Below are 72,089 nucleotides of genomic sequence, written 5' to 3'. Positions count from 1 at the left end.
CCTCGCCCCTCCGACGAGCCCATTAGCTCCGCCTCGACTCCCTCGTCCTCCCCACCGAGCCACGCATCGCCGGAGGCCCTGCATCGCCGCCTTCACCCTCGTCTTCAACCTCGGCACCCGAGCCATCCCCGGTCAAATTCGCCGCCACCAGGACCTCCCCGAGCCCGCTGACCCCCTCTCCGACTCCGCTGTGAGCCCCTCTTCCTTTCCCCCTAGTTCCCGTGCTCAATTACGCCTCGTAGCCACCGCTCCCTCTGAGCCCGAGCGCTCCTCGCCGCCGGCCATGTCGCCGTCGTGGCTACGGCCGTGTAAGCACGCGTCCGAGCGCCTCACCGTGCTCAGTGCAGCACCAGGAACCTGTAGCCACCCCCAGTTCTCCCTCCCGTGCACTGTAGCGTCGATTCCGACCCCGCCCGAACTCCGGCCGCCGCCACGAGCTCGATTCCGGCGAGCTCGCTCCACCCCAGCTCCTCCCACTTGCCCCACTAGATGCGCACGAGCCCCAGCTACACGTAGCACGTCTCCGCCGTCGATTTGGTCACCGAAGGACCAAATCCGAAGCCCTCCGCCGTCTCGTGCCTCGCCGGCGTCGAGCCGCCGGCGAGTTGACCCAGTTTGACCCTTGGGTGGGCCCAGGAAGACCCCCCCCTGAGTTTATGACAGGTGGGGCCGGTCGGCTAACTAAATTAGGATTAGTCTTAATTAATTTTAATTAAATCAGTCACTGACATGTGGGCCCAGGCCCCACTGACAACTAATTAGTGTTAATCTAATTCTGCTAATTAGCTGAGAGGCTGATAGAAGGGGCCCACCAGTCAGGTTTGACCTGGGCTGACGCCTTTGACCTGCTGACATCACCCTGACGCAATGCTGACGCAGTAATTGATTTTCTGGATTTATTCTTATTCAGGAAATTCCAGAAAATAGTTCAAACTTCAAAAATTCATAGAAATTCAACCATAGCTCCAAATGAGATAAATTATATATGAAAAATTATCAGAAAAATTCAATCTATCCATCTGTAATGGTTTCATGCATGACAAAACAAGTTTACCTTGCTGTTTAGGCAGAATAAGGAAATGCACTATAAATGCCATGTTTAATGAGCTAATATTTGAATCTTTGGTTCAAATGAGTTCATTCCTTTCTGTTATAACTTGCATTAGGCCAAGACACATTCATATTGCCATGTCATAGCATGCATCATATTGTTGCATATCGTCATGTGTTGATTGTGTTCCGATGTGTTCTTCGTGGTAGGTTCTGCCTCCGAGGATATTCACGAGTATCCAACTGAAGGGCAGTATCCCACTACCACTCCATCAGGCAAGCAACCATTGATCATTCCGATACAAACCCATGTTCTCGCTTCTGCTCTTGTTTACTGCATTAAGACAACGTGATTCAAACTGCTGTGTGCTACGGTAGTTGAACCCTTATCCTCTGCATGACCTGTCATTGCCACAGTAACTAGATGAAACCCACTAGCATGTGTAGGAGTTGATTGAGCCATGTATATGATTCTTACCTTGCTATGCCTGCTATGCTTAGAGTTGTGTCAGGTATGGTTCATCTGGGAGATGGGCTAGATTGAAATGCTTATGCCGGTAATGTGAGTGATGCGTTGAACATGTTTTGGTAAAGGTATCGATGAGAGGCCATGTAGGAGTACATGGTGGGTTGTTTCATTGAGGTCGTCCCTAAGAACTGAGATCTATATGCGTGATTTAAGATTCAGCTACTACCACACATTGGGCCCTGAAATATGACCCCGCTCGACTTACTGACCCCTCTCACCTCTGTCCAGGAGTTGCAACTAGTTTCTGGTGTTTGTAGGACATGTGTTGGCGGCCGTGCGTAGCACTGACCCTAGGGGTGGGCTATGTTGCGGTAGATACACCGTGGCACGGTGTACCGAGTCACCCGTTTGGTGTCGCGGGAACCCTGTTCACATCGTTTGGGGCCGTTGAGGACACCCCGGCCGGATTTCCTTGCGGATGGAACCTGAATAGGCGATAAACCTGGACTAGAGACTTGTGAGGTTAGTCAGGTCGTGGTCTACACCCACGTCGGTTTTCGCTTGAAGTCTGCCGAGCACATGTCGTGTGTAGACGCTAAGTGGTGGAAACATGTGTGATGAAGTACACCCCTGCAGGGTATTAAACTATTCGAATAGCCGCGTCCGCGGTAAAGGACTACTTGGTTGCATATACAGTTCATAGACAAGTTAATGGATACTACTAAAAGACTCAAGATAAGTGTGAGTACCGAGGATGGCCCTCTCGTAGGATGACGAGGGAGGATCCCCGGTGGAGTATTGTGTTGGTGAGTAGTGGACTCATGTGCGAATACTATTTTACTGGTGGAGTTCCGTAGGATAGCTTAGCCAAGAGTCAAAGCTGGCTTGCTGCATCAACCCCACCGCCTTCTTGAGAATAAGCATGTACAGTAGGATCTGATGTAAGACTTGCTGAGTACCTTTGTACTCATGTTTGCTTATTTGTTGGTTTCAGACGACAACACTGCCCCCTCCGATGGGTTCTATGTAGACCTTGACGTCGATGAGTGACTAGCCACCCAGGTGGTGACCCTGGCCATGGAGGGCCTATGTAGATAGACAGGCTTCGAGAAGCCTTCTTTCTTTCTAGAGTCTGTACTCAGACTAGTTGCTTCTGCATGTGCTTGTATGTTTGTATGACTTGAGTGTCGGGTCTTGTGACCCCTATCTGTATGAACATGTTATGTATGGCTCTCTGGAGCCTTTAAATAAAGTACTTGAGCTGTAGAGTTTTGTTGTGATGCCATGTTGTATGTACTCATATCGGGCATGTTGTGTGTATGTTTGAAATGGTTGGTATGAGTGGGATCCGACAATCTAGTTGTTTATCCTTGGCAGCCTTTCATATGGGGAAATGTAGTCTAGTGCTCCTCGAGCTATAGTAGTCCGCTACAGCCCGGTTCACCGGAGTCCTGCTAGCCCAGCACTACTGTTCAGGACACTTGACTGGCCGGCATGTGTTTCACTACGTCCCTATGTTTGTCCCTTCGGGGAAATGTCACACAGTGACTTCCGGAGTCCTGCCTAGCCTGCTATAGCCCGGGGTTCCCCGGAGTCCTGTTAGCCCAGTGCTACAACCCAGAATCACTCGTTGATGACCGACATGTTCGATATGATTCATGTATGCCTGTCTCCATAGGTCTGTGCCGCTTTGGGTTCACGACTAGCCATGTCGGCCCGGGTTCTCTGTCATATGGATGCTAGCGACACTATCATATACGTGAGCCAAAAGGCGCAAACGGTCCCGGGCCATGGTAAGGCGACACCCGTGGGATACCGTGCGTGAGGCCGCAAAGTGATATGAGGTGTTACCGGCTAGATTGATGTGACATGGAATCGGGGTCCTGACAACAATATTGATTAGTACAATTAATAACTAGCTAGTTGAAGATTTTTAATTGTGTAAAGGAGCAATTACCCAGAACTTTCTGATCACGACGTCTGCCCTCGTCTTGCACAAGACACCGTCGATAATCTCACCCGGCGGGGCCGGGGCAGCTAAGTAGTGCTCCCAAGTCAATCCAACCTCTGGAAGCCGACCCTCACCAGGCAACGTGACAAACCCCGGGAAGTTTTGCCGAATCAGAACTCCAAGGACGGAGTTGGGCCGGCGGACACTTTCATGGTGGTCCCAACCCCTGCATCATGACAAGGCCAACACATCAGTTATCTGAAGAAACGTGAATGTAGAAGGTACAAAAAGATTAAATGCACTTACCTCTCCCCGCCAGGGAAAATCAACCACCTCTGCTCGCGGGTCGCCGGCATGGACGGGAGCCATGTAGCACCACGCTGGTAGACGTTGCCCCCCTCCTCCCCCTCCTCATCAGTCGGCTCCCCGCCATCATCAGCATGGCCACTCGGCTCCCCGCCATCATCAGCGTGGCCACTCGGCTCCTCAGACTGACCCGACCAGGTACCTCATCCAGACATGTGCTCCTCCGGGGTCTCGTGGGCCCAAGTCTCATGGGCCGAAGGCCCGTCGACCCGAGGCTCGTGGGCCGAAGACCCGTGGACCGGAGGCTCATGGACCAGAGTCCGTGCAGCCTCCTCCTCAGACGATTCCACCCTAGCAGTCATGTGCTCGGGTGAAACAGCTAGGGGCGGCGGCGAGGAAGGCGCCGTAAGAGTCACCCTACCTCCTCTCCCGCGACCACGTGCTCCACCTCCTCTCTTCTTCTTCCCTCGTCCCCTGCTGGGCACCGCGGTCGACGAAGAAGGGCCCGGTGGTGTCGCCATACTGTCCAGCAACGCTTGGCGGAGAGGTGCGTGTGGAATGGAAGACCTCGCACCACGCGCCGATGAAGAAGGGGCCTTGGCGCGCTCCCGACCAGCGCCCACCATCTTTCAACACCTGCCATGACAAAGAATAAACGAAATTAGTACAACATAAAAAAAAGTACCGACATGAATAATAATATGTATATCACTTAAGTGTATCATCATCAAGTACAATATAAAAAAATTGAATACCTGACACAACTAATAATCTCGATCAGTATCATCAATAAATGCATAATCATCATCATCACTATAATCAATTATGGGCTCATAGGGTTCATTGGCATCAACATGTGCAAGGCCACCTTGACGTAATCGGTCAAGCATTGACAGGTCATCTGCAGCAGTAACCTCTTCTTGTTCTGGCTCTTCTTGTTCCTCCTCTGGGGTGATGTCGGATTCATTGTCGCTGTCTACTTCAATGTTTTGGGGTGAAGTATAGCGGTTCTTGAAATGCTTTTTGGAAAGACGTGTCTCTTGGAAGAATTCTCCTTCATATGTGTCTGGGTTAATGTGAGGTTCATAATCCTCTTCCTTCGGGGGAGAAAGTCTAGCACGTGGCGGCACTTCATAAACGACATCCCAACCTTTCAGATTTGGATTAGTTTGGCAGACCCACGGTAGATAGGATACTTGGGTCGCCTGTTGAGCCGTAATATAGACATCAGGAACATCTAAATGGGTGCTTTGGTTGATTTCAACTAGCCCTATATGTTCATGAGTCCTTCTAGTCTCCTTCGGCTGAAACCAATAACATTTGAAGACTACGACATTCGGTGGGTTTTCACCATAGAACAGAAGTTCATAAATTGCTTCAACTCTCCCATAATACTTGGTACCTCCTTCGCCGATAGCAGATACACAACAATTTGTAGACTTTCGGTCGGCCATAGATAGCTCTTTGCCATAGGTACGAAAGCGATACCCGTTGATGTCGTACTTGTGAAATGAATGGGCCTTATAGTCAAAACCATTAGCGACTTGTCTCAATTTGGCGTCCATAGACTCTGAATTAGCCTACAAGTTTAATATGAAAGGATTGTTGCATTATGCACAAATTAGCGAATGAAATGAAATTGTCTAATAGAAATTACCGTTTGTTTGAACCAAGAGATGAAACCGGGATAGCCGCCTCCTTGCTTTGCGAGAAGCTCATACTCTTCGACGAAATCCTTTTGGATCTCCGCTCCATATGAGAATATGGCGACGTATCGACTGTATGACATATCCAGGAATAAGAGCAGTTCAAAGGAAATAGAAGTTGCGAAACAATGTACCGATAACTTACTCGATGTACGGCCGCACTTCTATCAGGTTGTTGAAGATATACAATGAAAGGGTCCGCCATTCTTCGTTATCCAAAGATACTGGATGTGAAACACTAGCTGGTGCGAGATTCCCTTTGAATAGGCTGAGGTTGGATCCACCCTTTTTAGGCTCGTCAGCATTGTACCGAGGCTTCGGATTATGCAAATGATGATTTTTGGCTTCGTAGTGCGCTGTTACGAAGTTTGTCGCCTCCTCTGTGATGAATGCCTCAGCCATCGATGCTTCAATTCTATGTTTATTTTTACATTTTTCTCGAAGCGTCTTCTGCATCCTCTCAGTTGGGTAGCACCAACGATTTTGCACGGGCCCCCCCAATCTTGCCTCGGTCGGGAGATGCAAAATCAAATGCTGCATTGGATTAAAGAAGCCCGATGGAAAGATCTTCTCTAACTTGCAGATCAACTCCGGCGCCAACTCTTCCATTTCTTCTAGCACGCCAGGCGATAGTTCTTTCGCACAAAGAACACGGAAGAAATAGCTGAGTTCTGCCAGTACTAGCCATTCATCCTTAGGGATGAAGCCACGCAACATCACCGGCATTACCCGCTCAATCCATATGTGCCAATCATGACTCTTGAGACCAAATATCTTCAGTTTATCAAGATTTTCTCCCCTCTTTAGATTCGCTGCATACCCATCGGGGAACATCAACTGCCGTTGCACCCACAAGAGAATTTCCCTCATAGCTGGCCTTCCAAGATTGAACCATGCCTTTGGCTTCGTCCAGTTCTGCTTTCCTTTCGGTTCTTTCATGTTTTGTAACGGCCTATCACATAGCGCCTCCAGATCGACTCTAGCCTTAGTATTATCCTTTGACTTCCCATCTATGCCGAATAATGTACCAAAAAGTGCCTCGGCGATATTCTTCTCAGTGTGCATCACGTCGATGTTGTGTGGGCAAAGGAGGTCTTTGAAGTAAGGCAGATCGCATAAGCATGTTTTGTGAGTCCAGGCGTGCTTAGAATTATACCCCTTGAAGTACCCTGCACGATGTGGATCTGGCTCAAGAGCGTTTAACTGATCCAGGGTCCTGTTGGCCTGTCAATGCAGGTGGTGCAGAGTTTTTGACAACTCTACCTCTGATGAAGTTCTTCTTGTCTTTCCTGAACTTATGGCGAGGATCCAGGAACTGTCTATGCATGTCGAAGCAAGAAAACTTGCGACCGGCCTGAAGCCAACGAAACTCAAGAGCTCCCTTGCATGTGGGGCACGGGAACCTTCCATGCACACACCAGCCAACGAATAGCGCATACGCCGGCAAGTCATGCGTCGAGTACATGTACCAGACACGCATTATGAAGTTCAGTTTGCTATATGCGTCATTTGTCTTGAACCCATTATCCCAGGCTTCTTGCAATTCGTCCTTAAGCGGCTGCATGTACACATTCATATTTTTCCCCGGATAGTTGGGCCCTGGAATTATCAACGTCAGGAAAATTTTCTTTCTTTGCATAATCTGTCCGGGGGGGGGAGATTGAGTGGAAAGACAAATACGGGCCAACAACTGTATTGGGCTGCCGTCATACCAAACACATTGAACCCATCCGTGCTGATGCCGACTCGAGGATGCCTCGGATCTGCCGCTTTGTCAGCATGTAATTCATCAAACCTTTTCCACGCAACACCATCCGATGTGTGTACCATCATCAGATTCCCATCTGCATCTAGTTCGGTTCTTTTGCCTATTTTGTGCCATGTCATCTGTTTGGCCGTCTCTTCGACCATGAAAAGACGTTGAAGTCTTGGTACAATTGACATATACCGAAGAACACTAACGGGGATTTTGGTCTGTGTCTTCTCACCCATACTGTTGTCTACCACAATATACCTGGAAGACTTGCAAATGGGACAATAGTTCAAGTCCGCATAGTCAAGCCTAAATAAGGCACATCCTTTCTCACAGACATGTATCTTCTCATAGGGCATCTTCAGTGCACAGAGGATTTTGTCCGACTGGTATGGGTTTGCAGGCATTACATGGCCTTTGGGTAGAAAGCGTCCAAATACTGTCATAATTGCGTCATAGCATTCTCTGCCCAAGTTGAACTGAGCCTTCAGAGCCATTACTTGTGAGATGGCATCCAACTGACTAAGCTCAGTGTGCTCGTGGAGCGGACGTTTTGAAGACTCCAACATTTAATTGAAGACCTTTGCAGATTCCTCCATCTCCTCGTCCGAATCCCGAGCATCATCATAGTCTTGCACCATGTTTTCCATCCCGGTACCATGCTCGTCGGTGCGACGACGATCCACCTCAGCTCGGTCACATTGGGCAGACTCACCATGAAATGTCCACACTGTATAATCGGGCGTAAAACCACTCTTCTGCAGGTGTTTGCCCATTTCAGCCTCTGTCTTCTTTTCCCAATTGCCGCACCGGAAATAGGGGCACCAGGTTTTCTTTTGGCCATTTGCAAATGCGGCTTGCACAAACCCCTTGGTTTTTGTGAACCATTCAGCGCTCCATTTGTTCTGACCAGTGTGACCGGTATACATCCACGCACGGTCACTCATCTTGACTTTCAGATCTACTGGACACACAACAATTATATATGTAATTCACCATGTATATATTCATCAGTTGATCTACTTTGTCAATTTTATTACGTCCATGCAACCTACACTCTAATAGGTAATGATAGGTCCTAATCCCACCCGTGTATGTGTAGATTGGGTTTATTTTCCCATGCTATGCTCCGGATCCGACGCAAAATTTCGGCAGCACCTCCCCGCTGTTCTCCTGATACACGTCTCTGCAATAAACAGAGAGGATGTGTACCCAGAGAACAACAGGGGAGGCACTGACGAAATTTATGCGTCAGATCCGGAGCAAAGCATATGGGAAAACGAACCCAATCTACACATACTCGGGCTGTCCATGGATAGCGTTGGACAATTCGAAAGAATCAAGGTTATAAATATGCAAATGCATGCATATTTATAACTATGACGCTTTCGAACGGGAGACACATATTGGTTACGCATACTGATGATTCAAGACACATATATAGCTAGCTACCAAGTTTCATCGGAATAGATCAAATAATTAATGGGGGAGGAGGACTTGTCATTTGTGCTCACCCACGAACGAAGGGGCAGAGCTCGTCAAACGCACGGCGAGGTCATCGAACACCAAACCTCGCAGCGATGAAACAACTGCACATTTAAAACTACACGATGAACACAATTATATATGATGTTTTTCATAACAAAATCGAAAAATATATGACCTAACTAATAATTCACAAATATATGACCCCGTCGGCCTCTGGAAGGCCAAAGAACACCTTTTCGGGAGGTGTCGGGGGTCGGGGTGTCCTGTCGGTGTCGGGGGTCGGGGTGTCCTGTCGGTGTCGGGGTGCCATGTCGGGGTCGGGGTGCTATTTCGGGGTCGGGGTGTCGTGTTGATGTCGGGGTAGTGCCGTGTCGGTGTCGGGGTGTTGTTTCGGGGTTGGGGTGTGGTGTCGGGGTTAGGGTGTCGGGTCAGGCTCGGGGTCGGGGTGTCGGGTCAGGCTCGGGGGGTCGGGGTGTCAGGGTCGGGGTGTCGGGGTCGGGGTGTCGGGTCAGGCTCGGGATCGGGGTGTCGGGGTCGGGGTCGGGGTCAGGGTGTCGGGGTCGGGGTCTCGGGGTCGGGGTGTCGGGGTCAGGGTCTCTGGGTCGGGGTGTCATGTCGGGGTGCTGGGTACCATGTCGGGTCGGGTTTTTTTCATTTTCTTCTTCTTCCTCTTCTTCTTTTTCTTCCTTTTCTTCCTTCTTCTTCTTCTTCTTCTTCTTCCTCCTTTCTTTTTTCCTCTTCTTCTTCTCCTCCTCTCCTCTTTTTTCTTCTTCTTCTTCCTCTTCTTCTTTTTTCTTCTCCTCCTCCTCTTCTTCTTCTTCTCCTCTCCTCTTTTTCTCTTCTTCTTCTTTCCTAAAACTAAACTAAACCTAAACCTAAAACTAAAAAAACAGAAAAAGGAAAAAACTAAATCTAAACCTAAAACTAAACTAAAACTAAACCTATAAACCTAAAACTAATCCTAAAACTAAAACTAAAACTAAATCTAAACTAAACTAAACTTAAACCTAAAACTAAAAAAAACAGAAAAACGGAAAAAAAGGAGGCAGAGAGCTCACCTGGGTGGAGGAGGGGGGCGGGGTGGCCTGGGGCGGTGGCGCCGGGCGGCAATGGCGACGGGGCCGGGCCCGGCCGGGGCGGCGGGGCGCGGGGGTGCCGGGGCGCAGGGGCGTGGCGGCGCCCAGACGGCAGGGCGGCGGGGGCGGCGGGGGCGACGAGGGCGACGGGGCGGGGGGGCGCCGTGGCGGTGGTGGGGTGGTGGGGCGACGGGGCAGGGGGCGCTGGGGCGGCGGCGGGGTGGTGGGGCGACGGGGCGGCGGCGAGTAACTGGGGAGAGAAAGAGAGAGGGGCGGGGTGGGGCGCGGCCGTTAACGTTAGTAGGGCCCTCCCTCTTTGCCGTCTGCCCCCCTTTGCCGTCTGCCTTTTTGCTCTTTGTCGTCCGCTAGCGGACGGCAAAGAGGGGGGACCGTTAGGCTTTTTTTAGCAGCTCCTCAGTGGGGCCCCCTCCCTCTTTGCCATCCTCTAGCCGACGGCAAAGAATTTGCCGTCTGCTAGCCGACGGCAAAGAACTGGCTGATGGCAAATTAGGTCTTTGTCATCAGCTAGTTCTTTGTCGTCTGCTTTTTGGTAGCTGATGGCAAAGAGCTTCTTTGCCGTCCGCTAGCTGACGGCAAAGAGCTTCTTTGCCGTCCGCTAGCTGACGGCAAAGAGCTGGCAGATGGCAAAGTAGCTGATTCCAGTAGTGTTTACTCTTCTACATGCTTTAAGATGCTTGTAGCTACTTGAAGATGCTAGTCTTCGATAGGCTAGGCCTTCCCCTCCATTCTGGCATTCTGCAGCTCAGTCCACAGATATAACCCTTCCTTTGATATCAATGCATACTTAGTATAGATCTGATGCTTGCGAGTACTTTGGATGAGTACTCACGGTTGCTTTGCTACCCCTTTTCCCATTTCTTCATTCTTTCCAGTTGTTGAAACCAGTTGGTGGATCCCTGGAGCCAGATGCCACTGCTGACGGATACTACATGGAGGTCGCCGAAGACTAGGAGTAGTTAGGAGGTCCCAGGCAGGAGGCCCTGCCTCTTCGACCGTTGATGTTTGTGCTAGCCTTCTTAAGGCTTCCTTATTTAACTTATATCTGTACTCAGATATTGTTTCTTCCGCTGACACTTGTGTATCGAGCTATGTATTTGAGCCCTCGAGGCCCCTGGCTTGTAATATAAAGCTTGTATTATTTCATTTTTTTGTCAAGAGTTGTGTTGTGATATCTTCCCATGAGTCCCTGATCTTGATCGTACACATTTGCGTGTATGATTAGTGTACGATTGAGTCATAGGCGTCACAAGTTGGTATCAGAGCCAACTGCCTATAGGATCCCCCTTTCCAACTCCTTGGCCGAAGTTGAGTATTGTCACTGAAAAACTATTTTTACTAACATGGTCGTGCGACTTACAGGCCCACGTCACCATTTGGGTGGTATTAGGATCTTTTATTCCTCGCCTGTACTCTGGGAATCTGATCTCTCTTCTATTCGGGTTAAATGATTTTCTTAACTTTAACTCTAGGTTCTCGTAAATACTTTCTCCTGAAGAGCCCTTTCATTCCAGATGATGGTCTGCTTCTCCTGAAGATTCTGAAGATGATACCCTTCAGTATTTCCCGAGACTTTTATGCTCGTCGCTTTTGCAGTTCGCTACCTCCGATATATACTTATGGATAACGTCTTACCCTTGTCGTTCAGACAATCATTCCTAGTTTCTCTTGTTATTAGAAGATGCATCGAATTATTCTCCGACTTTTAAGAATCCCCTATGTTACTGCCTTGTGATTCTTTGCCACATGAATACATCTACGGATAATTCCTCACACTTATCGAGGATTTGTTCATTCCTAGTTGATCAAGTGATTCACATGATACTTTGAAGTACTATTCGATCTTCCGATGATCCTCCCCAACTATTGCTCGTCAAATACTTACCTGCTTACATTATGGTTACTTCCATATGTCTAGCAATATTATTTAAAATCCTTTGCAATTGACATCCTTACCCTATTGTTTCAACATGTGTGCAAATGCACGCAATCGTCAGTTGTTCCCTGGAATTGTCCTTCCGTCTTAGACGTCACCCCTGACATGAGCTGGTGTTCGACAAATCAAACCTTGATTGATTGTTGATCTATGTCTATTCAACTTACTTGTCTTTGATCAGAGCCTCTACCACTGATCCCCCGATTTAGGAATCATAATTCGGTTGCATTTAAGTTTTTAGTTAGTCAGTTGTTTTTATAATCTGATATTCCTACATTCCTTCTTGTTCTGGTGAAGTACCGATACTCACATCAGATCCTTTGTTGGATTTTATCCGACAGCATCTTCCATTTTCAATAAACTTATGAGCTTTTCCTCGGATACATAATGCCTGTGGTAAATTGTATCCCCCGCTCTTGTCAACCATACTCTGCTTCCGGGCTTGAGTTATTTACTCGTGAAGTGGTGGTATATGTTCCTAAGATACCCCAGTGGGTTGAGCCTATGCCTTCCCTAATCCATGTGAACTCGAAAGTTATGCGAGTTATACTCTACTTGTTTTTCTTCAGGTAAAAATACAACGCTACAACTTCTTCGAATACGGGAAGTGAATGGAAAGTTGTGCATTAGAAAAGTGGGAATCGACCTTGAACCTTTGTGTTCATGCCCATGGTCCTGATGTGGAACTTATCTTGGAAGCTTCCTGTTATAGTAATAATCATCTTGTACCTATATTTGGTCCTTTGCCATCATGGTTCCGACCATGTCTGTTCTCCTTTGATTCCATTTCTCATACAAGTTAAAGTACTTGTATTCTTCAGATCATTTCACCTGTCCAACCTCTATCCTTTTGAACCTTTGAGTATTACCCTCTGGTATCTCGAGGATACCACGGAACTACGTAACTTCTTATGAGTTCTTCATCAACTATTATTTCTCACGGATTCAAATTTCCACGGGTTCTGAGTTGTTAGACACTCGAGAACACCGGTAACTGATTTGAGTCTACACTTTCCTTTCCATTGTTTTGTTTAACCTATCTTGTAACCTAACATATCTGAGCAGTGATAATTCCCTGCTTATGTAAACACCTCGGTGTACAAACTCTGTCAGTAAGACCTTGTTACTATTGTTGATGACATTCTGGTAGCCACCGATGGACGAGAACTTTGCCTAATGGTCCGCCTTGCCTTACGAGTTGGAAAATGGTTCTCTTCATCCCTCGCCCTTGGTACCAACGTTGTTGCCAACATAATTGACAGGCTATCCTCTGACCTGCCTTGCTATCATGACTGTGCAAAATTTTAGTGCCTTCCTGCTTCTAACCCACAGTTCCACAGGATCAAAACCTGACTCTCATGTACATCCATGTTTTCCAAAATTTGTTCCTCGCGCTTTGCTTCGTTTGTAAATCACGAGCAACTTTCTAGTGATTTATTCTGGTATCAGACGCAATACTTATTCTCGATGCTCTGAACCCCTTTCACACTCTGTTTCAGACATCCAACGATTGTCCATCCGCTTGAAGCTTCTTATTGCACCTTCTAGCCTTGCTCTCGATGACTTTCTTGAATTTCACCTTGAGAGAGGCCTCTATGCCACTTCGCGAGGTAGCCCCCAGGTACCTATCTTGTGTTGAGCCCCGTCCTTCCAGAGTATTTCCCCCTTACTCCACCCCTTAAATCTCGGTACGAGATTTCTTGTAGCGGAGGAGAATTGTGACGCCCAAATAATTAATGTACAGTAAACCCCTACTAATGGTGCCACATCATCACATTACTATTGCTAATCCTCACTTGATCCAAATTACTGTTCATATTCAAACTCAAATTTAAAGTCAAAATTCAAATTTGCCAAACATGAAAAATAAAATGTTCAAAGTGTGGAAAGTAATCCCTGGATATTTGTCATGTTAGAACCAACCTCTTTTGGATTCCCAAACTGCCCCTGGAATTTTAATTAGTGGGCCAACAACCAATTATTTGACCTCTTCAATTTCTAAAAATAGTTGACACTCCCAAATGCATTGAGACTTTTTGTAGCAACCGAGAATATTGCATCGTATTTTTGTCCCAAGTTTTGTTTTAAACAAAATTGTTTTAGTAACTCAAATATAATGCAAAGTAGGGAAGAAATAAGTGAAATAGGAAAAAAGGAGGAGACAAAGCTGCATTGTGCACTATAGCCCACGACTACAGTACACAGCCCAGGCCATCTAACCACTCGTCCCCAACCTCCTGTTCACCTCATCACCGTGGATGAAGGTCCTCAGCCAACGCCAATCCCTCTTGGATTGCTATTGCCTCCATTGCCGCGACACATGTGATGCCATGAATAACCAGAGAGGAACTTCCCATCAAACTACCATTTGCATCTCTACGGACTGTTGCACACGCGCCTCCCACATGTGATCTTGCCATTGCCGCATCCGTGTGGATTTTAGCAAACCCAGGCGGTGGTGCTTTGGGTCTGGCCCGTGCTTGCTGTCCGCTGTGTGTCGCTGCTATCTTCTCAGGTTTCAGCATGTCAAGTTCCTGAATGAACCTGCAAATAAACTGATAAGTGGCTGATGGGCTCTGATATATCTGCTCATGAATGGCCTGTCTCCTTGCCCACCAAATAGCCCATAGTGTGACCGAAAGCTTGACAAAAGCCGTGTGTGATAATGAATCTTTCATCAAGAATAGCCATTGCCTTGCGCTGGGTTCAGATGTCTCCCTCAGATGTTCTGCAAGTTCGCCATCGACCATGGCCGAAACGCACCTGGCAACTGTGCACTCCAGAAGAGAATGTCTCCAAGAATCAGCCGCTCCGCATAGGCCGCATGATGTTGGCTGAGGACCTTCATCTACAAGACGTCATCATTGCTTCAGATGCAAAGCAAGTTGTTCAAGATATTAATTCAGGGGCGGATGGAATCTATGGACCGATAAGTAGAGAGATTAAATATCGCGCCTCTGTGATTAATTGTGAAATAACCTTCAAAGGTAGAGATTCAAACGTAGATGCTGATAGACTAGCTAAGTTTTCTTACTCTTTGGATCAGGGGCGACATGTTTGGTTGCTCCACCCTCATGATCCTCTTTGAGTAATAAAGCTAGTCTTTACCCCTCAAAAAAAAACCTCATCACCGTGGAGCACGCGTGCCCGCAGAAGCCTCCGATCTCCACGTGGCGACCATCTAGCGATGCTCGAAGAGGATAAGGTCATCCCCGACCTCGTTGAGAAACCCTAGTGCCATTCCACCCCTTCCCCCTCTTGATTTCTTCCTCCCCCGCATAGGGCTGAACCCTCGTCACCATGGATCCGTCGATCCCGCAGCCACCGTGCTCCCAGGCGCTTGGGAGGATGTCCATAAGCTTCATCGCCGCCGTCTCCTTCACCTATGTCCATCGAATCGAGCAGTTAGGCCCTGTACGCTCGTCACCGCATTGTCTTCCTAACCTTCGGCCGCACAACATCACCGTCGTCCCGCACTCCGTCGCCTCCCTGACCCCCCTCACGAGCTCGCCGACCACCTTCGCGCCCCCGCTATGAGCACCGCTCCATTTCCACTCTTTTCCCCCTCTCGTTCCTTGCGCATAGCCACTATCCCCGTCATGGATGAACCAGTCCCCGCTCGAGCTCGTCGTCGGTGTCCAAATGTTCGAGCGAGTGTGTCTGTTTGCCTCACCGAGTCATGTAGAGGCCCCACTAGCCCACTCTTTCATCTCGAACGTTCCCGTGACGTTGACTCCTTCGAGCTCCCGTACGGGTCGCCGTCGTTCAAGCTCGCTGCCTGGTGGCCACACACGCGCCTCGCCCGCGCGTCTCGCGTGTCCCGGCCTATTGCCGCCCCACGCTCCGACTGAGCCTGCCCGCATCGTGCCCGCAGCTGCTCACAGCGCCCCCTGCCTCAAGCTGCTACCGTTGCTTCCTCTGCTTGCCCTGCGCACTGGCACCTACCACTGCCCATCGCCGCTCACTGCCGCTGCTGCCGACAGCCCGCCTCGTCGCGCGCACAGCTCCCCACCGCCTGCTCCGACAGCGCTCCCGGTTGCTCCGGCCTTCCTTGCGCACGCCCGCAAGCGCCTCCTACCACTCGCGCCTGCCGTTGCTGGCGCCGCCCGCTGCGGCTGCAAGCTGCGCCCGCCGTCGGCGAACGCCCTCGATGGGCGCCCACACCCACGCCCACTGCCCGATATCCCAGTGCCTGTTATGGCCTATGGGCCTTTGACAGATGAGGCCCGCCCCTTTAAAAATGTGTTTTAAAAATAAATATAAAAACATAAAATTAATTAATTAACTGAATAAAAGTTTCCTTAATTAACTTAATCTGCTATTTAACTATCTATTAAGTAATTAGTTAGATGAGTGTATGACAGGGGGCCCACCCCTTGTTGACCAGTCAAAAGTTGACTGGTTAACTGGGACCCCTGGACCCACTGTCATTCTCTGGTGCACTACACCGGGTGCACCTAACATTTTCCGATTTATTTTCAAAATAATAATAATTTTAAAATATTGTTAAAACTTTGAAAACTAATAGAAAATAATCTGTAACTCGGATGAAAATGTTCTATACATGAAAGTTGCTCACAACGACGAGACGAATCTGAATACGCAATCTATTCATATGCCACACGTCCCTAGCATATCAAACATGGAACCGTCCCCCTCCGTTTCATCTGTCCAAAAATGCCAAACTTCGAGAAAGCATTCTCGAATGTTTTGCCCCTTCACCGGTATCGAGTAGCCCTGCATTAGAACACCCCTAGCGCTGCTTATTGTCTTGTCATGCTTAGTATTGCACCCGTTTGCTCTGTATTTATTGTTTCTCCCCCATCTTCTCTCCGGTAGACCCCGAGACTGATGCTGCCCCCGTGATCGACTACACCATCGATGACCCTTCTTTCCTTTCGGCGGAGCTTCCAGTCAAGCCCCCCCTTTGATCATCCCGATATCTCCCATTCCATTCTCTCATGCTTGCATTAGATTTTGCTACTGTAATTGATTGCTCCTATTTTGATGCATAGCCAACTTTTGTACCTGCTGTTGTACCTTACATGCTTATTCTAAAATACTTAGTATAGGTTGGTTAGTGGTCCATTAGTGACCCCCACCTTGTCCTTGTTGCCCCTACTTCATCATCGATGACTCGAGCACCATGATCGACGACCAGAGCCCTACACCTCACATCACATCACACCCCTTTTGTTGCTCCACTCTACAGAGCTACTATCGAGTGCCGAGGATGATACCTCATAACGGACTCCTGGTGGTGACTCTATAGTGTACCTATTCAGTCGTGGTCATCGAGGGTGATTCCTCCTTTACCACTCCCGATACGACTGTGTCTTGCAACCCCTCAAGTGTGAACCTCGAGGGTGGTTCCTCTTATGTTCACCTTGATGATTACATCGAGTGGAATCCACCGAGGGTGATTCCTCGGGTTTTCCCCTTGGTATTTGGACACACGGTTACCTTGACTTTATTTGAGACCTTTGTGAAAGTCGGACAGGCCAGGAGAGCACCCGCAAGATAATTATGTGACACGGCCCAGCACTCTGGGCCCTTGCCATAAGTCAACGAGACGGGGCGGCGGGGGCACATCGATCGTGGGTCTCTGCTCGTCTTCGCAATCTAATAATACACTATGGTTTGGGTATTTGTTCTGAGTTAGCTTTGGCCTTTACGCACTAACCAGCACGCGAGAATAATTATGCGCCTCGATAACATAGTATCAGCCAAAGCTTTGTCCGACTTCCAGTTCAGCATTATGGCACGGCTAGGCCGGCACCTTCCATGTAGTGGTGGAGCCTGGACCCGCCCTGCTCGCAACGACCCGGAGTGCAACGGTCGATGGGCCCAGACCCGATAGTGCTTAGGATGTAGACCGGCGGAGACCTCTCTGTTGAGCCTCGGTAGGGCTACGACGTGTTGATCTTCCAAGGCCGGGCATTGACCTAGATAAGTGTGTCCGACCAGAGTAATCAAGCGTGTTGGAAAACTTGGTGCACTCCTGCAGGGAAGATTATCTATTAATAGTCGTGTCCACGGTAATAGACATTCGGACTTTTATCCTAATCTATTACAACTAGAAATGGATACTTGAGATATGTGGCTCTGAGATTGTTTCTCGCAGGGAGTCAAGGAAGGATCTCTGGGCGTTAATGCTACAACATGTGTGTTAATAGAAACTGCTATTCTTTACTCTTCTACAAGTTGCAAGATGCTTTGAGCTGCTTGAAGATGCTAGTCTTCGATAGGCTAGGCGTTCCCCTCTATTCTGGCATTATGCAGTTCATTCCACAGATACAACCCTTTCTTTGATACCAATGCATACTTAGTACAGATCTGATGCTTGCGAGTACTTTGGATGAGTACTCGCGGTTGCTTTGCTACCCCCTTTCCCCTTTCTTCCTTCTTTTCGGTTCTTGCAACCAGTTGGTGGATCCCTAGATCCAGATGCCACTGCTGACGGATACTACATGGAGGTCACTAAAGACTATGAGTAGTTAGGAGGTCCCAGGCAGGAGGCCTTGCCTCTTCGATCGTTGATGTTTGTGCTAGCCTTCTTAAGGCATCCTTATCTAACTTGTGTCTGTACTCAGATATTGTTGCTTCCGCTGACGCTTGTGTATCGACCTATGTATTCGAGCCCTCAAGACCCCTGGCTTGTAATATAAAGCTTGTATTATTTCATTTTTTGTCTAGAGTTGTGTTGTGATATCTTCTCGTGAGTCCCTGGTCTTGATCGTACACATTTGCGTGTATGATTAGTGTATCATTGAATCGGGGGGTGTCACACATGCTATGCCATCTGCTGGAAGATGGCAAAGGTACAGAGGTCTTTTACGTCTACCAACAGATGGCAAACTGACCAAATAGGCCAGCCATAGTGCCCGAGGTTGCACAGGTAGCTGCCATGTGGCAGGTTTGCCGTCTGCTAGCAGATGGCAAAGAGCCTGTACAGCCCTTGTTTTTTTTCTATTTTTCTTAAATTCATTCAATTTCACAGATATATATATATATATATATATATATATATATATATATATATATAACAAGTTTCCAATAGCATATATATAACAAGTTTCCAACAACATATATATAACAAGTTTCCATCAACAAGTTATCCAACAACATATCCAAGACAAGTTACCCAACAACATATCCAACAACAAGTTATCCAACACATATCCAACAACATATCAAACATAAAAGAAGCACAAGGAGAAGAGTAGACTCCATGAACGCAAGCTCCTCATCTAAAGCAAATCTACAAATTGGGAAAGAAGAAAGTTAGAAGAAGAAGAAGACTAGGTAGAAGAAGAAGAAGAAGAATTTATCTTCTCTTCTTCTTTTAACTAAGGTAGCTAAATAGGTCATTTTGGAGCTTAGTAAGGTTATATTGTCATTTTGGAGGAAAATAAGCTAAGTCTATGTCATTTTGGAGCTAAACCAAGGTTATCATGTCATTTTTTACCTAAGTATGCTAAGTATGTCATAAATGAACTGAAGAAGCTATGTATAGGTCTTTTTTGAGCTAACCTAGGTAGTTATGCCATTTTTGAGCTAACTGCGCATATTTTGTCATTTTGGAGGAAAAATGCTAAGTGTAGGTCATTTTAGAACTAAGCTAAGTAAATAGGTTAGTTTGGTGCTTAGTAAGGTTATTTTGTCATTTTCAAGGAAAATAAGCTAAGTCTATGTCATTGTGGAGATAAATCAAGGTTATGATGCCATTTTTTACCTAAGTATGCTAAGTATGTCATAATATAACTGAAGAAGCTATGTATAGGTATTTTTTGAGCTAACCTAGGTATTTATGCCATTTTTGAGCTAACTAAGAATATTTTGTCATTTTGGAAGAAAAAAATGCTAAGTATAGGTCATTTATTAGCTATCCTAGGTAAAGTATGTCAGTTTGGAGCTAAGTAAGGTTATTATGTCATTTTCGAGGAAAATAAGCTAAGTCTATGTCATTTTGGAGCTAAACCTAGGTTATTATGCCATTTATTTACCCAAGTGAGCTAATTATGTCATAAATGAACTATCTAAGGTAAGTATAGATCATTATTGAGCTATCCTTGGTAGTTATGCCATTTTTAGCTAACTAAGCATATCAAGTCATTTTGAAGGAAAAATGCTAAGTATAGGTCATTTTATAGCTATCCTAGGTAAAATATGTCATTTTGGACCTAGTAAGGTTATTATGTCATTTTTGAGGAAAATAGGCTAAGTATAGGTCATTTTGGAGCTAAACCAATGTTATTATGCCATTTTTTTACCTAAGTAAGCTAATTATGTCATAAATGAACTAGGTAAGCTAAGTATAGATCATTGTTGAGTTATCGTTGGTAGTTATGGACGTTTTTGAGCTAACTACGCATATTAAGTCATTTAGGAGGAAAAAAATGATAAGTATAGGTAATTGTTTAGCTATCCTAGGTAAAGTATGTCAGTTTGGAGGTAAGTAAGGTTATGATGTCACTTGGGAGAACTTACTAATACGTCTCCAACGTATCTATAATTTTTAATTGCTCCATGCTATATTATCTACTGTTTTAGGCAATATTGGGCTTTATTATCCACTTTTATATTATTTTCGGGACTAACCTATTAACCGGAGGCCCAGCCCAGATTTGTTGTTTTATGCCTATTTCAGTGTTTCGAAGAAAATGAATATCAGACGAAGTCGAAATGGAACGAAATCAGCTGGAGAAGTTATTTTTGGAAGGAAACACACCTGATGGACTTGGACCCCATGTTAGGGGAGACACGAGGTGCTCACGAGGGTGGGGGAGCGCCCCCCTAGGGCGCGCCCCCTGTCTCGTGGGACCCCCGTGGCTCCTCCGACGTCCTCCCTGCACCCATACATATCCACATACCCTATAACTTCCAGAACGCAAGATAGATCGGGAGTTCCACCGCCAGAAGCCTCCTTAGCCACCAAAAGTCAATCGAGACCCTGTTCTAGCACCCTGCCGGAGGGGGGAACCCTCACCGGTGGCCATCTTCATCATCCCGGTGCTCTCCATGACGAGGAGGGAGTAGTTCTCCCTCGGGGCTGAGGGTATGTACCAGTAGCTATGCATTTGATCTCTCTCTCTCTCTCTCTCTCTCGTGTTCTTGAGATGATACGATCTTGATGTATCGCGAGCTTTGCTATTATATTTGGATCCTATGATGTTTCTTCCCCCCTCTTCTCTCTTGTAATGAATCGAGTTTCCCCTTTGAAGTAATCTTATCGGATTGAGTCTTTAAAGACTTGAGAACACTTGATGTATGTCTTGCCGTGGATATCTGTGGTGACAATGGGATACCACATGCCACTTGATGTATGCTAAGGTGACCAACTTGCGGGTTTCGTGACATTCGGAACCTATGCGTAGGGGTTGGCACACGTTTTCGTCGTGATTCTCCGGTAGAACTTTGGGGCACTCTTTGAGGTCCTTTGTGTTGGTTGAATAGATGAATTGAGATTGTGTGATACATATCGTATAATCATGCCCATGGATACTTGAGGTGACATTGGAGTATCTAGGTGACATTAGGGTTTTGATTGATTTGTATCTTAAGGTGTTATTCTAGTACGAACTCTAAGGCTGTTTGTGACACTTATAGGAATAGCCCAATGGATTGATTGGAAAGAATAACTTTGAGGTGGTTTCGTACCCTACCATAATCTCTTCGTTCGTTCTCCTCTATTAGTGACTTTGGAGTGACTGTTTGTTGCATGTTGAGGGAAAGTTTTATGATCCAATCATGTTAGTATTGTTGAGAGGACTTACACTAGTGAAAGTATGAACCCTAGGCCTTGTTTCCTAGCATTGCAATACCGTTTACGCTCACTTTTATCACTTGCTACCTTTCTGTTTTTATTATTTCAGATTACAAAAACTATTATCCACCATCCATATTGCACTTGTATCACCATCTCTTCGCCGAACTAGTGCACCTATACAATCTACCATTGTATTGTGTTTGTTGGGGACACAAGAGACTCTTTGTTATTTGGTTGCAGGGTTGCTTGAGAGAGACCATCTTCATCCTACGCCTCCTACGGATTGATAAACCTTAGGTCATCCACTTGAGGGGAATTTGGTACTGTCCTACAAACCTCTGCACTTGGAGGCCCAACAACGTCTACAAGAAGAAGGTTGTGTAGTAGACATCAAGCTCTTTTCTGGCGCCGCTGCTAGGGAGGTGAGTGCTTGAAGGTATATCTTTAGATCTTGCAATCGAGTCTTTTAGTTTCTTGTTTTATCACTAGTTTAGGTTATAAAAGAAAACTATAAAAAATGGAATTGAGTTTGTCTCATACGCTTCACCTTTTTAATATCTTTCGTGAGTATGATGGAAAGGACAATTGTGCTCAAGTGCTAGAAGAGGAAATCTATAAAATGTTTGGCACTAAATATTTGAATGATGAGCATGATTGCAATGTTGTTAGTATGAATCCCTTGAATATCCATGATGCTAATGATATGCAAAGCCACAAGCTTGGGGAAGCTATGTTTGATGAAGATGATATTTTTTGTCCCCCAAGTTTTGATGAGAAAATTTATTATGATGAAAGCATGCCTCCTATCTATGATGATTATTGTGATGACACGTATGCTTTAAAGAATAATGATAACCATGAAGCTTGTCATATTGATCTTAATTTTCAATCACATGATAGTTATTTTGTTGAGTTTGCTCCCACTACTATTCATGAGAAGAATTTTGCACATGTGGAGAGTAATAAAAATTATATGCTTGTAGATCATGAAAAGAATGATCTAGGTGCTGGTTATATTGTTGAATTCATTCATTATGCTACTGAAAATTATTACGAGGGAGGAATATATGCTTGTAGGAATTGCAATAATATCAAGTTTCCTCTCTATGTGCTTAAAGTTTTGAAGTTATGCTTGCTTTACCTTCCTATGCTAATTGATTATTGTTCCCATAAGTTGTTTACTCACAAAATCCCTATGCATAGGAAGTGGGTTGGACTTAAATGTGCTAGTCATATTCTTCATGATGCTCTCTTTATGTTTCAATTCTTATCTTTTATGTGAGCATCATTGAAATCATCATGCCTAGCTAGGGGCGTTAAACGATAGCGCTTGTTGGGAGGCAACCCAAATTTATTTTAGTTCTTCACTTTTTGTTCCTGTTTAGTAATAAATAATTCATATAGCCTCTGTTTATATGTGGTTTTATGCTTTTAATTAGTGTTTGTGCCAAGTAGAACCTTTGGGAAGACTTGGGGAAAGTCTTGTTGATCATGCTGTAAAAAACAGAAACTTTAGCGCTCACGAGAATTGCTGCCATTTTTATTTGGAGAGCGCTATTTAGTTAATTATTTTTGCAGATGATTAATAGATAAATTACTCAGGTCCAGAAATTTATTTGAGAATTTTATGAGTTCCAGAAGTATACGTTTGATCCAGATTACTACAGACTGTTCTGTTTTTGACAGATTCTGTTTTCGATGTGTTGCTTGCTTATTTTGATGAATCTATGAGTAGTATTGGAGGGTATGAACCATAGAGAAGTTGGAATACAGTAGATATTACACCAATATGAATAAAGAATGATTTCATTACAGTACCTTGAAGTGGTGATTTATTTTCTTATACTAACGGAGCTCACGAGTTTTCTACTTTAAGTTTTGTGTTGTGAAGTTTTCATGTTTTGGGTAAGGATTCGATGGACTATGGAACAAGGAGTGGTAATAGACTAAGATTTGGGATGCCCAAGGCACCCCAAGGTAATATTCAAGGATAACCAAGAGCCTAAGCTTGGGGATGCCCCGGAAGGCATCCCCTCTTTCGTCTACGTTTATCGGTAACTTTACTTGGAGCTATATTTTTATTCGCCACATGATATGTGTTTTGCTTGGAGCATCAATTTGTTTTGTTAGGATTTGCTTACTTTTATTTAGAATAATGTTTTGCATCATTTATTTCAATAAAAGTGGCATTAATAGTCTCTACTATGCCTATGTTACAAGTATACATGCTGCTGTTTGAAAACAGAAAGTTTACCGCTGTTGCAATAATTCCCTAGAAAATTCAGAATGTGATAAAATGTTGAAACCTTTTGCATATTAAGATCCGACAAATTTAATACAGTGGGAATTTTATTTCATAATTTTTGGAGCTAGGGAAGTATGGATGTTGCAGAATTCTTTACAGACTATCCTGTTTAGGCAGATTGCTGTTATGTTTGCATTGCTTGCATATGTTTGCTTCTTTAATGATTCTATTTGAGGATAGGACTATTAAATATGCAGAGTAATTTATTATGCAGTGTTGAATAATAATTTTAGTGATTTGCTACAGTGGAGTATGATAAGGTTTTGGCAATGGTTTATACTAACTTATCTCACGAGTCCTTGTTGAGTTTTGTGTGGATGAAGCTTCTGAGATTTAGGGAGACCGTGATATGAGAGGAATTAAGGAGACACAAAAGCTCAAACTTGGGGATGCCCAAGGCACCCCAAGATAATATTTCAAGAAGTATCAAGCATCTAAGCTTTGGGATGCCCCGGTTGGCATCCCGCCTTTCTTCTTCAACAATTATCGGTTAGTATCGGTTGATCCTAAGTTTTTGCTTCTTCACATGATGTTTGCTATTCTTAGATGTCATTTTATTTTGCTTTGCTTGCTGTTTTAATAGATTACCAAGATATGAAATTATTAAATGTTAGAGAGTCTTCACATAGTTGCATAATTATTCGACTACTCATTGATCTTCACTTATATCTTTTAGAGCATGGTAGTAGTTTTATTTTGAAGAAATAGATGAACTCTCATGCTTCACTTAGATTATTTTGAGAGTCTTAAATAGCATGGTAATTTGCTTAAAATCCTAATATGCTAGGTATTCAAGAATAATAAAATTCTCTTATGAGTGTGTTGAATACTATGAGAAGTTTGATACTTGATAATTGTTTTGAGATATGGAGATGCTGATATTAGAGTCATGCTAGTTGAGTGGTTGTGAATTTGAGAGATACTTGTGTTGAAGTTTGTGATTCCCGTAGCATGCACGTATGGTGAACCGTTATGTAACGAAGTCGGAGCATGAGGTGTTTATTGATTGTCTTCCTTATGAGTGGCGGTCGGGGACGAGCGATGGTCTTTTCCTACCAATCTATCCCCCTAGGAGCATGCGCGCAGTACTTTGTTTCGTTAACTAATAGATTTTTGCAATAAGTATATGAGTTCTTTATGACTAATGTTGAGTCCATGGATTATACGCACTCTCACCCTTCCAGCATTGCTAGCCTCTCTAGTACCGCGCAACTTTCGCCGGTACCATAAACCACCATATACCTTCCTCAAAACAGCCACCATACCTACCTATTATGGCATTTCCATAGCCATTCCGAGATATATTGCCATGCAACTTTCCTCCGTTTCGGTTATTATGACACACTCCATCATTGTCATATTGCTTAGCATGATCATGTAGTTGACATAGTATTTGTGGCAAAGCCACCGTTCATAATTCTTTCATACTTGTCACTCTTGATTCATTGCATATCCCGGTACACCGCCGGAGGCATCCATATAGAGTCATACTTTGTTCTAGTATCGAGTTGTAATCATTGAGTTGTAAATAAATAGAAGTGTGATGATCATCATTCAATAGAGCATTGTCCCAAAAAAAGAGAAAGGCCAAATAAAAAAGAAAGTCCAAATAAAAAAATAAAGGCCAAAAAAAGGAAAGGCCAAATAAAAATAAAAGGGACAATGCTACTATCCTTTTACCACACTTGTGTTTCAAATTAGCACCATGATCTTCATTATAGAGAGTCTCCTATGTTGTCACTTTCATATACTAGTGGGAATCTTACATTATAGAACTTGGCTTGTATATTCCAATAATGGGCTTCCTCAAAATGCCCTAGGTCTTCATGAGCAAGCAAGTTGGATGCACACCCACTAGTTTCTTTTGTTGAGCTTTCATACACTTATAGTTCTAGTGCATCCATTGCATGGAAATCCCTACTCACTCACATTGATATCTATTGATGGGCATCTCCATAGCCCGTTAATACACCTAGTCGATGTGAGACTATCTTCTCCTTTTTGTCTTCTCCACAACCACCATTCAATTCCACCTATAGTGCTATGTCCATGGCTCACGCTCATGTATTGCGTGAAGATTCAAAAAGTTTGAGAACATCAAAAGTATGAAACAATTGCTTGGCTTGTCATCGGGGTTGTGCATGATTTAAATACTTTGTGTGGTGAAGATGGAGCATAGCCAGACTATATGATTTTGTAGGGATAGCTCTCTTTGGCCATGTTATTTTGAGAAGACATGATTACTTATTTAGTATGCTTGAAGTATTATTATTTTCTATGTCAATATAAAATTTTGTCTTGAATCTTTCTAATCTGAATATTCATGCCACAATTAAGAAGAGTTACATTGAAATTATGCCAACTAGCATTCCACATAAAAAATTATCTTTTTTATCATTTACCTACTCGAGGACGAGCAGGAATTAAGCTTGGGGATGCTTGATACGTCTCCAACGTATTTATAATTTTTGATTGCTCCATGCTATATTATCTACTGTTTTAGGCAATACTGGGCTTTATTATCCACTTTTATATTATTTTTGGGACTAACCTATTAACCGGAGGCCCAGCCCAGATTTGCTATTTTATGCCTATTTCAGTGTTTCGAAGAAAAGGAATATCAGACGGAGTCGAAACGGAACGAAATCAATTGGAGAAGTTATTTTTGGAAGGAAACACACCTGATGGACTTGGACCCCACGTCAGGGGAGACACGAGATGCTCACGAGGGTGGGGGGCGCCCCCTAGGACACGCCCCCTGTCTCGTGGGACCCCCGTGGCTCCTCCGACGTCCTCCTTGCACCCATATATATCCACATACCCTAAAACTTCCAGAACGCAAGATAGATCGGGAGTTCCGCCGCCAGAAGCCTCCGTAGCCACCAAAAGTTAATCGGGACCCTGTTCCGGCACCCTGCCGGAGGGCGGAACCCTCACCGGTGGCCATCTTCATCATCCCGGTACTCTCCATGACGAGGAGGGGGTAGTTCTCCCTCGGGGCTAAGGGTATGTACCAGTAGCTATGTGTTTGATCTCTCTCTCTCTCTCTCGTGTTCTTGAGATGATACGATCTTGATGTATCGCGAGCTTTGCTATTATATTTGGATCCTATGATGTTTCTTCCCCCTCTTCTCTCTTATAATGAATCGAGTTTCCCCTTTGAAGTAATCTTATCGGATTGAGTCTTTAAAGACTTGAGAACACTTGATGTATGTCTTGCCGTGGATATCTGTGGTGACAATGGGGTACCACGTGCCACTTGATGTATGTTAAGGTGACCAACTTGCGGGTTTCGTGACATTGGGAACCTATGCATAGGGGTTGGCACACATTTTCGTCGTGATTCTCCGGTAGAACTTTGGGGCACTCTTTGAGGTCCTTTGTGTTGGTTGAATAGATGAATTGAGATTGTGTGATGCATATCGTATAATCATGCCCATGGATACTTGAGGTGACATTGGAGTATCTAGGTGACATTAGGGTTTTGATTGATTTGTATCTTAAGGTGTTATTCTAGTACGAACTCTAGGGCTGTTTGTGACACTTATAGGAATAGCCCAATGGATTGATTGGAAAGAATAACTTTGAGGTGGTTTCGTACCCTACCATAATCTCTTCGTTCGTTCTCCGCTATTAGTGACTTTGGAGTGACTCTTTGTTGCATGTTGAGGGATAGTTTTATGATCCAATTATGTTAGTATTGTTGAGAAGACTTACACTAGTGAAAGTATGAACCCTAGGCCTTGTTTCCTAGCATTGCAATACCGTTTACGCTCACTTTTATCACTTGCTACCTTGCTATTTTTATTATTTCAGATTACAAAAACTATTATCCACCATCCATATTGCACTTGTATCACCATCTCTTCGCCGAACTAGTGCACCTATACAATCTACCATTGTATTGGGTGTGTTGGGGACACAAGAGACTCTTTGTTATTTGGTTGCAGGGTTGCTTGAGAGAGACCATCTTCATCCTACGCCTCCTACGGATTGATAAACCTGAGGTCATCCACTTGAGGGAAATTTGCTACTGTCCTACAAACCTCTACAATTAGAGGCCCAACAATGTCTACAAGAAGAAGGTTGTCTAGTAGACATCACTTACCATCATCACGGAGGTGAAGGACCGGTCGGATGTGTGCTAGTGCCATACGGAGAAGGATGGATCGATGCTTGTTGGGAGGCATGCTGCACCAAAGATCATTTGCAAAGTCTTGTTAGCATGATGCAACTAAAATGTGAATACTAGTAACTAATGAAACTCACCGTGTCCGCTATACCAATCTGGGGCATCGACAGAGGGGTCTGACCGTTTTTCTCACACACGGACTGCACATTTTGTTTTCATGAGTCAGTCATACTAGTTAGTAATGAAACGAACATTACATGCATTATTTGCCTAATATGTAGGGGAAACTTACCACGAGGAGCTCGTATAGGGCCCGGTGACCTGCGTCGTTCCGGTTCCTCTCCTCCTCCAGCAACCTAGCCGTCCTCTCCTACAACTCTTTCTCCCTCTGCGCCGCCTGCCTATTTGCCTCCGCTAGAAGCTCCTGGGCCCTAGCCTCGACGGCGAACTCCATTGGCCGTGGATGAGGACTCATCTCAGGAAGAGAGCTCGTCTGGCGCTTCTTGATCTCCCAGAGAGTTCTAGGACACCGTATTAGTCCATCCCCAATGGCTGCCGAGCCATGTTTCCTCCCTTCACGAGATAGCATCACGAGCTCTGGATCAAAAGCACTTTTGATTAGGTTGAAGTCATCCCCTTTCATCGCCTTCCCAAATTCTTTGTACCTCACGAGCTTGTTGTGGGAGAAGATGTTGGTGAAGCTCTCTGGAAGATAGAGGTCAGACTCAAAGAATGCCTTGGCCTTCTTGATCGGGGCAGTATGGGCCATGGCATAGAGGTCGTACATTGGTGGCACATCCTTCTTGTTGTGTTTCGCCTAAAAGAGAGGAACAACATATTAGTTAGGGGCTCAAGCTAGCATGAAGAATGAAATTGCATGAATCGTTAAGGGCTCAAACCACATACCAAGTGATCCCTGTACTCAAACAAGTTGGAGCTCCCTTGATCGTGTGGCACACCTCGCATTTGGGCATGCCTATCCCTAGCATTGTTGTGTTCAGCTAGCCATTAGGGAGAGCACCACTCATCCACCAACACCTCCCAACAGTCCATCATATCCGCACACCATCTCGGGAGCAGCTAAGTTTGACAACGAGAAATTTCAGCGATACACCTACGAATAGGTAATTAAGTACAAGGCCTTAAGAATAGGTAAATATACCTTCATATACTTCTCCTTACTCAGATACTTGCCGCGGCACTTCTTCTTGGTCCTCCTAATGTTAGTCGAGGCATAGTAGTCTCGAACTACCTGCACCCTAGCCTCGTGCCGTAAGTTCTGAAGTAGGCGCTTGCACTCAGCTTCGAGAACCCTAGCCGCCTCCTACTCGTGTTCCTCAGTACACCAGTAGAAGGTCTGCAATCGAACAAGACAACACTGATTAGTACAATCAGTAGGTACTGATGATTTTTATTCTCTAAGGAGAAATTACCCAAAACCGCCGCCTCACAATGTCGGCTACCGTCTCGCACAAGACACTGTCGACCCTCTCCTCCAGCAGGGCCGAGACAGCCACGTACAGCTCCCAGCTCAGTGCTAGGTGTGGAACCCTACCCTCACCGGGTAACGTGACCCACCCCGGGAAGTGGTGCCGGCAAAGCACACCAAGGACCTGGTTGGGCCTGCGGACACCATCGGCGTGTATCCAACCCCTGCAGTATGACAAGGCTAACACATTACATATTAATTTGAAGAAACATGAAGGTCAAAGGTTAAAAAAGAGTAAATGCACTTACTTCTCCCCATTAGGCTGAATCAACCACCTGTGATCGCGGGTCGACGGCACGGCCGGGAGCTTCATACCACCATGCAGGTAGACTTTCTTGCCTTGCTCAACCAGCTCTCCTTCGCTAAAATTATCATCACACCAGGTCTCCTCACCATCAGCATGGCCACTAGTCTCCGGAGTCACACAGGACTAAGACTCCGGGACCGGAGTCTCGTGGGATGAAGCCTCTAGGGCCCGAGTCTCCTGGGACAACGGCTCGGCGACCCGAGGCTCGTCGGCCCGAGGCTCGTGGACTGGTGTGCGAGACCGGTCCAAGTCTGACGGGTCCACCTGAGAGGCTGGAATGGAGCACTCAAGTGGTCCGGAGAAATAGTTGGGGGTGGCAGCGAGGAAGGCGCAACAGGCTTCCTACCTCTCCCGTCGTCCCGTCCACCTCTAGCTGCATGCCTCCTCGTCTCCCCCCGGCCTCTCCCAGCCGAAGAATAAGCGCCTGCTGGTGTCGTCACGCTATTTATGAGCGCTCTCCGAGGTTGCTGGGGTGCAATATAGCCACCCCTCCCAGCACGTGCCGAGGAAGGAAGCTCGGAGCGCTCTCGCCCCGCGCCCACCATCTGTCAACACCTGCAATGACAAAGAGTAAACGAAATTAGTACAACATAAACATAATAAAATATTTAAGTGTGTACCATCATCATGAACATAATAAAAAAATTGAATACCTAATAACATGAACTAATTAATAATACATATATGTACATAATAATAATACATATGTTAGGGGTCGGGGTGTCGATGGTGTCGTGGCGGGGTGTCGAGGCACGGTCGGGGTGTCGAGGCGGGGTCGGGGTGTTGTGTCAGGGGTCAGGGTGTTGGTGGTGTGCTACGTCTTGAGCTTGCGTTGGTTTTCCTCGAAGAGGAAGGGATGATGCAGCAGACTAGCGTAAGTATTTCCCTCAGTTTTTGAGAACCAAGGTATCAATCCAGTAGGAGGCCACGCTCAAGTCCCTCGTACCTGCACAAAGCGATAGCTACTCGCAACCAACGCGATTAGGGGTTGTCAAGCCCTTCACGGTCACTTATGAGAGTGACATCTGATAGATAGAATATTTTTTGGTATTTTTGATATAAAGATGCAAGGTAAAAAGTAAAGGCAAAGTAAATAGCCAAACAATATTAAAGTGATGGAGATTGATATGATGAGAATAGACCCGGGGGCCATAGGTTTCACTAGTGGCTTCTCTCAAGAGCATAAGTATTCTACGGTGGGTGAACAAATTACTGTTGAGCAATTGATAGAATTGTGCATAATTATGAGAATATCTAGGCATGATCATGTATATAGGCATCACGTCCGTGACAAGTAGATCGAAACGATTCTGCATCTACTACTATTACTCCACTCATCGACCGCTATCCAGCATGCATCTAGAGTATTAAGTTAAAAACAGAGTAACGCCTTAAGCAAGATGACATGATGTAGAGAGATAAATTCATGCAATATGAAATAAACCCCATCTTGTTATCCTCGATGGCAACGATACAATACGTGCCTTGCTGCCCCTTCTGTCACTGGGTAAGGACACCGCAAGATCGAACCCAAAGCTAAGCACTTCTCCCATGGCAAGAACTACCAATCTAGTTGGCCAAACCAAACGGATAATTCGAAGAGATTTGCAAAGATAACCAATCATACATAAAAGAATTCAGAGAAGATTCAAATATTATTCATAGATACACTTGATCATAAGCCCACAATTCATCAATCTCAATAAAGACACCGCAAAAAGAAGATTACATCAAATAGATCTCCATGAGAGAGGGGGAGAACTTTGTATTGAGATTCAAAGAGAGAGAAGAAGCCATCTAGCTACTAACTATGGACCCGAAGGTCTGAGGTAAACTACTCACACTTCATCGGAGAGGCTATGGTGATGTAGAAGCCCTCCGTGATGACGGCCCTCTTCCGGCGGCACTCCGGAACAGGCCCCAAGATGGGATCTCGTGGATATAGAAAGTTGTGGCGGTGGAATTAGGTTTTTGGCTCCTGTTCTGGTCGTTTGGGGGTATGTGTGTATATATAGGAGGAAGAAGTACGCCGGAGGAGCAACAAGGGGCCCACGAGGCAGGGGGGCGCGCCTAGGGGGGGTGCCCCCCACCCTCGTGACCGCCTCTTTTGTTCCTTGGAGCAGGGTCCAAGTCTCCTGGATCACGTCTGGTGAGAAAATCATGTTCCCGAAGATTTTATTCCGTTTGGACTCCGTTTGATATTCCGTTTCTTCGAAACACTGAAATAGGCAAAAAACAGCAATTCTGGGCTGGGCCTCCGGTTAATAGGTTAGTCCCAAAAATAATATGAAAGTGGAAAATAAAGCCCAATATAGTCCAAAACAGTAGATAATATAGCATGGAGCAATCAAAAATTATAGATACGCTGGAGATGTATCAGGCATCCCCAAGCTTAATTCCTGCTCGTCCTCTAGTAGGTAAATGATAAAAAGAGAATTTTCGATGCGGAGTGCTACTTGGCATAATTTCAATGCAAATCTTCTTAATTGTGGTATGAATATTCAGATTAGAAAGATTCAAGACAAAGGTTTATATTGACATAGAAAATAATAATACTTCAAGCATACTAACAAAGCAATTATGTCTTCTCAAAATAACATGGCTAAAGAAAGTTATCCCTACAAAATCATATAGTCTGGCTATGCTCCATCTTCCCCACACAAAGTATTTAAATCATGCACAACCCCGATGACAAGCCAAGCAATTGTTTCATACTCTAACTTTTTCAAAACTTTTTCAATCTTCACGCAATACATGAGCGTGAGCCATGGATATAGCACTATGGGTGGAATATAATGGTGGTTGTGGAGAAGACAAAAAGGGAGAAGATAGTCTCACATTAACTAGGCATATCAACGGGCTATGGAGATGCCCATTAATAGATATCAATGTGAGTGAGTAGGGATTGCCATGCAACGGATGCACTAGAGCTATAAATGAAGCTCAACAAAAGAAACTAGTGGGTGTGCATCCAACTTGCTTGCTCATGAAGACCTAGGGCAATTTGAGGAAGCGCATCATTGGAATATACAAGCCAAGTTCCATAATGAAAGATTCCCACTAGTATATGAAAGTGATAACATGAGAGACTCTACTATGAAGATCATGGTGCTACTTTGAAGCACAAGTGTGGTAAAAGGATAGTAACATTGTCCCTTCTCTCTTTTTCTCTCATTTTTTATATTATTTTTTTATTTTTATATGGCCTTTCTCCTTTTTTATGGCCTTTCCCTTTTTTATTTGGGCTTCTTTGGCCTCTTTTTTTTTAATTTTTCGTCCGAAGTCTCATCCCGACTTGTGGGGAAATCATAGTCTCCATCATTCTTTCCTCACTGGGACAATGCTCTAATAATGATGATTATCACACTTTTATTTTTCTTACAACTCAACAATTACAACTCGATACTTAGAACAAAATATGACTCTATGTGAATGCATCCGGCGGTGTACCGGGATATGCAATATGACAATGATGAATGTGTCATGATGAACTAGATGGTGGAAAGTTGCATGGCAATATATCTCGGAATGGCTATGGAAATGCCACAATAGGTAGGTATGGTGGCTGTTTTGAGGAAGGTATATGGTAGGTGTATGATACAGGTGAAAGTTGTGCGGTATTAGAGAGGCTAGCAAGGGTGGAAGGGTGAGAGTGCGTATAATCCATGAACTCAACATTAGTCATAAAGAACTCATATACTTATTGCAAAAATTTAGAAGCTATCAAAGCAAAGTACTACGCGCATGCTCCTAGGGGGATAGATTGGTAGGAAAAGACCATCGCTTGTCCCCGACCGCCACTCATAAGGAAGACAATCAATAAGTAAATCATGCACTGACTTCATCACATAACGGTTCACCATACGTGCATGCTACGGGAATCACAAACTTCAACACAAGTATTCTTTAAATTCACAACTACTCAACTAGCATGAATTTAATATTATCACCTCCATATCGCAAAACAATTATCATGCTTCAATCTTTTCTTAGAATTCAACACACTCAAAAGAAAGTTTCACAAATCTTGAATACCAAGCATATTATTATTAGGCAAATTACCATGCTATTTAAGAGACTCTCAAATTAATTTAAGTGAAGCATGAGAGATCAATAGTTTCTTTAAAACGAATCCACCACCGTGCTCTAAAAGGTCTAAGTGAAGCACACAGAGCAAAATTATCTAGCTCAAAAGATATAAGTGAAGCACATAGAGCAAAATTATCTAGCTCAAAAGATATAAGTGAAGCACATAGAGTATTCTATCAAATTTGAATTCATGTATGGCTCTCTAAAAAGGTGTGTACAGCAAGGATGATTGTGGTATACTAGCAAACAAAGACACAAATAATACAAGACGCTCCAAGCAAAACACATATCATGTTGGTGAATAAAAATATAGCTCCAAGTAAATTACCGATGGAAGTGGACGAAAAGAGGGGATGCCTTCCGGCGCATCCCCAAGCTTTAACTTTTTGCTGTCCTTGGATTATCTTGGGGGTGCCATGGGAATCCCCAAGCTTAGGCTCTTGCCACTCCTTTTTCCATGATCCATCAAAAGAATTCACCCAAAACTTGAAAACTTCACAACACAAAACTCAAAATAGAAAACTCGTGAGCTCCGTTAGCGAAAGAAAACAAAAGACCACTTCAAGGTACTGTAATGAACTCATTATTTATTTATATTGGTGTTAAACCTAATGTATTCCAACTTATGTATGTATGATAAACTATTTTACTAGTCATAGATTCATCAAAATAAGCAAACAACACACTAAAAACAGAATCTGTCAAAAACAGAACAGTCTGTAGTAATCTGTAGCTAGCGCAAGATCTGGAACCCGAAAAATTCTAAAATAAATTTCTGGACGTGAGGAATTTATCTATTAATCATCTTAAAAAATAATTAACTAAATATAACTTTTCCAATAAAAATGACAGCAGTTCTCGTGAGCGCTAAAGTTTCTGTTTTTTACAGCAAGTTCAACAAGACTTTCCCCAAGTCTTCCCAATGGTTCTACTTGGCACAAACACTAATTAAACACAAAAAACACAACCTAAAAAGAGGCTAACAAATTTATTTATTACTAAACATGAGAAAATAGCAAGGAATAAAAATAAAATTGGGTTGCCTCCCAACAAGCGCTATCGTTTAACGCCCCTAGCTAGGCATAACAAGCAAGAATAGATCTAGGTATTGCCATCTTTGGTAGGCAATCCATAAGTGGCTCTCATGATAGTTTCATATGGTAATTTTATTTTCTTTCTTGGAAAGTGTTCCATGCACTTTTTTAATGGAAATTGAAATCTAATATTCCCTTCCTTCATATCAATAATCGCACCAACCGTTCTAAGGAAAGGTCTACCAAGAATAATAGGGCAAGAAGGATTGCAATCTATATCAAGAACAATGAAATCTACGGGCACATAATTCCTATTTGCAACAATAATAACATCATTAATTCTTCCCATAGGTTTCTTAATAGTGGAATCCGCAAGATGCAAGTTTAGAGAGCAATCATCAAAATTACGGAAATCTAGTAAATCACACAAAGTCTTGGGAATAGTAGAGACACTAGCACCCAAATCACACAAAGCATAAAAATCATAATCTTTAATTTTAATTTTAATAGTTGGTTCCCACTCATCATAGAGTTTTCTAGGCATAGAAAGTTTCAACTCAAGTTTTTCTTCATAGGATTGCATCAAGGCATCAATAATATGTTCGGTAAAGGCTTTATTTCGACTATAAGCATGTGGAGAATTTAGCACGGTTGCAACAAGGAAATACAATCAATTAAAGAGCAATTTTCATATTTAAATTCCTTTAAATCCAATATAGTGGGTTTAGCAACATCTAGATTTTTATTTCTTTCCATCCCACTTTCATCAATTTCATCATTAAGATCTAAACACTCCAAATTTTTAGAACGCCTTCTAGGTAAAGGAAGATCATATTCAGTTTCATCAAGATTCATATTGCAAAACAAAGATCTAATTGGAGACACATCAATAACTTTTAGATCTTCATCATTACTTTCATAGGAATTGGAAGAACACGCTTTAATAAAGGCATCTTTGGAAGCACGCACCCTAGCGGTTCTTTCTTTACACTCATCAATTGAAATTCTCATGGCTTTTAGAGAATCATTAATATAATGCTTAGGTGGAATAGATCTAAGTTTAAAAGCATCAACATCAAGAGCAATTCTATCAACGTTCCTAGCCAAATCATCACAAGATTCAGCATCGGTAAGAGGAGCAATCGGAGTGCTAAGGAAATCATTATTATTGGTATTGGTGAAGTCACACAATTTGGTAGTATCTTGAGCCATCGCGACAAGCAAGCAATCTAACACACGAGCAAACAAAAGCAAACGAGCAAAAAGAGGCAAATAGAGAGGGAGGATAGAGAGAGGGCAAATAAAACGGCAAGGGTGAATTGGGGGGAGAGGAAAGCGAGAGGCAAATGGCAAATAATGTAATGCGAGAGATAGGGATTGTGATGGGTACTTGGTATATTCACTTTTTGCGTAGACTCCCCGGTGACGGTGCCAGAAATCCTTTTTGCTACGTCTTGAGCTTGCGTTGGTTTTCCCCGAAGAGGAAGGGATGATGCAGCAGAGTAGCGTAAGTATTTCCCTCAGTTTTTGAGAACCAAGGTATCAATCCAGTAGGAGGCCATGCTCAAGTCCCTCGTACCTGCACAAAGCGATAGCTACTCGCAACCAACGCGATTAGGGGTTGTCAAGCCCTTCACGGTCACTTATGAGAGTGAGATCTGATAGATAGAATATTTTTTGGTATTTTTGATATAAAGATGCAAGGTAAAAAGTAAAGGCAAAGTAAATAGCCAAACAATATTAAAGTGATGGAGATTGATATGATGAGAATAGACCCGGGGGCCATAGGTTTCACTAGTGTCTTCTCTCAAGAGCATAAGTATTCTACGGTGGGTGAACAAATTACTATTGAGCAATTGATAGAATTGTGCATAATTATGTGAATATCTAGGCATGATCATGTATATAGGCATCACGTCCGTGACAAGTAGATCGAAACGATTCTGCATCTAGTACTATTACTCCACTCATCGACCTCTATCCAGCATGCATCTAGAGTATTAAGTTAAAAACAGAGTAACACCTTAAGCAAGATGACATGATGTAGAGAGATAAATTCATGCAATATGAAATAAACCCCATCTTGTTATCCTCGATGGCAACGATACAATACATGCCTTGCTGCCCCTTCTGTCACTGGGTAAGGACACCGCAAGATCGAACCGAAAGCTAAGCACTTCTCCCATGGCAAGAACTACCAATCTAGTTGGCCAAACCAAACGGATAATTCGAAGAGACTTGCAAAGATAACCAATCATACATAAAAGAATTCAGAGAAGATTCAAATATTATTCATAGATAGACTTGATCATAAACCCACAATTCATCGGTCTCAACAAACACACCGCAAAAGGAAGATTACATCGAATAGATCTCCACAAGAGAGGGGGAGAACTTTGTATTGAGATTCAAAGAGAGAGACGAAGCCATCTGGCTACTAACTATGGACCTGAAGGTCTGAGGTAAACTACTCACACTTCATCGGAGAGGCTATGGTGATGTAGAAGCCCTCCGTGATGACGGCCCTCTTCCGGCGGAGCTCCGGAACAGGCCCCAAGATGGGATCTTGTGGATACAGAAAGTTGCGGCGGTGGAATTAGGTTTTTTGCTCCTGTTCTGATCGTTTTGGGGGTACGTGTGTATATATAGGAGGAAGAAGTACGCCGGAGGAGCAACGAGGGGCCCACGAGGCAGGGGGCGCGCCCTAGGGGGGCGCCCCCCACCCTCGTGACCGCCGCAATTCATCGGTCTCAACAAACACACCGCAAAAGGAAGATTACATCAAATAGATCTCCACGAGAGAGGGGGAGAACTTTGTATTGAGATTCAAAGAGAGAGAAGAAGCCATCTAGCTACTAACTATGGACCCGAAGGTCTGAGGTAAACTACTCACACTTCATCGGAGAGGCTATGGTGATGTAGAAGCCCTCCGTGATGACGACCCTCTTCCGGCGGAGATCCCGAACAAGCCCCAAGATGGGATCTCGTGGATACAGAAAGTTGCGCCGGTGGAATTAGGTTTTTGGCTCCTGTTCTAGTCGTTTGGGGGTACGTGTGTATATATAGGAGGAAGAAGTACGCCGGAGGAGCAACGAGGGGCCCATGAGGCAGGGGGCGCGCCCTAGGGGGGGGCGCCCCCCACCCTCGTGACCGGCTCTTTTGTTCCTTGGAGCAGGGTCCAAGTCTCCTGGATCACGTTCGGTGAGAAAATCACGTTCCCGAAGATTTTATTCCGTTTGGACTCCGTTTGATATTCCATTTCTTCAAAACACTGAAATAGGCAAAAAAACGGCAATTCTGGGCTGGGCCTCCGGTTAATAGGTTAGTCTCAAAAATAATATAAAAGTGGAAAATAAAGCCCAATATAGTCCAAAACAGTAGATAATATAGCATGGAGCAATCAAAAATTATAGATACGTTGGAGACGTATCATGGTGTCGTGTCGGGGTGTCAAGGCAGTCTCGGGGTGCTGTGTCGTGGTTGCGGTGTCGAGGCGGGGTCGGGGTGTTGAGGCAGGGTCGGGGTGTCATATTAGGGTGTCGAGGCGGGGTTAGGGTGTCCTGTTGGGGGTCGGGGTGTCGTGTCGTGGTCGGGGTGTTGGTGGTGTTGTGTCGGGGTGTCGAGGCGGTCTCGGGGTGTCGTGTCGGGGGTCAGGGTGTCGATGGTGTCTTGTCGGGGTGTGGCATTGTGTAATAATTTTATGGCAATTCATAGCCTCTTTGTTTTCTTCTTCTCCCCCTCCTCTTCTTCTTATTCTTCTTCTTTTCTTCTCCTAATAATTTTTTTCAAGAACTAACCTAACTAACCTAGAAACTAACCTAACTAACCTTGTTTAAAGATAACTAACCTAGAAAATCAAACTAACCTAGAAAATCAAACTAACTAACCTAGAAGCAGGTTTATATTTCCTCCAAATGATTCGATGTTATTGTTGCAATATTAACTCGATATACAACCTAAATGGGTCGGACTAAGGTTATCACAACCACAAGCTTTCCAAGAAAACTAACACCGAAGGTTATCACATGAAAACTGACATAACAGACAGGTTCAGAACAAGCAAAAATGTTGTACAAGGATTTAAGGGACTATCAAGGGATCACTATGTAAAAATCCACAAGTAAACTAACAACTTAAACAGGTTGCCAATTCCATACCAAACGAAGTTTTATGCATCAGTATTACCATGCGGGATTACACATTGAGGCCTAACTTAGGATGGAGTTTGGACATCACCACGTAGGAAACATGTTTCTATATCTCTGCTATGTCATAATGAAGGTGGGATGGCTAGTAATAGCACTAGTTCGATTCAACCCAAATGGATTGGGCTTAATTGACTTGATAGATTACAACAGCCATAACACAGTACACGTCACGCGGATTTGATAACAAAATTAGCACATCAGATGGGTTCAAATCAAAACAGGCTACTGATTCTAAATCAAATCCCAGAATAGAGAGGCTAACATTGCAATCTACACCTGACACGGAAATTAAGGGACCACCAAGCCAAAATCTACGAGTAAACTAACATCCGAAACATTCTAGGCAGCCCAATCACAAACTAAAAGAAAAAAGGGGGGGAGCTCACCGAAGTGGGTCGGCAGGACACCGGGGCGGCGGGGTGTCGGGGCGGCTAGGGCGTCAGGACGGCGGGGCGCCTGGTTATCAAGGCGGTGGGGCGCTGAGGGAGTCGAGGCGGCGGGGGCGGCTCGGGCGGGGTGGCGGGTGATGGACCGGCGCGGCGGGGCGGCAGGGGGTTAGGGGCGGCGAGGGCGGTGGGGGTCGGGAGCGGCAGCGAGGGCGGTCGGGGTTGGCGGCGGCAGGGGCGGCTCGGGCACGGGGACGGTGCGGTGATGGGAGAGAGACAGAGGGGAGAAAGAGGATGGCGCGGGTGCTGACCTTTTTTGTTAACTCAAATCTCTTTGTCATCTGCTAGCAGACGACAAAGAGCCTAGGTAGTGGGGTGGGGCCGGGGGGAACGACTGTTAGGTGGGCCACCTTCTTTGCCATCCGCTAGTGGACTGCAAAGAAAGCGGCCATTAAGTTCTTCTCGTTAGTGGGCCACCCACCCTTTTGACGTCTGCTAGCTGACGACAAAGCTTCTATGTCATCCGCTAGCAGACGGCAAATGGACGGCTGACAGCAAACATGATATTTGCCGTCCGCTCCTTCTTTGCCATCAGTTTTCTGTAAGCTTATGGCAATGACCATCTTTGGCATCAGCTAGCTGACGGCAAAGAGACGTCTGACGGCAAAGATCCTGATTCTAGTAGTGGCTAATATATTTCCATGCTAGATATGTTATTATCACAATGAGTGTTTATTCACTTGTCATTGCACGAGAGTAAGGAAAAGGTATTAGGGATGCCCACTCCCGAAATGAAAAATGAATTTATTTTATGTTGTCAAATAATAAATTCCTTGGAAAGTGTTGGTATGGAAGGCACCCGTGGATATGGCTAGCCATGGAAGGTGAAAGTATGGTTGAAAAAGGAATAAACTTTAATTTCTGTCTAGGAAACGTCTATGATATATCTAGGATGGAAAGTATTGGGAACTACTCGATCATTGTCGTAGATAGGAAAATCATGCCTCCCAAAATGTTGTTATCTCTATGTTTTTTCGCTTTGAGCTCTGGCACCTCTATAAATCCCTAATTCCCTCTGCGAAGGGCCTTTCTTTTACTTTATGCAATTTTTATTTTTAATTTTAGTCTCCATCTTCTCTTATAAAGCGCCAACTAGGGGCACTATGATCGTACTTGAGCATTGGGTGTAGCTAATATGCGAGTGTGTTTCATGAATGGATCAATGATTGAGCATGATGGGCTAGGGATAACTTATTTTAGCGTTGATATTTTGAAAGACATGGTTTCTCGTTGTTATGCTCGAGTATTTAAGTCTCATGTCAAAACTAGACTATTGCTTTGAACCATATAAAAATCCAAATGTCCATGCTATAAATAAAAGAATATGAGATGACATGTTAGGCAGCATTCCACATCAAAATTCTGTTTTTATCATTTACCTACTCGAGGATGAGCAGGAATTAAGCTTGGGGATGCTGATACGTCACCAACGCATATATAAGTTTTTATTGTTCCATGCTGTTATACTATCATTCATGGATGTTTTACAATCATTTTACAGTCATTTTATATCATTTTTTGGTACTAACCTATTGACATAGTGCCAAGTGTCGGTTACTATTTCTGCATGTTTTTTACATTGCTGGAAATGAATATTAAATGGAGTCCAAATGCAGCGAAACTTTTTGTGGATTTTTTGGACCAGAAGACATCCAATGGGCCGGAGAAACACCTGGGGGTGCTCCGAGGGGAGCACAACCCACCAGGGCATGCCTGTAGGCCCAAGCGCGCCCTGGTGGGTTGTGCCCACCTCGGGTGCCTCCCAAACCGCCTCTTTACTCTATAAATACCCCAATATTCCATAAACCCTAGGGGAGTCGACGAAAATCAATTCTAGCCGCCGCAAGTTCCAAAAACCACCAGATTCAATCTAGACACCATCACCGAGGGGTTCATCATGTCCATTGGTGCCTCTCCGATGATGCGTGAGTAGTTCTTTGTAGACCTTCGGGTCCGTAGTTAGTAGCTAGATGACTTCCTCTCTCTTGTTTGATTCTCAATACAATGGTTTCTTGGAGATCCATATGATGCAACTCTTTTTGCGGTGTGTTTGTTGGGATCTGATGAACTTTGAGTTTATGATCAGATCTATCTTTTTATCCATGAAAGTTATTTGAGTCTTCTTTCATGTCTTATATGCATGATTGCTTATAGCCTTGTATTTCTTCTCCGATATTTGGGTTTTGTTTGGCCAACTTGATCTATTTATCTTGGAATGGGAAGAGGTGCTTTCTAATGGGTTCGATCTTGCGGTGCTTGATCCCAGTGACAGAAGGGGAACCGACATGTATGTATCATTTCTATTAAGGATAACAAGATGGGGTCTATTTCTACATAAATAGATCTTGTCTACATCATGTCATCGTTCTTATTGCATTACTTCATTTCTCCATGAACTTAATACAGTAGATGCATGCTGGATAGCGATCGATGTGTGGAGTAATAGTAGTAGATGCAGGCAGGAGTCGGCCTACTAATCTTAGATGTGATGCCTATATAATGATCATTTCCTGGATATCGTCATGATTATTTGAAGTTCTATCAATTGCCCAATAGTAATTTGTTTGCCCACCATTTTCTTTTTTTCTCGAGAGAAGCCACTAGTGAAACCTACGACCCCCGGGTCTATTCTTTATCATATTTTCCTTTGCGATCTATTTTCCTTTGCTTTTATTTTTAGATCTATTAGACCAAAAATAAAAAAATACCTTGCTGCACTTTATTTTATTTGGTGTTCGATCTATCAAATTATTACAACTGTCTCACGTCTGTTTGCCAATTTCTGGTGTCGTTACCTGAAAGGGATTGACAACCCCTTTAACACGTCAGGTTGCGAGTATTTGTTATTTGTGTGTACTTGTTGTTCACGTAGTGTTGCTTGGTTCTCCTACTGGTCCAATAACCTTGGTCTCATCACTGATGGAAATACCTACCGTCGTTGTGTTGCATCATCCCTTCCTCTTTGGGGAAATACCGACGTAGTTCTAGCAGACATCATGGGGCCGGTGGGGGCTTATGAGGATAGGGTGAGTTGGGTGATGGTGCCATCGGAGAATGCTGGGAACCAGTAATTATAGGCGCAAGGTAGGTGAACCAGCATGTCGCAGGAAACACGACGGTCATCGCAGTCATCAGAATTCAATGCATAAGCAGGCATGGCTTAGCGCGGCTTGTCGTGGAAAACTAGAAAAATTGAAATTATGACTGTGTCGCGCCATGCCGTCCCATCAATGGTGTGTCACGTCCGTGTTGGGTCACACGTCGGCATGACGGTCAAACGAGTGTGCTCAATTCATCTAGATGAGGTACGTGCGTGATCCGCTAGTTATTCATCGGATAGTGTATGTGTAGGATCGCAATAGCGGATGAACGTTTGCTGGGAGAGAAGGCATTTGCGAACGTTTTTGCTGGCAGTTTCTTCATATTCTCATGGCATTTTCTTCAGAACAACATGTCAGTTTCTTCAGAGGAAGGCATTTTTATTCAAAAAACTGCCACTTCCGATCTTGGGTCGCAACTAAAACTACGAGGATCATATTAGTAGGCTAGCTAGTGATCGATCAGTAACTTGTAAACACGAACCGAACAGAAATAAGGAACTGGTAGTAACTTGTAAACACTGAGAACACATAAATAAGGATCATGCTTCGCACAGTTGTAAGAGCCAATCCATTCAAAATGTTCACATGAGACTCACAGGCCTGTCATTATAATATGTTCACATTAGTAGCCGAAATTCACAACCAACTTGTAAGATTCCCATACATAAGATCAACATGTTAATGCATCTCAATGATTCGCAGATCATATACAAATATGTAGCTCCAAAAGCAAAGATATAGAAAAAACATCTATTATTCCAACTAACATGGATGCTTCTCTGGGCCAACATTCAGTACAAAGTGAAAGACAAATTTGTTTGTGAAATCTACAATTCCTCTTGCAAACGTATGTGGTTTCACCAACAGCTGGAACCATGAGAATGAACCACACATGATGGAGGAACATCCACTGCAATATGATTTGGTCTTCTCTCGATCACGTGGCGAAACTATTTTTGGAAACAAACTTTAACTTAGGCAAAATGATGCCCATTGTATAATCAGACCAAAGCAATGAAGCACCTAGTGTTGGCCAATAAATAGTACAGTAGTAGTTTTGTGCAGTCCATGAAGTGACTATCCAATCTTTCTGTGTCTATTTTCAAATGGCACTGCATGTAGTGACTATACTATTCCCTTGTGCAGTTCCACCAAAATTGCGGTCACTTTGTTTGTTTGCCAAATAGCAACAGGAGATATCTATCTGCACAAATATAAATCAGCTAGTAAACATATACCCCACCTTGTGTTTTTGGTTTAAACATGTCTCTTCTGCTTAGCATCTGTCATGTTTCGCACTGGACAATTTCAGACTGTCATGTTTTGCCCTGGAAAATTTTGTACTAAATTGATTTGCTTATACAGAGCAAAAATATAGCACCTATTCTTCATCAGACCAAATAGAAACGGGCAGACATCTCTACCTACACAAATATCAAGCAACTAGTAAACATGTACCCCACCTTGTATTTTTGGTTTAAATACATCTCTTCCACTTAGCATATGCCATGTTTTGCACTTGACAATTTGATACAGTCAGGTTTTTCCCTGGACAATTTCATACTGAATTGATTTGCTGGTTCAGAGCAGAAATATAGCGCCTATTCTTCATCAGACCAAGGATATCCATTTTCGCAGTGATGGAAGAGGTGAAATCGATACAACCGAAATTGAGCATCCAATCATATAAGCATGTCCTGCACCTCCAATGTAGGTCCACCCTGCTAATAAATTCACATGCAAACCACTAATATTACTATCTAATGACAGTACAACAAGAGTAGCGAGATAGTAGCAAACCATATACCTTTATAATGAACAACTTATAGTGCCACCAATTGGATATAACGGTTTGGAAGAAAGCATGCTCCTAATGTTGAACCATTTGGACTTTTTGTGCAGTTCCACTAAAATCGAGCATCCCTATTTGTATGGATATTGAAAGTGTGATTACTATAAAAGTGGCACTAGTTGAAGCATAGGCTCACAAATATAAGCATTCCAATTTCTTAATGGGAAAAGGTAGCAAGACTGTTTCTAACCACCTATTTGAAGGAGTAAATAAGGCAATTTATACCTACTAATAAAGCAAGGTGTGTTTCTCCGATTTTTTCATCCGTTCACCGTCGAAAAGTGTTTTTCCCTATCCGAGGTGGTACTAAATTTTTGTGCCTCCATTTGCTAGAAAAGAAAAACCAGTTTTCGTATATGGGTCGTGCAAATTGTGGCCCGTCGAAACTAGCCCACTGATTTCGCTGCACACACACTGCTATCAAAACCCTATTTACCGCACCTGGCGACAAATAGTCTGACCTTAGCACATGGCCCAAGGCTGTGCTAGCCTGTTTTCTTTTTTCTTCTGTGTTTTATTTCTATTTTATTTTTCATTCCTTTATCTATTTTTTCCTTGTAAACTTTAATTATTTTCTTAAATACAAAATTAAAAAAAACCAAAACTTTGATTTGTTTTTCCATTTTTTAGAAAATAATTCCGAATAACAATTTTTTATAAAAAAATTGCTTTTCCAAAAGAAATCGAGATATTCAAAATATAATTACATTATAGAAAATGTTCCATTTTTTCTAAAAAAAATTATGTTCTCCAAAACAAATTGGAATTTTCAAAATAAAATTGGATTTTAAAAAATGTTGTTGATTCTATAAATATTCCTGTTTAGTGAAATGTTCACAAATGCAAAATAATGATCGTGGTTAAATTAAACATATTTTAAAAAATTATTATAAATGTTCAAAACATGCTCCTGTTTTAAAAAATGTGCCCAAATAAAAAAATAGTAATTTTTTGAAGGTTCCCATTTTCAATAAATGTTTGTGAATTTTAGAAAAATCTCCCTATTTCAAATGTTATTCATCCTTTTCCAAAATGAACGAAATTTTTGAAAAACTTTCCAGGATTAAAAAATTGTTCATGTTTAAAAATATTTTACAATTCATAAATATTAATTTATTTTTGGAAGATTTCAAAAAAAAAGTGTTTGAATATGGTGATGCATTATGTTCTTAAACGTTCACGCTGGTCATTGGTAAACAGGACCTGTTTATTCGAGTGGCCGGTACCCAGTGGTCGAGTTTTTAGGTCGTGAGTTCGATCCTTCAACTTGTCGTTTTTTTAGGTTTATACCCGTGCCTTGTAAATACATGTCCTTTTGGTGCCTAGGAGTGGGCTGGCTCAGACGCAAACTATTGTGCGTCGCATGCGCTATTTGACGCTAAAAGATTATGCTTTTTGGCTATAATTGAAAGAAATTGTGGACACAAGCCAACAAAAGAGAATATGCTGAATTGGCTCTAATGAAAAGAACTGTAGGCACGTGACCGCTAAAATAATCAAAGAGAATAAACCCCGATAAAAAAGGGACTGCCTGGTTATTCCTGGATTATGCTAATGAGACTTGATTTATGTACTGCAATTATTAATCCATTCGGTTACCTTGCAGTAGGAGAGAGTAATGAAGGAGTCGTGCCCTGAAGGTCGCTGCACAGCCACCAAATGTGGAGGGAGCCACAACCCCGACACGAGGGCGAACCCAAAGGAAAAAAGGCATGAGTTGGTTGGTCGTCGTCACGCCGACTAACCCCACCACTATCAAGATCTCGCAGGCCAAACATGATCTAAGAGAAGACCACAACTCATTGCTCTATCGCTCCACTGTTGTGCAGACCGTTTTTTGTGCACACATTAATTATCTCCCCCATTGCTTCTCAGAAGAATATCTCTACCGTTGCAACGCACGGGCATATGTGCTCAATTATAATATGCATGAACGTTCAGAATTAACAAAACCAAAATTTGGTAAATGTGCAGAATTCCAAAATTTTGTCGCTATTTTGAAAAATATTCAGAACTTGAATTTTTTTCCCATTATTCCAAAAATATTATTGTTTTGCAAAATTGTTTGAGATTTCTAAAATGAAAATGCCATTTAAAAATGGCCCAAATTCGAAAAATATTCTTGGTTTAGTGAAATTTTCATAATTCAAAATAATGTTCGTGTATAAAAGATACACATTTTCGAAAATTATTATGAATTTTCAACGCATGTTCCCATTTTAAAAATGTCCACAAATTCATATAATGTCCATCTTTTTATAAAAAAAGTTTGTGTTTTCAAAAAATGTTCGTTTATTTGAAAAGATGTTCATGTTTCAAATTTTGTTCACGTTTTCTGAAAGTGTACATAATTTTGAAAAATCTGTTCATGTTTCAAATTTTGTTCAAGTTTTCTGAAAGTGTACATAATTTTGAAAAATTTGTTCAGGATTTTAAAAATGGTTCATGTTTCCTACAATATTCAGAAACTTCATACCTTAAAATCTTCTCGATTGAAAGGAAAAGTAGATTGAATAATTTATAGGCCTTCTCTGGCGTACGACGGCATAACAAAACTCTTAAATCCCTCAATAAATGAATGGAAAAATAACGGATTGATTGCTTCACACCCGATGAAACAGAGAAGGTAAATATTTTTTCCATGTGCACATAGGGTTTTTCTTGCACATATAAATCTCATTAACTTTAAATGCATATTATTATTTCTCCCGTTTCAACGCACTGGCATATGTGCTAGTAGTAGCTAATGTCAGGAAGGCGTACATAGAATTTTCTTAAAAACGGAATCATTCCTGACCTTTCCTCTTCTTTTAAGCATATTTTGTGCAGTTCAACTAAAATAAAATGTCATCACTGCCTTGACTATTTAGTGACACTGTATGAAAAGAAATGACTAAACATTACATCATGATGTCAGGTATGTAATCGACATGCATTAGAGACAAACATACAGATCTCCTCCGATAACATAATGAACATTAATTTTAACAATGGTGTGACTAGCTTTACTAGGATAATTTGAGTGAACTCTACAGCCTCTGTTCCTTAATATAGGACGTTTTTGCAGTTCAATTTAAAGTACCCAAACGTCTAGTATTTAGAAAAACAGGTAGTAGTTTTCTTGAGCGCATATCTGGGAAAGCTTGCCATACTTTAAAGCTTGTCCATACGCTAATGCAACACCATTTGAATAATACAGATATACACTAATTCAGTGGCTAGTGCAACAGTAGAGTAGTTTTCTTATTACGGGGTACTGTGCAATGGTTTTACTAAACAAATTTCCATAAGCTAGCACTAGAAGGTTTCTGTAAGCATTAACAATACAAAATGTATAGGTAACAAGTTTCAGCATTGGTATACTAGCTGTGCAACAGAATTAAACCAAATACAAAAGTATGAAGGCAACTAGCATTATTAACTAATGACAGTATAATTTTTTTGCAAACCATGTACCTTCAAGGTAAATATCATTTCGAACTCGAGGGGACGTCAAAATTGCTACCCCAATCTTGATAATCGATCAAACATAAAAACTTGATCGAACGAATCAAGAGAATAGCCGGAGGAGGAGGTGCCCACTCTTGACCTTTCCTCATATCTTCATAATTTTTTGTGTAGTCTAACCAAAATAAAATGACATCAGCGCCTTGGCATTTTGGTGACACTGTACAAAAAATGACTTATCTCATGAAAGTGAGGTATGTAATCTATAAGCATTAACGGTGCAAAAATCTGAAGGTAATAACAAGTTTCATCGTTGGTATACTGGTTGTGCAACAACATTAGAATGCCTTAGCTAAAAAATCTTTAATACATCCACAATCAACAACTAGCCCTGAAATAATCCAGTGACATTCAATGGCATTGCTTAAATTTATCAGTCCCATTAGACTGAGTGCGACATTAGTTAAATGTGGCATCACTTTAGCAGTAGCATTGCTTTACTTTACCGTTGGCATCATACTAACAGGAAAAAAGTGGCAATAAGAGCATGGGAGGCCCATTCGGACAGTGAGCACACAAGTAGATGTACCTCCACGGCCGCATAGAGTGGCGAGGGAGGTATGGTTGCCTAGAGAAACACATATCTAGGCAGCATATGTGGATTACATCCCGTTTTTGTTCTCTTTAGCCACATTTTCCAATGTGAGGACAACAAGCTGATCGACCTGATCATTCTCTATTGCGTTTTCATGCCTTTCTACCATTTTTCACCCTTTTTCAACCAAGAGACACGAGACTCGTTCCTTAGCTATAGATTTTCCCCTTTTCAACCTAGATGCGGGTTCAATGCCTAGTATTTTGGACAGTACTTTCTCCCTTCCTTTCCTTATTCAACCCAGACTTGGATTAGTCTGCATGAAGTAGGGTTTCCTTTAATAGTGCAAATTAAGGTTTTCGTTTGCGTGACCAGCAGAGCAGAGGATAGCAAATTGGGAAGATGGTGGAGTGGAAAAAGATTCACATGCAACGACATGGCAGATGGGGCAATAGAACAAGGGTATGGTTTGAAAAGAGGTAGCATACCTGAGGATCAACGGGAAGTGGCTTTGCTCGTGGTCTTATTCCACCGCACACACTACGACAGTGAGCTTGGGGACGGAGGCCATCCCGCGTGGGCGCTAGGTCTGAGAGGACGGCCTTGTCGTCGGTGGATGACCTCGCTCACCGGCGACGAGTGCGTTAACACTGCACGTCCTTTTCTTCCCCGGCAGTTCTTTGACCACCGGTAAGGAGGGAGAGAGAGGCCGTCTTTTTTAGATCTGGAGAGAGGGTGATAGTGTGAGAAGCAAGCGGGCAGCCCTTAGCAAGAAAGCGCTGAAGCTCCAACCTATATATCTTTTTTGATACTAGTACTAGAGGTGGAGTAGTGGTAGAGTAGTTTATACTCATATTTTCTCTGCATACAATACCAGTTAGTCGTACTTCAAAATTGAACAGCACACCATTAAAAAAATAAAGTCAAGAAATAATGCGGCACCTCGGGCCAATGCGGCCAGATCGCATTTTTGACGAGAAATGACACACCATGTTTCATTGACATGTGGTCCCATTCTAACATGTCACTGAGACAATGGCGAGTCCTTTTGTACAATTTCTGAATGGACGTCTATGTAGGCCGGGGCGCCTCTTCCTGTACCATGGCAACCATCCACCGCCTCTTCGCCTTTCCCTCTCGATTTGGAACTGCTGTCGCATGCTCTTCCTCCCTCCGCCATTTGCCTTCACCCTTCCTTCCGCCATTGTTCGATCGTCTTCTCCATGGAGGGAACAGGCTAGAAACGACCCCGTTATTCTTGCTCCGATCTGAAAGATGACGTGGTGGAGGAACTCATTGATCGGTGCGACGTCGTCATCTCGGCTAGCATGGCAGGTTCCTTCAAGTCCATTCTCAACTCAACTAACAACATCATTACAAAGAACCCAAGGGTCCAGGAGCGGTTTGATCTCCGCTATCTTCTTCTCCATGACCCTGCTCGTTGGCGTGCGGATGATAGAAGCCTCGGTTTTTGCACGTTGATGCCACTTGATAATGATACATGTGATGTTAAGGTGCCATCGCTTGAGGGTCAGGCTTGGGTAGTTTCAAATGGAGATTTGGTTGTTTATATTGGGTACAACTGCGAGTGGGAACTTGTGAATGTTTACACTCGTCACCGGGTTCCACTTCAAAAAATCTTAGACTGCCCTGAAGTTGACCACACCGGTATTCTAGGTATGTTCAAATACGATCATGGTTACTGTCGTCTACAGAAGATAGCAATTTGCCGAGTTCTCAACCACTCTTGGGGTTATAGGAATGCTTGTGTTGTAGCTATCTTCGACAAGCTTGTTGTCATCCTTCATACTTCGACTCGATGGATATTGCTCCAAAATCAGTTTCTATACACTGATGTGTATTATGATGCAATTCAATACAAGGGTCTTGTGTTTGCTGCTACCACTTCTAGCACTATTTTCGCATGGGATCCTTATTGTTTCGGTATTTTTGTCTTCCATTGTAATAATAATTGTTTCATTCACCATGCATGTGAGTTAGTATCCCCGTACTAATTAACCTTCTTTGTTGCCAAGGTCCAGTCAACATTCCCCCACAGATACTTGGAATTTTTTACTATAATCAAGGGGCAGATGACGATGGTGACGATCATGAGCATGAAGACGAGCAGGACCTACACACTCAGTGGCCCCTAGCAACTTATTCCGATGGATCACCTCTTCTTGTCTGTATACAGGGCACTGCTTATGTTACCAAGGAAGTAGGTGTTATCTCCCATGGTCGCACTCTCCGGACCTATTCCAACATCGGTTGCAGGGTATTCGGGATGGATACTAGTGTGCTAGCGCCATCACCTTCTCCCTGGTTCAATATTGATAGTCTTGGAGAAAACTCACTCTTCCTTGGACTAAACTATCCACTGATGGTGAAAGGCGATCCATCTGCTGTTGGCACAATGTTACTACCATTTATGAGAAGCAACTGTATATATGCCTCAGACATTGCTATGCTTCCCTACCATGGCTATCATAATATGCGTCCTGATATAGGCCGCTTCAGCCTGGACGATGATTCTTGTGTTGGTATCAAGATTGAAAATAGCTAGCCCTACCCAAAGTATCACTTCTGGTTCAAAGCAAGCGTTTCCAACACCAAGGATTGGTTAGCGTGAAGTTTATTTCATCGCTTTGTTATTTGTTGTGTGAGAAAAACTTTAGTATTTATAATGTATCCTCATTGTCGTTGTGGGTTGATGACCTGTTGTATGTAATGCTAAATGATATGCCTGTGATAAACTTACTAAATTTATGAATGGCTTTCAAGTCTCTTCTTAGAGTGGGTGCTGTGACGAGGCAAAAAAATCCCAAATACGTAATTGTACGTGCATTGCAACAGGTTATGGGATGAGTCCAATCAACAATAGTACTACTATTTGTACTAGCTTCACATGCTTCGCGCGTCGGGCAGGTGTTTTTACTGTAGCTGGGAATCCCATCATCCTAGGTCCTCGGATGAGTCCAATCAACTATAGAAATTGCATTATGATGTTTGGGTTCAAACTTTAAAAACTGTTGCACTATCTCTAAGTCTACGTATACGTAATACAACAAGTTTTAAACTCGAGACCGGCCATCCACCCTCTAAAAGAACACTTTTTAACCAAGCACAGACTCCAGGAAATTTGGCCACAGTGTGAGGTGGGCCATATGTTAATGTGTTCCATGTATGTAACCAGCACCTCGAATCCTCGATATATAGTAGGGTGGCATGGGCCATAACAAGCATTCACGTCCAGGAGTACGGCACACGCCACCAGCACGACTTCCATCTGACACCATATTTCTTGGAGTCCGTGCTAAAACTATCTCTTCAACCTCCTCATTTCTCTAACTAAGCCTCCACACAGCGGGCGAGTTGGGGGTTTGTTGATAGTCAGTTTCCTCAACTATGGTCCCGCTTGTAAGGACAACTCCAGCGCACGACCCCAAACGGATGTCTATTTTCCCGGATTCTGTCCATTTGGGTAGGGCAATGGGGTCGTGTCCGGGCCATTTCTCGGATGCGGTGGCCGTGCACCCAACGCGCGGACGTATCCCGACCGCGTACATATTTCTTTGAAAAATATATCTTTTTTTTCATCATTTATTTTTGGTACATGGAAATACATCACCAAATTTTGACTAGAAAAGCAAGACCAACAAAAACAAAAACCACAAGAATACATTTTAGAAGATATCCAACTTCCATAACTGCTCCTGTAAGTTGGATTAGTGCCTTCTCGATGCGTTCATTATTGATCCGTGGAGGCTCGATCTTGCGTGCTTCTTTATTCTTCGAGTGTAAAGAAGTAGACGTTGCTTCCTCGCATGTAGTCTCATGTCTAGCCTCTATTCTAGAAACAAGTGCACTAGTCTCATGTCTAGCCTCTATGCTAGCTAACAGTGCACGAACATCTACTAAATTGCGCTCTATCAATATATCAATGTACTCTTCCCAATACCAAAACTTGCATCCATTCTACATAATAAAATTTTAAGTTAGCACAACTAGTCAAATCTGAGAGCACAACCGAAGCTAAAGTAGCACATACCCCATCGGTTGAGCACTTGATGAACAACCATCTGGGATGTCCTGGCATTGTAGACACGCGGCCCAAGACCTTCTTTGGGCAGTCGCCACACGTAATGAGTGGCAACGGTGCACCGACGAGATTTTGGGCCAGCACCAAGCCTGGTGGACCGCCATTCATGTATCTGCCAGTGGACCGCCGATGGTGTAGATCCAAGCAGCTAGAGGAGGAGTCAGTACCTGCATACGGCCTTGCGGCCTTGCCGGGGCTTTCTAGCTAGTCCATGGCGCGACGCGGCCTCCTACAGCCGGGCGATCTCAAGCCCGACCGGATCCGCTCCAAATCCGTCTGCCGGGTGCGCAAAACAGGTAGCCATGGTTGGGTAGCTTGGGGGCATTGAGGGAAAGGGGGCTAGGCGAGCGTGTGTTAGAGCTACACGCACTGGAGTTTGCCTAAGTGAAGATGCAAGACAGCACACGTTTCCCTAGTGGCATGGCGGACCAACCGTGTGCGGGTGCGAAGTGGCTTCGCTCATGTGGGGGACGGAGGCCATCCCGCGTGGTCGCTAGGTCTGACAGGGCGGCCTTGTCATTAGTGTGTGACCTCTATGGCAACCGTCCGCTCCCCACTCGCCTCTTCCTGTACCGTCGCAACCCTTTAGCGCATCTTCGCCTTTCCCTCTCGATTTGGAACTGCTGTCGCACGCTCTTCCTCCCTCCTCCATTTGCCTTCACCCTTCCTCTTCTGCCATTGTTCGATCATCTTCTCCATGGAGGGAACAAGTTGGAAACGATCCCATTATTCTTGCCCCAATCTGAAAGATTACATGGTGGAGGAACTCATTGATCGGTGTGACGTCATCACCTCGGCTAGCATGGCAGGTTCGTTCAAGACCATTCTCAACTCAACTAATAACATAATTAGAAGGAACCCAAGGGTCCAGGAGCGGTTTGATCTCCCCTATCTTCTTTGCCATGACCCTGCTCGCTAGTGCGCGGACGACGGAAGCCTCACCTTGTGCAATTTGATGCCGCTTGATAATGATACATACGATGTTAAGATGCCATTGATACGTCTCCAACGTATCTACATTTCCAAATACTTTTTCCCTTGTTTTGGGCTCTAACTTGCATGATTTGAATTGAACTAACCCGGACTTATGTTGTTTTCAGCAGAATTGCCATGGTGTTATTTTTGTGAAGAAATAAAAGTTCTCGGAATGACCTAAAAATCAACGGAGAATATTTTTGGAATATATAAAAAATACTGGCGAAAGAATCAAGGCCAGGGGGCTCACACCCTATCCATGAGGGTGGGGGACGCGCCTACCCCCCTGGGCGCGCCCCCTGCCTCGTGGGCCCCCTGGTGCTCCACCGACCTCAACTCCAACTCTATATATTCACGTTCGGGGAGAAAAAAAATCAGAGAGAAGGATTCATCGTGTTTTGCGATACGGAGCCGCCGCCAAGCCCTAATCTCTCTTGGGAGGGCTGATCTAGAGTCCGTTCAGGGCTCTGGAGAGGGGAATCAGTCACCATCGTCATCACCAACCTTCCTCCATCACCAATTTCATGATGCTCACCGCTGTGCGTGAGTAATTCCATCATAGGCTTGTTGGACGGTGATGGGTTGGATGAGATTTACCATGTAACCGAGTTAGTTTTGCTAGGGTTTGATCCCTAGTATCCATAATGTTCCGAGATTGATGTTCCTATGACTTTGCTATGCTTAATGCTTGTCACTAGGGCCCGAGTGCCATGATTTCAGATCTGAACCTATTATGTTTTCATGAATATATGTGAGTTCTTGATCCTATCTTGCAAGTCAACAGTCACCTATTATGTGTTATGATCCGTTAACCCCGAAGTGACAATAATTGGGATACTTACCGGTGATGACCGTAGTTTGAGGAGTTCATGTATTCACTAAGTGTTAATGCTTTGGTCTAGTACTCTATTAAAAGGAGGCCTTAATATGCCTTAGTTCCCAATAGGACCCCGCTGCCACGGGAGGGTAGGACAAAAGATTTCATGCAAGTTCTTTTCCATAAGCACGTATGACTATATTCGGAATACATGCCTACATTACATTGATGAACTGGAGCTAGTTCTATGTCACCCTATGTTATAACTATTGCATGAGGAATGACATCCGACATAATTATCCATCACTGATCCATTGCCTATGAGCTTTTCACATATTGATCTTCGCTTATTTACTTTTCCATTGCCACTGTTACGCTTGCTACAAAACTGCTACTGTTACTTTCGCCACCATTACACTACTATCATATTACTTTGCTACTAAATACTTTGTTGCGGATATTAAGTCTTTCAGGTGCGGTTGAATTGACAACTCAACTATTAATACTTGAGAACATTCTTTGGCTCCCCTTGTGTCGAATCAATAAATTTGGGTTGAATACTCTACTCTCGAAAACTGTTGCGATCCCCTATACTTGTGGGTTATCAGCCGTCGCCTAAGGATAAGGCCTGGCAGGCACAAATGGAGATTGGGTTGTTTATATTGGGCACAACTGCGAGTGGGAACTTGTGAATGTGTAGACTCATCACCGAGTTCCACTTCCAAAAATCTTAGAGTGCCCAGAGGTTGAGCACACAGATGGTCTACGTACGTTCAAGTACGATCATGGTGACTGTTGTCTACAGAAGATAGCATTTTGTTGAGTTCCCAACCGCTCTTGGGATTACACAAACTATCAAGTTGTTGCTATCTTTGACAAGCTTGTTGTCATCCTTACTTCCACGCCTCCATGCATATTGCTCAAAAATCTATTTCTATACACGGATGTGTACTGTGATGCAGTTCAATACGAGGGTCTTGTGTTTGTTGCCACCACTCATGGCACTGTTTTTGCATGGAATCCTTATGCTTTCGGTACGTTTGTATTTCACCATAATTATAATTATTTCATCCACATGCATTCAAGTTAGCTAGTTTCCCTTTACTAATTAACCTTCTTGTGTTTCCAAGGTCCTGTGAACATTCCACCACCTATACCTGAAAATTTTTATAACCAAGGGGGAGATGACGATGGTGATCATCACGAGCATGAGGACGAGCAGGACCTATATACTCAGTGGCACCTGGCAACTTATTCTGATGGATCACCTCTTCTTGTCTGTATACAGCGCACTGCTGATGTTACTACTAAGGGACCAGCTGTTGTCTCCCATGGTTGCACTCTCCGAACCTATTCCAACATCCGTTGCAGGGTATTCAGGATGGATACCAGTGTAATAGCGCCAACACCTTCTCCCTGGTTCAGTATTGATAGTCTTGGAGAAAACTCCCTCTTCCTTGGACAAAACTATCCAATGATGGTGAAAGGCGATTCAGCTGCTGTTGACACAATGTTACTACCAATAATGAGAAGCAACTATATCTATACCTCGGACATCGCTATGGTTCCCTACTGTGGCTATCACAATATGCGTCCTGATATAGGCTGCTTTAGCCTGTATGATCAGTCCTGCGTTGGTCTCGAGATTGACAATAGCCGGCCCTTCCTAGAGGCTTACCCTGGTTCAAAGCAAGTGTTTCCGACTCAGAGGACTGGTTGAGCTGAAGTTCACTTCATTGCTTGTTATTTGTTGTGTGTTGAAAACTTTAGTATTTACTAGAATATTTTGTTGGAGCTAATCTATAATCCAACATGTATCCTCGTTGTCGTTGTGTGTTGATGGCTTGTTGTATGTAATGAATGGTATATTTTAATATGCATGTCATAAACTCAATTTATGAATGGTTTTCGACTCACTTCTTGGAGTGTGTGTACCATAGTAGTATAGCCAGCATCCCGTTATATGAAGTTGCCACATCACATAGAGCCAACCTAATATTGGAGTATGCTAGCCCAATAGTTAGTTCTAGTTATATCAACTAGAGCTAGGTGTCACACGGAGGCCGAGAAATATGGTGATAGCGTGACTGCGTGAGGTGGGCTTGTACGTAGTATAATGTAGGCACAGGGCTTGCCGTGTTTCCTACTCCTTTGGTCTAAATGTGGAGAAGATTTGGCCGAGTTCTTCCTCCTTTTGCCGACACATGGGACATCCAGCATCCAGGTCGTGTCATGGAACAAAATGGAGTGCTAGTTGAATCCACATGATGTGCATCTTGGGTTAAACTGTAAATAGAATCTTACTCTTGAGTAACTCCAAAAGCGGCCACCGAAGATCTTTATTGGATTTGTTGTTCATCACCAGCATGTCAAGGTGAAAGATGTGCAGGTTCAGTGGGTCATCTTGCATTTTCACTGACATGTGGGACCGCATGTGAGCAAATAGATGAGGGGCTCAGTGCGTCTGCTGGTTGGCTGAGAAGATAGAGATAGAGGAGGGCTGAGCACAGACTCCGGGAAATTTCGTGACAATGTGAGTAGTACTAGTGGTATATCGTACTCCTGGAGAGATAATGTGTTCACTCTACGTAACCAGCACCTTGATATAGTGGGGTGGCATGGGCCATAACTAGCATTCATGTCTAGGAGTACGACACACGCCACCCACACGAGTCCCATCTGGCACCAATTTTCTTGGAGTACGTGCTACAACCATCTCTTCTCCCTCCTGATTTCTCAGCCGGCGCGTGGTGGGCGAGGTGGGGGTTTGCCAATAGTCGGTTTGCTCAACTGCGGTCCCACTTGTAAGTGAAAATTCAACACAGTACGCATTCCTCCTTGAGCGGCGTGACGAACCAACCGTGTGGGGGTGCGATGCGAACACGGAAGGCTTTTCCTTTTGAACTAGTAACTTGTAAAATTTGGCTCTGCTCCATGGCGCGAACGATAGATAGAAATAACGATTTTCCATAGAGTAATGAGAAGTTTGGTTCTGGCGCGGTTCATGAATGGAGTACGTACGAAAATTATGAAGTTGATGCGAAGGTAACATAATTACTAGTAGTACAATATACTACTACATGGATTTCATAGAAAGATAAAGATACACACGAATCCATCAACGACATCCTCACGCCCTAGTGCACCAGGTCACCAACCGACATGTGAGGAGCAGCGGCGTTGGCGGCGAGCTCAACGTGCTTCTGAACAATCCCGTCCAAGGTTGCCCTGCGGTCCAAGAAGGCCAGCGTCCTATCGTCCTCCTCTTGCATGTAGTAGTCCTTGTGTATGATTTGTGTGTAGACGTGAGTGATTATGTTGATGGTGTCTTGCTGCGCCAGGTGCTGTGTGGCGAGCGCGACCTGGAGGTGGACATTCTCCGGCGCGACGGTGGGCAGTCGCAGGGCTACCAGTGCGTCGAAGAGGTTGTCACTATAGAGGCTGTTGAGGGTGGCGGGCATCGCAGAGCTTGGGTGCGTGGGCTGGAGGCATACGTCAAGGTCGTCCGCGAGCTTCTTGACGACAGTGAACTTGTTGAGGAAGCCGACGGGGACCTCGTCGAACAAGGAGAGGAAGCTGTCGTCCAAGAGGCCTCTCACCCTGGCGGCCTCAAGCATGACCTAGAGACATTCCTCGGTGCCGGGCCGCAGGCCGGCGTCGTGGACCATCTAGCATAGCCGGCTGATGCTCGCGCTCATCGCCTCCATGGGTCTAGCTTCTAGTCAATTAATCTTGCGATTGGAGTGATCACTCTTGCCCTTGGTTAGGGTGCGTACGTGCGTAGGGTTTAGTAGATTGGACTGGCGGGGAGCCTTTATATGAGAAGTGCAGACTGTGTTGCATTCACGTGTGTGTTGTCCATCTACTCCTCGGCCCTCCCTCTGTGCCGGTGCAGTATAGTCATCTCACCAAGACTAAGTTGGGGCAAAACGAGAGAACTTTGATGTTTACTGGTTTATTTGCCCCATTTGCATTTTGCGCCAAGTTTTGACCTTTGATTTAACTAATAAAATTGTAATGCATGTAACCAAAAATGTTGTGCTATAGTCTCAAGTCATTGAATGCATACGCACCCCACGTCTCCTATTGGGTGATTTCTTTTTTGATCGCAAAAAATAGGGAATGAGGTGGGTAGTTAATGCACCGCTCCTAAAAGTTTTGGGATTATTTGTTTTTCGTAACGTGACTAATGCACCAGTACGGAGGGAGTACAATAGTAGTCTTTGATTGCAATTTTTTGTTGGTAGCTCAAAGCACAAGTGCTCCCTGGGTGATTTTGGTAATTAATGTCAACATATCTCTTGTTGGACTAATACTTTTATCTAGTATATTTCATAAAGTTCAACAAAGGCGTGGCATGGACAAGAGGATGTGGAACCCCTTCAAGAAGCTAAGCACAAGGATTGGCAAAAGCTCAAGACTCTACATTTTCATTTTAGTGATCGAAGATCACATTGAGTCCATAGGAAAGCCAATACTATTAAACGGGGATGAGGTGTTTCTTAATGGATTTCTTGATCAAAGTGCTTAGTTATATGCTCCAAAGCCCTCAACTACTTTCTCATTTCCAAATAAGTCCTAAACCAAAAGTCATACTCGGACCCACCGATTTGATCTATCCGGCGCCACCGAGTTCACTTGACATAGCCACTACTAGAAACCCTAATCAATTCGATCTCACCGATGGGATCTCGGTATCACCGAGATGGGCTTGCAAACTCTCTGTTGCCTATTGCAATTATCTCGGTCTCACCGAGATAAGCAATCGGTCCCACCGAGTTTGCTTGACCAACTCTTTGTTTTGCTTATTACCAAAATCAGTCTCACTGAGTTTGTGCAATCGGTCAAACCGAGTTGAGGTTTTACCCTAACCCTAACACAATCGGTCGTAGTGAGTTGATCATGTCGGTCCCACCGAAAACCCTAACGTTCACATTTTGAACTAAATCGGTCTGACTGAGTTTCACTATTCGGTCCCACCGAGTTTGGTAAATTGTGTGTAATGGTTAGATTTTGTGTGGAGGCTATATATACCACTCCACCCATCCTCCATTCATGGAGAGAGCAATCAGAACGTGCCTACACTTCCACCACTCATTTTCTGAGATAGAACCACCTACTCATGTGTTGACACCAAGACATTCCAATCCAACCACAAGAATCTTGATCTCTAGCCTTCCCAAGTTGCTTTCCACTCAAATCATCTTTCCACCATATAAAAATCTGTGAGAGAGAGTTGAGTGTTGGGGAGACTATCATTTGAAGCACAAGAGGAAGGAGTTCATCATCAACACACCATCTATTTCCTTTTGGAGAGTGGTGTCTCCTAGATTGGTTAGGTGTCACTTGGGAGCCTCCGTCAAGATTGTGGATTTGAACCAAGGAGTTTGTAAGGGCAAGGAGATCGCCTACTTCGTTAAGATCTACCCAAGTGAGGCAAGTCCTTCGTGGGCGATGGCCATGGTGGGATAGACAAGGTTGCTTCTTCATGGACCCTTCATTGGTGGAGCCCTCGGTGGATTCGCGCAACCATTACCCTTCGTGGGTTGAAGTCTCCATCGACTTGGATGTACGATAGCACCACCTATCGGAACCACGCCAAAAATCTCCATGTCTCCAATTGCGTTTGCACACTCCAATCCCATCCCTTTACTTTCTTGCAAGTTGCTTGGTTTACTTTCCGCTGCTCATATACTATTGCCATGCTTGCTTGAAATTTATTGTGAATGTTTAACCTTGTGCTAAAACTCCACCTTAACTTAAAGAAATTGAAAACTGCTACTTTTCCTTGTTGAGGGTCTAATCACCCCCCCTCTAGACACCTCTTATTGGTCCTTTCAATTGGCATCAGAGCTTTGGTCTCCATTGCTTTGGTTTAATCATCATTGGAGGAAGTTGGATGAGTCTACGTTGGGGAGTCTTAGACGTAGAGTGTCTATACTTGATGGAGAGTTCTTTCATGAATGGAAAAATGAGATGCTTGAGATTTTCAATGAATATCACTTGAGCAAGTACATTACTAGCCCTTGTGCACCCCTTGTTGATCCTTTGCATCCTACCCCTGATGAGTATATTGACATGATCTGCAACCTTAGAACTGTCAATCTTATTACTAGAGGTTTGCCTAGAAATTTGTTTGGTTGCTTGCCTACTCTTGATTGTGCTTACACTATATGGAGATTTCTTAAGGAATGATTTCCAAACTATTCCTTGCAAAACTTAGAAGAGATTCTTCACAAGTCTATTGCTTTTAGTAAGATGAATTCCAATGATCCTAAGTTTGGTGATTGTTTATTTGAGAGGGGGAAATACATGTTAGTATGTCAGTTTGTTATGTTTGTTTTGCTCTGATTTTCTTTTCCCTATCTTCTTCCGTTATCCAATATAAGATTCAGGGGGAGAAAGACATCTAAGGGAAAGACATCTTCAAATTCATTGCATATCTTTACTCTTTGGGACATGTCTATATCAAATAGAGTACCTAGTACGCACTATCTACATGTCATCCCAATCTTGGTACTCTTGTGGTTTCTTAAATTACTTTGTCCAGTAGGTGTTCATGTGTTATATAACCTAGTTTACTCAGGTTCATCTCTTCCAAAGCTACCTCAATACCACAAGGTAAGTATACACATCACATCCATGTGCATGATGATTTCTTGCTACTATACATATTGTTTGCAAGAAGAAATCATGAACATGGAGGTATATTTCCTATATTCACATCATTTGCTCCGATGCATATAGCCAAGATACATGTAAATCATTGCTTGCTCTGTCATGATTATGCATTCACATGCTCTTATATTCCATATTCACATAATTGCATGCATGTAGGGGGGCCTATGCATGCTATGTGTCTTTCCAAAGCTTACTTGTTAGTCTTCATATCTTTATATAAAGCTTTGATGTATGTTGTCATCAATTACCAAAACGGGGGGAGATTGAAAGCACAAGTTCTCCCTGGGTTATTTTGGTAATTAATGTCAACATATCTCTTGTTGGACTAATACTTTTATCTAGTATATTTCAGAAAGTTCAACAAAGGCGTGGCATGGACAAGAGGATGTGGAACCCCTTCAAGAAGCTAAGGACAAGGATTGGCAAAAGCTCAAGACTCTACATTTTCATTTTAGTTATCCAAGATAACATTGAGTCCATAGGAAAAACAATACTATTAAAAGGGGATGAGGTGTTGCTTAATGGATTGCTTGCTCAAAGTGCTTAGTGATATGCTCCATAGCCCTCAACCACTTTCTCATTTCCACATATATCCTATACCAAAAGTCAAACTCGGCCCCACCGATTTGATCTATCCGGCACCACTGAGTTCACTTGACATAGCCACTACCAGAAACCCTAATCAATTCGGTCTCACCGATGGGATCTCGGCTCACCGAGAAGGTCTTGCAAACTCTCTGTTGCCTATTGCAATTATCTCGATCTCACTGAGATAAGCAATCGGTCCCACCAAGTTTGCTTGACCAACTCTCTATTTTGCTTATTACCAAAATCGGTCTCACTAAGTTTGTGTAATCGGTCAAACCGAGTTGAAGTCTTACCCTAACCCTAACACAATCGGTCCCACCGAGTTGAACATGTCGGTCCCACCGAAAAGCCTAACATTCACACTTTGAACTAAACCGGTCTGACCGAGTTGCACTATTCGGTCCCACCGAGTTTGGTAAATTGTGTGTAACGATTAGATTTTATGTGGAGGCTATATATACCCCTCCACCCATCCTCCATTCATGGAGAGACCAATAAGAACGTGCCTACACTTCCACCACTCATGTGTTGAGACCAAGACATTCCAATCCAACCACACAAATCTTGATCTCTGGCCTTCCCCAAGTTGCTTTCCACTCAAATCATCTTTCCACGATATCAAAATCTGTGAGAGAAAGTTGAGTGTTGGGGAGACTATCATTTGAAGCACAAGAGCAAGGAGTTCATCATCAACACACCATCTATTACCTTTTGGAGAGTGGTGTCTCCTAGATTGGTTAAGTGTCACTTGGGAGCCTCTGTCAAGATTGTGGAGTTGAACCAAGGAGTTTGTAAGGGCAAGGAGATCGCCTACTTCGTGAAGATCTACCCAAGTGAGGCAAGTCCTTCGTGGGTGATGGCTATGGTGGGATAGACAAGGTTGCGTCTTCGTGGACCCTTCATGTGTGGAGCCCTTCGTGGACTCGCGCAACTGTTACCCTTCATGGGTTGAAGTCTCCATCAACGTGGTTGTACGATAGCACCACCTATCGGAACCACGCCCAAAATCTCCGTGTCTCCAATTTCGTTTGCACACTCCAATCACATACCTTTACTTTCTTGCAAGTTGCATGCTTTACTTTCTGCTGCTCATATACTCTTGCCATGCTTGCTTGCATTTTATTGCGAATGTATAAACTTGTGCTAAAACTCCACCTTAACTTAAAGAAATTAAAAACTACTACTTTCCTTGTTGAGGGTCTAATCACCCCCCCTGTAGACACCTCTTCTCAGTCCTCGGTGAGTACAATAGTAGTCTGATTGATGAGACTTCAGATTTGAGCCATCTACCGGAAGGGGGAGTGTATAATATCATCAGGAACTACGTTCAAAACCGAATAAAACAACACTCCATGTATTTATTTACATAGGGAGTAGTATATTTTTTGTGACATGCATTACTAGATATTAATAGTCAAATACTAAATCCAGACGGACATGGTAGTACTACTAAATCCAGACGGTGGTGCTAGACTAGTAGTAGTACTACCAATGTAGTACTAGTAATGTACTACCCGTTGGTCAAATTACTCCTCATAGTGAAGTGACAAGACCCTGCGCCGGAGATGACACCTGAGTGTAGGCGTCGTGTTTGGCTACCAAAGTCAGCCTCATCATGTGCAGTCACTATCATCATGCCTGTAGAGCTAGCCTGCTTACAACTAGTCGTATTCGACATAATTTCTAGTGCGTTGCCACGAGTATCTCTACTCTTTTCTTATACGAGTAAGATGCCTATGCATTGCACGGAACACCAACATTGGGGGTGGAAGGCGCCAACAGCGGCCATCGTGCCAGATTGTTCCATGGCCTTCTAGATGTGGTCGGAAGGAGATAAGGCTGATTGCGGGAGACAAGGAGTTGTTTGTAAATAGGGAACAAGTGCGGGCATCTTTTTGCAAAACTATAGAAGTTTGCTTTGTATGCGTCAGATCTAGATTCGATGGCTATTGGTGAAAGATAGCCGGCACACTATCACCACCAACTTAGGACCTCTTTGATTTGCAGGATTTTGAAAATGCAGGAATAGGACACGACAATATTACAAGTTCCAAACTAATATTACAAATGTTAGGAGTAATACTGCACCTACAAAGAGGGGATTATTAAGAAGTTTACGTAAGAACTTTTGTTACTTTAGGTGGATGCAGCATTATCGTACAAACTAAAATCCACCGCCCTTACAAGTCACTAATGGGCAAATAAATTTTTAAGTCTCTGGCAACTTGATGTTTCGAAAACAAATTCAGCTTCTGTGAAGACTTTGTCATTTAGGCTTAGACACTTGTGGTGATCAGCACGCCATTCATGCTTGCGCCAGAGAACGCTAAACCTCATTAACTTGAGCACACTTGCCTCTAGAATAAAGAACCTGGCCAATTTAATTTGAGATGTCCTGCTGCGGTAGTCGATCAAATCAATTTCTATAAGATGGAGATCAAGGCATTCGATGAGATTGTTATATTGCTGCACATTTTTCACTTGCGAGTCTTTTTTATCTGCAAAAGAAGAGAACATATTAGAGCATCTGGCTGTATAAGATTGCCGTGTCATCAAGAGGTACCAATATCATTCGCTCATATGATAGGGTTGGCTGGCTAGCGATATTTTTTCACTCTCCCTCTCTTTCTCTTTCCTCTCATTTACCTAGGAGCACGTGAAGAGCTTCGGCATTTGTTGCCTTCCACTATGTGGATGATGCCATATTTCTCCAAAGTATGCCACATAATACTCATCAATGTCAAATCAAAAGATTTTGGCACCTTTCTAGCGATGTGAGAGAGTTGGCACCGATGTGCACATAGACCCACATGTATAAACAAATCAATCAAACCAACTACACCAGCCTCTCACTCTCCCAAACAAGTGTTTTTATTGCCTCAGTCCTCTCCCTCTCCCATGCAAGTGTTTTTTCATTGCGTGAGTTAATTCGGCATCGAAGCAAAGTAGGTGATCCAGATTGGGGCACCAGGTGACCAATGGATGGGCGTCAATGCCAAATGCATCACAAGTGAATTTGGCACGTGTTTTACCTTACATAGTGGAGGGCCGCTATAGCCCACTTTTGTACTACCTCATATTTAGTGTAAAATGTTGACCATAGATTTACCTACGAAAATGCCAATGCATGTCACCAAAAATTATACCATTTGAAATTATGTTCAAATACGAATCCAACGATATAATTTTAAGTGACATGCATTAACATTTTGTTAGTTAAGTCTATGGTCAAATTCTGATACTACAAAATAGGAAGAGTAAACCAGGACGGAGGTAGTACTTGCTCTTAAGGCAATGATAGAGTTACTAGTCTAAGTTACTTGCCACTGTGACTAGCCTAGGCTACTAGTAGTACACACACAAAACGATGCAGATGATCACGTGAGAAAAAATACTAAAAACATCTCTTTCGGTGCAGTGCGTAGATGCAGTTTTGAACACTACACTTGTCGTCGTAATTTGGGAAAATTATGAAAAAATTGAGCTACGTTGTGATTACCATTTACTAATAGGATAGAATTTTCACCTCGATGATTAGCTTCTCCGCGCATAGAAAGCATGTAAGGAATCCAACAACTTGATCCAGATTGGGGCCGATATATTTTATTACCAAGATCTTCACTATGCTCACAGACTGGGTCAAGCTTGCGGGAGTCATTTTTTGGATGATAGTCGTAAATACATCAAGAAGAAATTAAAAAATGTGAATTTCAAGAAAACGAAGAAGATGATGAGTGTTGTACCTGTACAATTACAGATCCAATAAAGAGTTCGGAGAATTTGGTAGACGAGTACACCAACATTGTCAATTTCGACGCGTCAATGCCCCTGATTTTTGTTGGACCTTCTAGATTAGATACAAGCATTCTCTCAAGGAAAGGCGCATTCTCAATGACCATAATGTGGAACAGCTGGAGTGATCTCTTCCCAATTGATGTCTTGTTGCGGGGCCAGCAAGACACATATATCCATCAGAGATTCGTCGAGGCGATTTGGAGGCTAATGCACCCGTGGATCCACCAAAGACAAAGGTACTCAAGTGCAGTACAGCTATGGAGCAGGTGCTCCATAGCCTTCTTTGGGATGCCAACTTCGAAGAGGTCGAGTTGCTTGAGTTGAGGGAGAAGAAGGGTGGGTGCGGCATTAATCTAGGGAAAATAGCAGGAGCCGAAGCTGGTGCGGCGCAGCGTTGGCGTGAGGCGGAGCGCGGACGGCGGCAGAGAGCGACATCGTCCAGCTTCAAACCTGAGCTCCTCGAGCTGATCTAGGGCGGGGGATAAGAACCACTCGTCAAACTTGGCTTGGACCTTGTAGTTGGTACTGAACATGCGGATGTCAAGGTGTCTGGATGGCCCAGGGTGCGATGAAAAGATCTTGGAGACTGTGGCCATGCATTTGCAATCCCCGTCGCAGAGGCAGCTGTCGATGGTGAGGTTGAGTGGGATGCGGCGCTAGAGGGGGCACCACCACCGGGAGAGCAGGGTGGTCCACACGGCAGATTTGGTGGGGAGGAGGCCGATGATGACGAGCAGCATGTTGTCGGGGAGGCTGCTGATGAAGTCCAGGCTCGCCGGATGAGGATTTGGCTCGAGCCGCCTCCGCTTGTTGGATGTCTCGCTGTCCATCTCAGCCGGCAGTGACGCCAGTGTACACATGTGCTGGTGTGTATTGTGTGTTGGGTGTGGGCGAGTGTGTCTTTCTGTGCATGCCGCCGTGCAGTGGTGAAGTGTGCGCGAGTGCGTCCTTCACATGGAAGATGTGTGCCCTCAATTTACTAGCGTGCGAGGTGCTACTCCGAGTGGTTTCAACTTTATTTACTTCATCACGTGTCAGATGGGCCTCTAGTTTACTTATTTTCACCCACGGCCACATGGGCCAGCACACGAAGATAGAGAACATGAGCTGACAAGGCAGCATGTGGACTGATTGGCCGGTCAAGTAAACAATATACGGATCTATACGCTGACACAGTGACTATATAATCCCTCGGTATAGAGAGTTCGAGTGAGAGGGGAGGCCCGTGAGAGATAGTAGAGAGAGAGAAAGAGCTACTCCCTCCGTTCGATAATGTAGTTCCTATATTTTTTAAAGTCAAACTTTTGAAACTTTGACCAAGTTTATAAGGAAATTACTTATATCTACAATACCAAAGATAAATGATAGTATGAAGTAAGTACATGTTGTGATGAATCTAATGATCGTTCTATATGTAAATGTTTTTCTCCACATATACCTAGTCAAACTTTTCTGAGGTTTGACTTTTCAAAACATCCATATGCTTATGGACATGAGAGAGTACCTAACTAGAGAGAGGGAGAGAGAGTGTGTCTGTCAAATAGAAAGAGTGACTGAAAAAAGTGTGTGTGCGTGTGTGAAAGAGACATGGACAACACACGATAAAGTAGAGAAAAAGCATGTGTGTCTTATGCAAACATATCACACATGCATCTTCCATAGCGGAAGCGAGGTGAAGATATAGTGTGTGGTTGTTTGCAACCAAGAGAGAAAGACCCCTAGCACATGGCCAAGACAGGTCTGACAAACAAGGGAGAGAGGTCGAGAGACGTATGGAGAAAATGCAGACATGGGGAGGAGAGAGTGTATGTTTGTGACAAAGAGGTCCCTTGGAGACAAGGTGTGTGCGTGATATAAGATACCCCGAGAGCTATTGAGATAGACGTATGGATGGAAGGAGACAGTACGTGTTTTCCTGATGGCTAGTGAGAGATAGTCACACTTAGGGGGGGGGGAGGAGTGCGTGCGCCCATGATGGAGTGAGGGATAATGGTACTTAGGGGGGATGTGTCACATAGAGAGAGAACAAGGGTGGAGAGTGCTAGATGGGTCTATGTAGCGCGAGCGAGATATGCGTATGTGTGAACCAGGGAGATATAAAGTTTGAGAGAGATAGAGGAGCCCCAATACGGCTAAGTGGTGCGTTAGATAGCTGAGAGGGGGAAAGAGATATTCCATCCACTCGATAATGCAGTGCATACAATTTTTTTAGAAGTCGAACTTTGGAAACTTTGACCAGGTTTACACAAATATTATTTATATCTATAATACCAAAGATACATCATACGAAACTACATCTCACGATGAATTTAATGATATATGTTTTTCATTCTAGATGTAAATGTTTTTCTCCACATACATGGTCAAACTTTATGATGTTTGACTTTTCAATAAATCAATATGCTATGGACCGAAGAGGGTGCCTAAGTCGAGAGAGATCAAGTGCGTGTGAAGGAGAATGAGTGAGTGTGCAAAAAGGGTATGTGTGTGAAAGAGAAAGGGACAACAAATGATAAATTAGAGAGAGAGTGTGTGTGTTTGTTTCTTATGCAAACATATCACACATGCATCTTCGAGATAGAAAAGCGAGGAGAGGAGATACACGAAGATAGCTAGTGCGTGATCGTTTGCAACCGAGAGAGACACCCTGTAACATCTCAATTTTCAATTTCGATGTTATACATAGGTCATCATATGCATATCATATTTTATTTGCATTTTTGTTGAGATCCTAGAAATCTTAAGCAACTCAAGGACCCAAGGAGAGAGTTGGGGATTTTCATAAATTTTCATATTTGAATTTTCTCAAATTTGAAAATAGGATCATTTTGATTTTAATATTTTCTATCCAAATATTTCCAATATTAAAAATAAAAAGAGCGAAGATAATATGACTTTTTCAAAAGAGAGGAATATTGGAGAAGAAATTTTAAAATCAAATAAATATTTTATTGGGATTTTTTATTTGCTATTTTATTCGAATTAGAAAAAATATGCATTTTTGAAAATTGCATTTTTAGGCCAGAAAAATGTTCACTTTGTTCTAAAATATTTTATTTAGACAGTGAAAACTATTTTTGGCATTTTTAGATTTTTTATATTTTATTAGGATTTTTATTCAGGCGACTTTTAAAAAAAAAAACTTTTCCCGCCCGACTGGGCCGAAGCCTAGCTGTGCAGGCCGGCCCACGAAGGCCCGCCGCCTTCCTCCTCGCGGGATGAGTCCGCGCCGCCGCCGCCCTCCGTTTCCGGCCGGGGCATGCCTCCCAAGGCCGACCCCGACCAGGCGCCCCCCTCCTATAAGTACCCTGCCGCCGCCGCCCCTCTCCTCACCTCACCAGTCGCCGACGCTGACGCCTCCCGAGCCGCGCCGCACCCCGCCGCTGCTGCACGCCGCGCCGCCGCCGGAGCCGCCGAAGTCCTGCGCCGCCGCCCGCCGTAGTCGTCTGCGCCGCGTTCGCCGGAGCCGTCGTTGACCACCGCCGTCTCGCCGGTTTTTCGCCAGTTTAATTATAAATCCGTTCGGTTTTTTAGGGTTTACGGTTTTTTTTCGGTTTTCATTTTAGAGCGGTTTAGATCAGTTTTTTTTCGAGTTCACTTATTAGCGAACGTTCGTCTGAACGTTTCTGTTAGTGAATGTTTTTTGTCCGTTTGTCCCTGATAGCGAACGTTCGTTCGATAGACTTTTTATTTTATTTTATTTTCGTCCAGGGACCTGTCCGCGATTATTTTTATCGGAGATTAGCCCCTGATCTTTAAACGTCCGTAACTTTTCGCTCGTTCATCCAAATCCAGTGAAACCAACGCCAAAATCTTCGTCTCGGACCCCTCTTTCTAGTTAACCAACTTGAACAAGATTTTGACATTTTAAAATTTTGATTTGCAAGCAGATTTGAATTTGATCTTCTTTTGATCGTAGTTTGAGTTTCGTTGCTCCGATTCGATTGATTTTTTTTGCAAATTGAAGCTCTTCAGTTGAACTTTCAGTTTGCATCTTTTTATTCGAGTTTTACCCTTGCATCTATTGCTTGAGTGCTTATGTATGTTATTGTTTGTTTGCGATAGAGTTTTCGGAGTGTGAAGCGTGCTACTACGAGTCACTAGGGTTTTCAGATCGTCAGCAAGGCAAGTAACACTTTGATCATACCCTTTTGTTACCCAGTTTTTATGCATTAGTCTGAACCCTCAAATATTGCATGAGTAGGATCTGTTTAACATGTGGGTATTTGGAAGTAGTTGTTGAGGTAGTACCTATTGCCATTTTCATTCAAACCCTGGGAGTTACTTCTACGTTATGCTTATACCGCTATGCTATGCTCGTAGACGTTCTTTGGTTTGAATGATTCATGACAGTTGTCAGTATTATTATGAACTACGGATTTATTTAAGGTGTCTACTTTAACACACCTCCCGGTGGATTGTTTGTGGGCACCTGGCGTAATTTAGTGTTGTCCAAGGAGATCTCGGGGAATCCGTGTGATCATCCTATGGTCTGCCACCCAGGCTAAAAGGGATCATAATGTTATTCATGCTGGAAACTTTCGTGTGCAGCCACAAGCCATTATGGGATACGGCATATTTGAGTATGTTGTGTGACCTCTTTCAGTGGTAAACTAGCAGATTTAGGGGATGTAGGTGGTACGGTTTACCCGTCGAAAGGCCTAATGCTTCTGAAATACTATGTCTCGGTCATCCGTTTCTCAAACATCCTGTAGTGCGAGAAATCAAATGGCGGAGATCGAGTCTTGTGGGGAAAAGTGCGCAAACCTCTGCAGAGTGTACAAACTAATCATGGTTAGCCGTGTCCCCAGTTATGGACATCTTGAGTATTTGGTGCTTGAATTATTATGTTGATCTCATCACTTTACTTAATTAACTTGTTGGGTTAATGATTATTAATTTGGATTGAGATGGGGTTACCATTCTCAATGTTTTCAACAAACTTTGTAGTTAAATAAAATATATACCTTTGTTGTAGGGAAAAACTAGCTTTGTGCAAAATAACCATAGAGCCTCCACCAGCCAAATATGCATATAGTTATAGCTGCTACTTGTTGATTGCTCTATAGTGTTATTTTGCCAGCATATTCCATGTGCTGACCCGTTTCGGGCTGCAACGTATTATGTTGCAGACTTTTTAGATGAAGAGTAAGGTGCGTTAGGTCGTTGTCTTGCACTAAGCTATGCCGTTGGAGTTGATGGACTCATTTTACCTTTGAAGCCTTCCCCTGTTATCTTCATTAGATGGTCTTCAGCCATATTATTGTAATAAGTACTCTCTTTTGAGATATTCGATGTAATAAGTGTGTGATTGAACTCTGTTATAAATCCTTCATTTACTGTGTGTCAGCATTACCGATCCTGGGATGACACTAATGCACAGAGATTTGAACGTTTGAGGTCGGATCGCTACACACCCCTATAGCACATGTCCAATAGAGGTATGGCCAACAAGGGACAAAGGTCAAGAGGGACGCATGGAGAAGATGGACGCATGGGGAGGGTGAGAGGGTGTATTTGTGATAGAGAGACCCCCTCGAGATCGTTAGGGGACTATATGGGTGGGAGATCGAGGGAGGACGTGTGTGTGCGATTGTCGGCGTTCTGGGAACGGAGGTCCCCAGACTTGCCTGCCTATGGCCTGCGGCGTGGCTTAGAGGGGAGCCCAGCACGACCCATCTTCATCAACACAGACCCAAGACCCTCGCGAGGGGCCAAGCCTCACAGGGCGGACGACACGGAGCTTCCTCAGGCACGGCCTCACCAGGCTGGCTCGCGAGGAGGCGGAGAGATCAAGGCGGGGTACCTCACGAGGTGCCCGTGACGCAAGCCATGACGACCAAGGGTGCCAGGCGGGCGCCAGCCCGCGCAGTGTCCTCCTTTCCCCTTTGGTGCAAAGGGGGCAAGCGCAGCCACAGAGTACCGAGGCATCAGGCAAAGATTGCCGTTTTGGTGCAACAAGACCAAGACCAGGAGGACCGCAAGAGGGAGGTCATCGTGGAGCCCAAGACGGCGTCACCACCAGAGCTTTGTGCAGGCGAGGACCAACTTTATTCAGGATAAGTGTACTAGATGTTCCCCTTCAAAATGGCCAATTGTTGGCGCCCTTCCCGCTCAATATTTGGGAAGAGGCCCAGGGCCATTGCCAATAAATAGGACCAGCCACCCACAAGGTTCGGGGGTTCGGGTTCGAGGTAAAACGAAGGTTAGAGACAGAGATCGAGGATCAAGGATCGGATCAAAATCAGAGAGAGAGAAGGGTGACTAAACTCCTCCTAGCAGTTTGTCCCCCACCAGCAAAGAACAGACCCTCGCGAGGCTGTTCTTCCTTGTATTACACCACAACGGTGGCCCGAACCAGTATAAACCATGTGTCTCTTGTGTTGTTTTTTCCTTAGCTTAGATCTTAGCGAGGCGGAGGGGTTCAGGTAGGTAGAGGGCGAAATCTCCGTGCGCACCCCAGTGTTCGAACCTCAAGGGTCTGCCGGAACCCGAAATCCGACATTTGGCGCGCCAGGTAGGGGTGCGCTGGAATCCACCTTCTACTGCTTCGTGCCCCGTCGCGTCGTCATCACCATGTCCGGCGACCAGGCGGGAAACCCAA

The sequence above is a fragment of the Triticum aestivum genome, chromosome 5A (genome assembly GCF_018294505.1).
Source record: "Triticum aestivum cultivar Chinese Spring chromosome 5A, IWGSC CS RefSeq v2.1, whole genome shotgun sequence".
Classification (NCBI taxonomy): Eukaryota; Viridiplantae; Streptophyta; class Magnoliopsida; order Poales; family Poaceae; genus Triticum; species Triticum aestivum.
This window is presented reverse-complemented; position numbering follows the sequence as displayed.